Below are 72,089 nucleotides of genomic sequence, written 5' to 3'. Positions count from 1 at the left end.
GACGTTTTCTTACCTAATGTCACCAATAATGCTTCACTTAAATTTTCTTCCTCTGTGCCCCGTTTCCATCTTATTTTGTGGAATCATCCAATGATAATCCGCTCAAAATAATAATTTGGCAGGCAGATGTAAAATAATCCAGGTAGCCAGCTAACCACCACAGCTCGTGGGCTGACCGACCATAATGTCCACCGTCAGCACACAGTCGCTGAAATTTTCAGACATGACCTGAGAGGCGTGAACAGTTGTCATTGGCCAGTTTCCTGAACGACAGTCAGATTAACCAATTATGGTTAAAAGCAATACGTTGAGCTCACATCACGTTTATGCCCCTAGCCTAGAGATAACGTTTATATTTAATTGGTTGTTCCCAGTATATCAGTTCATCTGTCTCTCAGTGTGTTACCGGTTATTTCCTTGGTTATGTTCATGTATAGACCCAGTGTTTAGAAATGTTTCTTTTAAAAGTCCAGCACCCAAACAAACTGCCATTTTCTATTGCCATTGACTGCACAAGAACTAAAATGAGAACCGACATCAATAGAGATGGAACAATCAACAGAAATCTCCTACAGCCATTACTACAGTTACATACTTTAGATATGCCGATGTAAAAATCTAATGTCTGAACTGACATTAGGAAGCCACGACTCATTCTGTAGTCATCATAAAAATGAGCATTTTCAATTGCAGAAAATTTCATCAAATCAATTACCATCACGTTCTATGGCAAATTAATATGTCCGGACCCTATATATTTTGTTCTGTGTACATTTTTCTCCTGAACATCAATGGATCCTCTGAATTATGAGGATGCCTAACAATCAAAATACGAGTATTGCTACATGGAAGCTAATACTATGAAAACCACATTCATTTCTGACACTGAAAATCATGTTTAAACCAGCAGTGCCAAAAGACATTAGATAATTGTAACGTATTGACCAGACAGAGAGGGATCCAACTGCGAAAGTATACCGCTTTTATTTAAATGAGTCACGTTTACATAAAAAGGCACGAGTATCACTAGCGCTAGGTGTAGTAACAATAGCGTTTTCTTGGGATGGTCAGGACGGTCCAGGGTCATAACGAGAGGGCAGAATCCGGGAGGTCCAGGAGGGCTAGGCAGGAGGCGAGGTCTGAGGAGAAAGCAAGGGTCAGAGCACAGGAGATCGAACAGGTAATGGAAACGCTTGGTATGCTGCATGGGAACGGCAATACTTCGCGATGAGGAAGTGGTGGGAAGGTGTATATATGTGACTGAAAAGGGGGCGTGGTGATTAGTAGCAGGTGTAGCTAGGAGGGACATATCAGACGGCATTCCTTACAGTACCCCCCTCAAAGGATCGTCTCTTGACGCTCTACGACGAGCCGGGGGTCGACCGCGGCGTCGGGGCGCAGGAAAGTTAGGGTGTGCAGCGTGGAAGTCCGCGATCATAGTGGGGCAGAGAACATCCCTTGCCGGGATCCAGGCACATTCCTCTGGGCCATATCCTTCCCAGTCGACCAGGTATTGGAGACCCCCGCGTCAGCATCGGGATTCCAACAATTCCCGGACTATATAGGCAGGACGACCATCGATGTCCAGAGGGTCTGGAGGCCTGGCAGATACGGGAGGAGTGGTGAAAGGGCTGTAGTGAACTGGCTTCAGGAGAGAGACGTGGAAGACAGGGTGAATGCGGTAGTGTGTAGGTAAGAGGAGTTTATATGTGACTGCGTTGACTCTGCTGAGTATCTTAAACGGTCCGATGTAACGCGGGCCGAGTTTTTTGCTCCGGTGTTTCAGATTAAGGTCCCGTGTCGATAGCCATACCCTCTGTCCCGGGTGATAGATCAAAGCAGGAAGACGACGGCGGTCTGCGTTGAGCCGGTGCGTATGTATGGCGCGACATAAATGAACATGTGCCATCTCCCAGGTGCGGGCACTGCGCTTCAACCACTCGTCCAAAGCCGGAACGTCAGCAGGTGTCTTGTCCCAGGGAAAGAATGCAGGTTGGTAACCATAAACACATTGAAAAGGAGTGAGTTTAGTGGCGGAGTGCACAATAGAATTCCGGGCGTACTCTGCCCATGGGAGGTACTTGTGCCAATCATGTTGGGAGACGCAATACTGTCGTAGAAACCTCCCTAACTCTTGGTTGTACCGCTCTACTTCACCATTAGATTGGGGGTGGTAACCCGAGGTTAAACTGACTGTGATATCAAGAAGCTTGCAAAACTGTTTCCAAACTCGGGAGGTAAACTGCGTCCCTCTATCAGAGACGATATCTTCAGGTAAGCCGTATATACGAAAGACATAAGTAAACAGATCAAGAGCTGTTTCCATGGCTGTAGGTAGCTTCGGGTGTGGAATTAGACGACACATCTTAGAGAAACGGTCTACGATCACCATAATCACTGTGTTACCTCCTGATGTGGGCAGATCAGTGACGAAGTCGATCGCGAGGTGTGTCCATGGTCGGAGAGGAATGGGCAGAGGAAGTTGTTGTCCCGCAGGAAGAGTACGGGGAGTACTGGCACAAACGGAGCATGCCAGCACGTAATCACGTATGCCATCCTCCCAGGACGGCCACCAGTAACGTTGTGAAATAAGATGTCATGTGCGTGTAATACCTGGATGGCCTGTGCCTGCTGTGTCGTGGGCGAGTTGGAGTAAACGCCCCGGAGAGAGATGGGCACATACTGCTTACCCTCAGGGCATTCGTCTGGACCAGGATCAGTGCGTAGAGCTTCATCCAGTTCTTCTTGTACGTCTATCTTATGGCTGCGAGGAAGCAGGAATCTTGCAGAATTCGCTCAGGTGCTTTGACTGCCTCGTCCTTCTCGTAGATCCGTGAGAGTCATGGACGTAATTTTGATTTCAAAAGTGGGGGGGACATGGATTCGTCGCTATTAAAATATTTGGTTTTAACCGTAAAAACTGGGGGGGACCAAACCCGGCTTTTGAAAAAGTCCCCCCCAAATTACGTCCATGGTGAGAGTGCGTCTGCTTTGACATTCTTAGACCCTGGTCTGTAAGATACAGTGAAGAGAAAACGGGAAAAAAACAATGCCCACCTGGCTTGTCGTGGATTCAGGCGTCTGGCTGACTTCAAGTACTCAAGATTCTTGTGGTCAGCATAAACTATAAAGGGATGTTCCGCTCCTTCTAACCAGTGACGCCATTGTTCGAGGGCGAGTTGGATGGCCAGGAGTTCTCGGTTTCCAACATCATAATTCATCTCAGCAGGTGATAATTTCCTGGAAAAGTAGGCGCAGGGGTATAACTTAGGTGGGTTCTCCTGCCGTTGTGAGAGAACAGCGCCTACTCCTACTTCAGAGGCATCTACCTCCACGATGAACTAGAGCTGTGGGTCGGGAAGATGCAGAATGGGAGCGGACGTGAAAGCTTTTTTGAGGAGTGAGAACGCTCGGTCCTCTTCGGCTGTCCAGGTGAAGCGCCGATTTCCCCCACCCCGTAAGAGATTAGTCAGAAGGGCTGCTAACTCACCAAAACCACGGATGAAACGGCGACAGAAGTTCGTAAACCCCAGGAATCTTTGTAGTTCTTTCGTGGAGTGGGGCGTCGGCCACTTCGTGACAGCCTCCACCTTTCCTGAATCCATGGAGATCCGACCAGGGGAAAGAGTACACCCCAGGAACGTCATCGAGGAGCGATGAAACTCGCACTTCTCTGCCTTTACATAGAGATTATGTTCTCTTAGGCGTTGTAGTACCGCAGAGACGTGTCGGACGTGTTCCAAGACAGAAGGGGAGTAAATCAGGATGTCGTCAATATAAACAAACACAAATTTATCAATCATGTCGCAGAAGATCTCATCCATGAATGCTTGGAATACGGAGGGGCTGTTTGTCAGTCCATATGGCATTACTAAGTACTCGTAGTGCCCTCTGGCGGTAACAAAGGAATTCTTCCACTCATCGCCCTCTCTGATATGGATCAGGTTGTAAGCACTCCGTAAATCCAGCTTTGTGAACACGTTAGCTCCTATAAGGCGTTCCTGTGACGCGGCGATAAAAGGGAGAGGGTACGCATACTTGGATGTAACGGCGTTCAGGGCACGGTAATCAATACAAGGACGCAATCCCCCATCCTTTTCGACGAAGAATAAACCCGCCGCTACTGGAGAAGTGGAGTGTCGAATAAACCCTTTCTGTAGAGCTTCAGTGACATAGGACTCCATCGCCAGATCTTCAGGACGTGACAGAGGGTAAAAGTTTAGTCTTGCGAGGTAAGGGGGCTCCAGGTAAGAGGTCTATTGCGCAATCACAGGGACGATGGGGAGGCAGATGACAGGCGCTGTCCTTGTTGAAAACGTCAGCGAAGCTTCGATACTGCACCGGGACGTCAGACAGAGGAGAGTCGGGGCTTTCCACCGAGGAGGACCGGAGGGGTAGGTGCATGCATTCACTGAGGCAGCTGGCCTTCCACCGTATGAGCTCACGTCTTTTCCAGGAGATTTCCGGATCGTGTGTAGACAGCCACGGGAAGCCGAGTATGACGGGATCTCAGGGTGTGGAAATAAGGAAGAATTCCCGCATTTCGCTGTGGAACAGGCCTACTCGCAATTCGACGGAACAGGTACGAAGCGTTATTACACCCTCGCCTTTAGGTTGACCAAAAAGCTGACAGGTGCGTAACTATACCTCCCCAGGATATTTGTACGGGTAGGTTAACTTGGTTATTTCTTCGGGTAGCCAGTAAAGACTGACACATAAGTGGGGATCTGCCCAGCTGCAAGGACTCATCAGCTGCATGAAGGCTAGTGTCACACGTCTGGGACGATTGTGTGCAGGACGTGGCGAGGGGGGAGTCAACACTATTAGAACGATAGGTTCTCAACAACTTGTCAACGTGTATGGCAGCTTGGATGAATTCCGCTAATGTGAGGGTTTCACTCCTGCAGGCGAGTTCAACCTGTACATCCATCTTCAGACCGCGGCGGAATACCGTTTTCAGGGCCGAGTCAATCCATCCACTCCCTGTAGCCAGTGTGCGGAACTCCCTTGCATAGTTGGCTGCACTTCGTTGTCCTTGTTGGAGTTCGTAAAGTCGGTCTCCAACGTCACGGCCATCTGCGGGATGATCGAAGACAGCTCTGAACAAGGCAGTGAACTGATTCTCGGACTGGAGAGCTGGGTCGTTAAAGTCCCACAACGCTGTGCCCCAAGTACCTGCTACACCCGTGAGAAACGACAGGATGAAGTGAATCTTCTGCAGTTTGGTTTGGAATCAGGCAGGGTGATATGTGAACTATATAGAACACTGCATGAGAAAATTACAGCAGCGGTCAGGAGACCCATCGTAATGTTCAGGTTCTGCTACGGGGACGTTCATGGTTGAAGAAGCAGCAGCGGTGACCAGACGGACAGTTTGTATGATCTTCACAAGTTGGTGAATCGTCTCGGTGAGTGACGTAACGGTAACTTCTGCTGGATCCATGTTGTTGGCGAAGTATTCTGTAATGTATTGACCAGACAGAGAGGGATCCAACTGCAGAAGTATACCGCTTTTATTTAAATGAGTCACGTTTACATAAAACGGCACGAGTATCACTAGCGCTAGGTGTAGTAACAACAATAGCGTTTTCTTGGGATGGTCAGGACGGTCCAGGGTCATAACGAGAGGGCAGAATCCGGGAGGTACAGGAGGGCTAGGCAGGAGGCGAGGTCTGAGGAGAAAGCAAGGGTCAGAGCACAGGAGATCGAACAGGTAATGGAAACGCTTGGTATGCTGCATGGGAACGGCAATACTTCGCGACGAGGAAGTGGTGGGAAGATGTATATATGTGACTGAAAAGGAGGCGTGGTGATTAGTAGCAGGTAGGGTTGCAACGATATGAGATTTTCACGGTATGATAACCGTCTCAGAAAATACCGCGGTATCACGGTTATCACGGTATCACAGTTAGTTTGTATAATATTAAAAGATACACTGACCCTTAAAGAAATTAAAACAAGTTTTTTTTGTTCAATTAACTTTTTATTGTAGAAACCTGGAACTATTGTATACAAAAACTCAGCCTGGGTCAGTGTCTGATCAACAACTGTTGTAAACGTCCGTTGTACTGCCAAGTTAGAATATAACCAGATACTGCAGAAAGAGATTATTTATTTCTGACATGACCCTCACAATAGAGATTTCTATTTTAAGGCTTTCACACCGAGTCTGGTTTTAACATATGAAAAACAGGCACGTTAGAATTTGAAAATGAACGCATGTAAATTAATGGCGTCTTTCACATCCAGTGAAAGCAAGGACCATAAAAAGCTAGGTTTATTCTTTTCACTAGTGACCGTAGCGCGACTCCGCACAGTTCTCTCGTATTACGTTAACAAATACGAGCCTCTTGTAATTCCAGGATGAAACATGAGAAAACGTGAAGACGTTAAGATTGGCCGTTTTGAAAATAAACAACCATTAAATAATGTGATGAAAAAGCGAATTATTTCGAGTATATGTATAAATATTTAACTTTATTAAGTTTAAGGTGCTGGGAAATATTGAAACGGACCTTTAAAGTTACGTACAAGTGCTTTAATTCCACCTTGTAAAGGTGTATGAATCCTGCAAACATGACTTTGTTCATTGCGCTGAGTCGCGGCGCGCGCAAAGTTACAAAATTCGAGAGGTGCACGACCTCGCGAATCGACAGCGCGTGAGACCCTCGCGCACGGGCGGAGCCACCGCGATTACGTCATTTTCGCCGCTGACTTTAGTTTAGCTTTTTTTTGTTAAAAAAATTGTTAAGTCTGATACGCTTTCTGCCATTCTCACCGCTGTGCTGAGTAGCTGAACCAGAGCGGAGTTGCGCATGCGCGGGTTAGTTTCTCCGCTGGCTTGCTTTTTACCGGTAATAAGCAAACGCACACGGTATGATAACCGTGTATTTTAATACCGTGGTATACCGTGAAACCGGTTACCGCTGCAACCCTAGTAGCAGGTGTAGCTAGGAGGGACATATCAGACGGCATTCCTTACAATAATACAAGTTAATAAGATTTTGATTAAAATAACAGAGAAAAAAACTTTTTTGTTCTTACAGACATAAACCTTTACATAATCAACCGAATGTTTAATTGCAGGTAATTGCTGTAATTTTACATAAATTTGTATATAATTTAAGAAAGCAGAAAAATACAGTATAAATAATACTGTATTTTTTCTGTAAAAAAAGGAGAAAAGCATGTAACTTGTAATTATTGTCATAATACTTAAAAGAATGTTAAAATGTTAAAATACATTAAATATTTACAGTTATTTTCAATAAAATTAGGATTTTTTTTTTACAGTGCAGCAAGCGCCAGGACCGTCTCTTAAAAGTGTTTCAGCTGCGGGATCGGGCTACCAGCAGTGCAGAGCTTGCTCAGGAATGGCAGCAGGCAGGTGTGAGTGCATCTGCACGCACTGTGAGGCGGAGACTCTTGGAGCAAGGCCTGGTCTCAAGGAGGGCAGCAAAGAAGCCACTTCTCTCCAGAAAAAACATCAGGGACAGACTTTTTTCTGCAAAAGGTACAGGGAGTGGACTGTTGAGGACTAGTAAAAGTCATTTTCTCTGATGAATCCCCTTTTCCATTCGGAGAAGATGAGGTGAGCGCTACCACCAGTCTTCTCATGCCAACCGTAAAGCATCCTGAAACCATTCATGTGTGGGGTTGCTTCTCAGCCAAGAGAATCGGCTCTCTCACAGTGTTGCCTAAAAACACAGCCATGAATAAAAGAATGGTACCAGAATGTCGTCCGAGAGCAACTTCTCCCAACCATTCAAGAGCAGTTTGGTGATCAACAATGCCTTTTCCAATGCCATAAAGCAAAGGTGATAACTAAATGGCTCAGGGAACAAAACAGAGATTTTGGGTCCATGGCCTGGAAACTCCCCAGATCTTAATCCCACTGAGAACTTGTGGTCAATCATCAATCAATCAATCAATCAATCAAAGTTTATTTGTATAGCGCTTTTAACAACTCAAGTTGTCGCAAAGCAGCTTTACAGGGTTTACAAGGTTAACAATACTATGGGTCCAGAACCCTAATGAGCAAGCCAAAGGCGACAGTGGCGAGGAAAAACTCCCTATGGTGGTGGGGAATAGGAAGAAACCTCGGGAGAACCAAGACTCAAAAGGGAACCCATCCTCCATTGGGCGGCCCGTTAACACACAAATACACAAGTCACACATAATTCACACAATCAGACTAGGTAAAAGGTAGAATTGAAAGTTCTGGGTTTTGATATTGTCACTGTAAATGTCTGTTGATGAATGCCAGGCTTTCATTCCGTGTCGGAGCAGTGATGCTGGTATTGTAGGCTCCGACTGCAGTGTTATTCCCCAGGTGAACCCCGGCATCAGCACATCCACCGGCAGCCAGACCATCCCCCAGGTGCCTGCAGGTGCCTGTATCCAATCGTCTTGGGTAGAGCCTTGCAAGAAGATAGATAATACAGACTGAGTGGACATGAATTTAAACCACCGTTGATTTAAATGTACGTAGCTCACGTGCCAGTGATCAGCATGTGGCTCCGGTAGACTAATCTATAGCAGCATAACTAAAGGGAGGGGTTCAGAGGTGACCACAGGCATGAGGGCTCACTGAGACATTGCTTTCCAGTCAAGTCATAGTCACAAATAGAGTGATGCCATGACACAGCTGGATGACAGCATCAACATCTCAGATCACCAGAAATCTCAACACCTGGGGGCCCCCAAGCCCCTACACCTTACAAGGGGAATTTTAGCTGAAGGCTTGACTAAACAGGTGAGTCTTAAGTCTAGATTTAAAGATTGGAACTGTGTCAGAGTCTCGGATTGGAGCTGGAAGGCTATTCCATAATTGAGGGGCTTTAAAAGAGAAAGCTCTGCCTCCGGCTGTAGTTTTACTAATTTTTGGAACTACGAGAAATCCAGCATTTTGGGAGTGCAAAGGGCGAGATGGGTTGTAGTAATCAATGAGTTCACTCAGATATTGTGGGGCAAGACCATTTAACGCCTTATAGGTTAACAGGAGAACTTTAAATTCAATGCGATATTTAATCGGCAGCCAGTGTAGTGCGGCGAGAGTGGGACTAATATGATCGAATTTCCTGGCCTTGGTTAGGACTCTAGCTGCGGCATTTTGTACAAGTTGTAGCTTCTTTATGGACTGTTTAGAGCATCCAATTAGAAGACTATTACAGTAGTCCAATCTCGACGAGACAAAAGCATGAACTAGCTTCTCTGCATCAGCTAATGAAAGTAAGTGTCTCAGCTTGGCAATATTACGTAAATGGAAAAAGGCAGCCTTAGTGACATTGCATACATGTGTGTCAAATGAAAGATCAGAATCAATAGTGACACCTAAACTTTTTGCAGTAGATTTTGGTGTTACTGAAAAACCATCTAGGGTAAGGGGAATATCAGCCCAATTGCTTCTAACAGCTTTAGGCCCAAGAATCAGTACCTCAGTCTTGTCAGAATTTAGTTTAAGAAAATTAGACGCCATCCAGTTTTTAATATCCTGGACGCAGTTCTCAATCTTGAGAGTTGTGGTGGTATCATCTGGATTAGAAGATATATACAACTGAGTATCATCTGCGTAGCAATGGAAGCTAATACCATGCCTACGAATGATAGTGCCCAGTGGTAGCATATATAATGAGAATAATATGGGGCCCAGTACAGATCCTTGTGGGACACCATACTTTACTTTAGAATGCTCAGAGCATTCGTTATTTACTAGCACAAATTGGTAACGATCTGTCAGGTAGGACCTGAACCAGGAGAGTGCTTGACCTCTTATGCCAATGAGTGTCTCCAGTCTATTAAGTAGAATATTATGATCAATGGTGTCAAAAGCAGCACTGAGATCTAGCAGTATGAGAAACGAAATGTGTCCTTTATCAGAGGATATTAAGAGATCATTCAGTACTTTAGTTAGTGCTGTTTCAGTGCTGTGATGAGCTCTAAATCCAGACTGAAATAACTCTGACATGTTCTGTCTGTAAGAAGGAAGAGAGTTGTGAAGAAACTACTTTCTCTAAAATTTTGGATATGAATGACAGATTAGAAATTGGCCTATAGTTGGACAGTTCTTGGGGGTTAAGACCAGGTTTTTTAATTAGCGGCTTGATGACTGCAAGTTTAAATTAACTGGGAACGTAGCCCAGGCTCAGAGAATAATTTATTATAGTAAGCAACGGTTCTACATTGCTGTGCAGTAATTCTTTAAGTAGATGGGTTGGAGAAGGACTCTAACAGGGCATCAGAGCTGACCAGACAGCTGTCAAGGTGCATTGGCATGTTGACAGGCTCTGAGATAGCACTACTAATGTTTTCCCTAATTTTATCAATCTTATCATTAAAGAATTTCATAAAATTGTTACTGCTACACTCTAGTGGAATAAGAGAATTGTTTTGTTCATGACTCCTCGTAAGGCTGGAAACAGTTTTAAAAAGGAGTCCTGAATTGTTTTTATGTTTTTCTATTAAGGCCGATAAGTATAAGGACTTTGCCATATGGAGGGCATGCTTATATTCAATAAGGCTGCTTTTCCATGATAGTCTATACACTTCTAACTTCATATTTCGCCATTTACGTTCCAGGATCCGCGCAGCTCGTTTGAGGCTACGCGTATGCTCATTGTACCATGGCGCTATTCTTCTCTCCGTGGCTCTCTTATATCGTAGTGGTGCAACTTTGTCTAAAGCTGTACGAAGGGAAGTCTCGACGTGCTCGGTGAAACGCTCTAGTCCTTCCGGAGCTACAAGTGGATCAGTGTTTGTCAGACCCGGTAAAATATCAGTGAGCGCGGCTATGGTGCTGGGTGTTATAGCTCGTTTAATTTGATAGCGGGGTGGCCGATGAACACAGTCAGTTAAACACAACTCGTATGTTATGAGGCTGTGGTCAGAAACAGCCTCACTCTGAGGAAGAATTGCTAAACTGGATATGTCAATACCAAATGACAAGACCAAGTCTAAAGTATGACTACAGTTATGCGTAGGACCCACCACATTCTGAGTGATACCCATTGAATCAAGAATTGCTTGAAAATGAATGCTAAAAGAGTCACACCGATTTTCAAAATGGATATTAAAATCACCCACTATAATCACCTTATCGGCTGATAGCACTACATGAGACAGGAAGTCTGAAAACTCCTGCAAGAACTCAGAGTATGAACCAGGGGGGCGGTAAATAGTAATTAACATAAACGACTGTGACACTTTGTTGCTTGTTAAATTTGAAACATTTGATACAGTGAGGATGAGGTGTTCAAAAGAATTAAACTTGAAGCCAAATTTTTGAGAAATGCCTATATCAGAGTCATATATTGTGGCGACCCCACCTCCTCGACCATTTGGACGGGGGTTATGGACATATCTATAGCCAGAGGGAGAAGCTTCATTTAGGGCCATATAGTCGTCTGGTCGGGTCCAGGTTTCCGTCAAGCAAAGCATGCATAGATCATGATCGGTAATCATTTCATTAACAAGCAATGCTTTAGATGACAGGGATCTAATATTTAGTAGTCCTAGTTTCAGATTTAAACTGCTCTCTGAGGGAGCATAGTTGAATTTAACATTGATTAAATTTTGTCTACTAACTTTACGAGAATTATTTTTTGGTACTCGAGGAACAGACACAGTTTCAATCTGGTGTGACCTAGGTGACGTCTCTTTGCAGCTCGCAGACAGTCGGTTTAGCCTGTTTGTCTGCTGCCTGGCCTCGGCTCTGGTTTGTCAATCCCCATTAACTACACCTACACTACCACTATTAAGCCTAGCAGATATGCTACGAGAAATGAGAGCAGCACCCTCCCAAGAGGGGTGAATGCCGTCTCGCTTCAAAAGGCCAGGCCTGCCCTCAAAACGTGTCCAATTATCTATATAACCCACTTTGTTATCTGAGCACCATTTAGACATCCAGCGGTGTAACGCCCATAACCTGCTGTAGGTTTCAGCGCCACGCCGAACTGGAATGGGACCAGAGCATATTACGGCATCTGACATCGTCCCCGCTAACTCACACACCTCTTTAACATTATCCTTGGTGATCTCAGACTGTCTCAATCCCACATCATTGGTGCCGACGTGTATAACTATCTTAGAATATGTACGTTTAGCCAGCACCTTTAAATTAGCCCTGATGTCAGGCGCTCTAGCCCCCGGGATACACTTGACTATGGCCGCTGGTGTCTCTAAACTAGTCGCTACGTTCACGTGTCTGAGCTGTGAATCTCCTATCACCAGAGCTCTTTTAACAGGTCGCTCAGTCGGTGTATTACTGAGTGGGGCAAACCTGTTTGACACGGGAACCTGAGAAGGACGGTGCTCAGCCCTACGGTTATGCCGCCGAGACGTCACCCATTCGCCCCGCTGCGAGGGCTCTAATGCCGCTACGCTAGCCGCTGCGCTAGCCGCTACGCTAGCTGCTACAAACTTTCTAGGACTTTCTAAAGCCCGGATGCGTTCCTCTAAAAGCGAAATCTTCTCCGTCATACTAATAACTAACCTACACTTCACACAAATATAATTATTATTATCACTACTGACGGAAGAAGAGTAGCTATACATGCCACACTCAACACAAGCAACAAGGGACTCAGACATGATGAAATACTTAGCTTCGGTTAAGATGTCAATGTCGAAGATGTTTCCAGTCGAAGAGAGTAGTCAACTGTCTTGATAGTGGAAGCACTACCTGTAATAGTTGTCTAGGGAGGCAAAAAGTAAAGATTGGTACGTAAACAGATTATCACACTTTAGAGAAACAATCAAAATTCGCTCCGCAACAGCGTCGGCAGGAAGCAGCGTCGGCAGGAAGCAGCGTGTAATTCTTGTCAGTCCGTTTCCCATCAAGAGACGGGTGGACAACCAAAAACCTACACATTCTGACAAAATGCAAGCATTGATTGTGCAAGAATGGACTGCTGTCAGTCAGGATATCAGTCCAGAGCATGCCACTGAGAATTGCAGAGGTCTTGAAGAAGAAATGTCAACACTGCAAATACTGACTTGCTGCATTAACTAATTCTAACTGTCAATAAACGCTTTTAATAATAATAATAATAATCTTTATTTATATAGCACCTTTCATACATACATGCAACTCAAAGTGCTTTACAGTATAAATAAAAGAAACATAAAAAGAAGACAAAAAGAAAATGTTAAAGAAATTAAAGTAAAATAACAAAATGTAAAAAAGTAAAGTAAACAATATAATAAAAAAGTAAAGTAAATAAAACTAATTAAGATAAGTAAATATAAGGAGATAAAAATAAAATATTAAAATTAAAGGTAAAAAGAAATAATTAAATAAAGTGACAAATTATAAAATAATAGACTAGAATTTCTTAACTAAAAGCAGATCTAAACAGGAAAGTTTTGAGACTGTTCTTGAAACTATTCAGGGATGAAATGCATCTGAGCTCTTCAGGAAGAGAATTCCAGAGCTTTGGGCCATAGTGGCTAAAAGCACCCTCGCCAATCTTTAATCGGCATCTAGGAATCACCAGTAGATTACTGTTTGAAGACCTCAGAGACCTGACTGGAACATATCTAACCATCATTTCACTGAGGTAAAGAGGGGCAAGACCATGAAGACATTTAAAAACCATGACTAGAACCTTAAAATCTATCCTAAAGCTGACAGGTAACCAGTGCAGTGAGTGGAGTGCAGGTGTAATATGATCTCTCTTTCTCCTGCGGGTCAGAACCCTTGCAGCCGCGTTCTGAACTCGCTGTAGGTGCGAAATAGAGCTCTTTGGAAGAGCAGATAGAACAGCGTTACAATAATCTAGCCTTGATGTGATAAATGCATGGACAAGTTTTTCACTGTCAGCAGGAGTGAGCATATCCCGGACCTTAGCAATGTTTCGAAGGTGAAAATAAGCTGTCTTGCATGTAGTCATGATGTGTGATTTGAAGCTGAGCTCATTATGAAAGGTGACGCCCAGGTTCTTAACACATTGTCTGGCATTCAGATTCATTTTATTTAAATAGGTCTGGACATCATTCCTTTGTGAATCACTGCCAAGAACAAGAACCTCTGTCTTCTGTTTATTTAATTGCAGAAAATTGTCAGACATCCATGTCTGTATATCATCTATGCAGTCAAACAGTGAGCAAATTGATTTTAGGGCCTTAGGTTCTAGAGAAATGTAAAGTTGAGTGTCATCTGCATATTGATGATAACTAATACCATGTTTATTAATGATATGTGGTAGCGGAAGCATATATAGGTTGAATAGTAACGGCCCAAGAATTGATCCTTGGGGGACGCCACAAGTTATTTTTTGACGTGTGGAGGAAGAGGTACCTAATGCTACATAGTAATCACGCCCAGTTAGGTACGATCTAAACCAGTCTAAGACTAAGCCACTAAGGCCTACCCAACTCTGTAGTCGATCAAGAAGAATTTCATGATCAACTGTGTCAAAAGCAGCGCTTAAATCCAGCAGAAAAAGGACTGAGAGTTTGCCAGCATCCTTATTCAATCTCAAGTCATTTACTACCTTAACTAGGGCTGTTTCAGTGCTGTGGAGAGCTCTGAAACCAGATTGAAAAGTGTCATTTATTTGATTTACTTTTACATAATCATTCAACTGGATTGACACAACTTTTTCAATGATTTTGCTAAGAAAGGAAAGGTTAGATATAGGTCGATAATTATTGAGAATTGTGGGATCAAGATTTCTGTTCTTTAATAGTGGTTTAACCATTGCTGTTTTTAAAACGTTAGGGAATTCACCCAATTGCAGAGACTGATTAACAATCGTTAGAACTTCATTTGCTAATGAGCTCAGAACCTGCTTGAAAAAGCATGTAGGTAAAGGGTCCAGTTCACAAGTAGAGGATTTTAGTGATGAAATCACATCAAGTAGTGTTACCATGTCAACTTCTTGGAAATAAGACATATTAAAGTTAGGCTGAGTAACTGATATAAGGTTTGATAGTCTATTAGTGCTTGTTGCTATGTTCTGCCTTATACTAGTGATCTTGTCCCTAAAAAATATTGCAAACTCATCACATTTTTTAACTGAAACAGTCTCAGGGAAGACACAGGAGGTGGGGTTTACTAGCTGATCAATACTTCTGAACAGGACAGCCGAGTTATTATTTGATGAATTGATTAAGGTAGAGAAATAGTTTTCCCTTGCTGATTTCACTTCACTGTTGTAATTGTGCAATGTTGTTTTATAAATATCAAAATGTACTTGCAATTTTGACCTTCGCCAACGTCTCTCAGCCTGCCTACATTCTTGCCTAAATTTTACAATAGAAGGAGTGTTTCTCCAGGGCATCCTAATTTTACCAGAGATAATTTTAGTTACCTTTGGTGCCACAGCATCAATACAGTTCTTAACTCTCTGTGTGAATGTTTCAACTAGCTCATTCCCATTTTCTGAGAGGGGAGGGAGGGACTGTATCATGTCTGTGAAGGCCACGGCACTGGCAGCACTGAGATAACGCTTGGTTATTGTACGCTTTTCACTGAGTGTTCTAGTAGATAATGACATATTGAAAAATACGCCAAAATGGTCAGAAATTGCAACATCAATAATTTCAGTATTATTAACCTCTATGCTTTTAGAAATGATCAAATCTAAAATGTGGCCATGCTTATGAGTTGGGCCTGATACATGCTGTATGAGATCAAAAGAGTTAAGCATCCTCATGAACTCTGAAGTGATTGGATTTGTGGATATATCCATGTGAATATTAAAATCCCCAGCAATTAAAACATAATCAAAATCAATTAAAATCCTTGAAAGCATTTCTTCAAAATCTTCAAGAAAGTCTGCATGTAGTCTGGGAGGATGATAGATAACAATCAAAAGAACTGAATAAGTACTGTTGAGTTGTACTGCCAGATATTAAAACGTAGGATGTTCCCCTAATGAGATCTGCTTACAGCGGAATGCTTTATGGTAAAAACATGCAACACCACCACCTCTCTTATTTACTCTAGAGACATTAAAATAGTTAAAGTCAGGAGGCGAAGCTTCATTTAGCACTATTGCTCCATTGCTATCAAGCCAAGTCTCTGTTAGAAAAAGAAAGTCCAGACAATAATCTTCAATTAATTTAGCTATTATAAAAGTCTTGTTTGTGAGTGAGCGGACGTTTAGTAAGGAGACTTTGAAGACTTGATGTGTTTGATCGGCATCACTTACATCACTTGTGCATTTCACTGGGATCAAATTTTGTTTGTTACAATGTTTTGTGCCCTTGTGTTTTCTTCTGATTACATTTTTATTTCGATTCTGAGAGCCATGCCACCGGCTATTTAAAATAACTGGAATGTAGCACTTACTAGGAGCATGGGTTCCAGTGTGTCAGACCTGAGTCACTGAGTGTGCAGGAGAAGTAAGTGAGTTCCTACAAGACTGCAGACTGTAGTGTTGCGGAACCTCATCAATCTCCTGGAGTTTACCTCTGAGACTGTGGACAGATTCTCTGACAGGAGATGGTGGGCTCCTTTGACTAACATTACTGACATTACTGCTGGCGGTTGGGTGCAGGTTCCGCATGTGAGTGATTCCATACATTAGATTATCCACAAGCATTTGAGTCCCAGCCCTGTTAGGGTGAAGCTGATCCGGTTTAAAAAGCTCAGGATGCCTCCAAAAGTTGTTGAAATTGTCAATGAAGTTTACCTTCCGATGAGCACAGGCTGTAGTGAGCCAGCTGTTTAGAGCCAGCAGTCTGGTAAAGTGACCACTGCCTCGACGTGCAGTAGGTATCGGTCCAGAAATGAACACTTCGCACTGGGAAAACTCCAGAATGTCGAGCAGATGGTTAAAATCCTGTTTCAGAATCTCAGACTGTTGTTTGTAAACATCGCTAGAGCCGACATGCACAATCAGTCTTTCCGTAGCTGGATGGTCTTGCAATATGCGTGGAATCATGGGTATCACTTCACAGACAGTAACACGAGGAAAGCAAAAGGCCTTAATACTGTTGCTCCATACATCTCTGATGACTGAGTCCCCAATTAGCAGCGTTTTAGGCTGTGGCGGTGTTCCTCGTCTCCTTTCACCGTTAATGCCTCGGCGGCTAACATGGTTAGCATCCCGATGGCCAACATGGTTAGCACACCGATGTTACTCATAATATGATTGCAATTATATTGCAATTATATTTCTGTATGTGATAAAAACATCTGACAAACACATAAAAACCAGAGGGCAGCAGATCATGTGAAAATATAATATTTGTCATTCTCAAAACTTTTGGCCATGACTGTACAAACTAGAGCAGGGGTGTCCACACCTTTTCAGCTTGCGAGCTATTTATAAGATGACCAAGTCAAAATGATCTACCTACAATTAAAATGCAAAATAAATGTATTTCTTCTATTATCATTATTTAAGTTATTACTATTAAATTTTGTGTAATCTTTCTTTCCTTTTAGGATAAATATAGTATTTATTTATATTAATAAAGTATGTTAAAGTATCGCTAATTGTAGCGAGAAACACTCTCCTTCCAAAGTTCCATATCCTTCCAAATTGCTGGGTCAAATCCTCGGTCATGGCTTCAGAGTGCCGTGTGACTGTATTCCTCGATACCTTGAGAGCTTTGACTGAAGATAATATTTCTGTATATTTGTTTTTGAAGTCTTGGAACAAGGAATTAGCGGCTTCAACAAATGCCTCTTTTGTGGTCAGATGTGAGAAAAATGACTGCTGTAGCGGACCACTTGGATTAATCACAAATAATGCTCGGAGCTTCAACTGGTGCATCTTTATTTCTCTCCTCTTTTCACCATCAACATTTTGACACCGTGAAAACAAAAAAATAGATACAAAAAACAAATGCCCTAGTACCATATTTTACAGATAATGCATAGAACAGTATTTAAACTTTAAGTGAGTCATTCTTGGCAAACTTGCACATGATTTTAACCTTTTATGTTAGGAGTTACAGCTCTTACTGAAAATAAAATAATAATGACCATTTGAAAGCCGATTTATGGGAAAAATACAAATTATTGGTGAAGCGTTATTAACATATTACATATAATAGATAAAGCATCCTTTTTAAGATCAATTAACCTTCAGAGAAGGCGTTGAAGTCCCTGAAGGTTCGCAACTGGTATAGTGTTAATTCACCACATATTACCATTATATTACCTGTTTTTTGCCGCATTTCTTCCTCCACTTTTCTCCTTTTTCTACCCGGGTGCGGGCAGGTTTGGCACGCGGGTGATGGGTGTGTGTTGTTGTTATAATAATTATTAATTTGACTAATATTAGTAAACAATGAAATTATGATTATGTGGAATTTGCTTGTTTTCACATTTATTAATTTGTAACAAAAAAAAACGCATGCACGCGAGCGCCCTCCTGGACAGACGGCGCCCCTAGCATTTGCCTCTATTGCCTAATGTAAGGGCCGGCCCTGTTGATAGGTCACAGTTCTCGGTGTAACACCTGTTTAACTTAACAAGTCAGTAAGCGATTGGCTAAGACAGCGTTATGGTAGCCAATCAGAGCCAGTGTTTTTACACGCGTGCTGAAGCACACCAGTGACACATGACATCCGTTCCTGAATGTCTACCAGACTGGTTATTTGATTTATTTAATTAAGAATAGAGGTTTTATTGTTAAGTTTACTTCTGTTGTGAACAAACCAGTTGTCTCAGGTTGAGAGAATTTAATTTAATTTGATAGATGTAAATGCACTTTATATAGTGTAACTGTTTACTTTTGCGTTTTTCTTTTACACAAAGATTTGGGATTTTAAAGGCTTTTATCCTGCACTGGTCTGTTGATGTGCAATAAATATCAAAAGTTAAACACCTTTCTGATCTACTCATTTCAACTGACTGTGAAAACTGCTTTTTCCAAAAAATCCTTATTCATTGGCATTTAACTTTTTTTAACTGTAATGCAAATAGTTACTTTCCCTGGTAATGAGTTACTTTTATTATAGAGTAATTCAGTTACTAACTCAGTTACTTTGTTGAACAAGTAGTGAGTAACTATAATGAATTACTTTTTTAAAGTAACGTTCCCAACACTGGGATTAATACACAATTTTTCTCTTCCTACCTCCTTCTGCTTCCAAGGGCGCTAAGTTTGAGCTTTGTCTGCTAGCAAGCTATCTTCCACACACTTCTCAGTGACAGTCTTTGCATTTGACATACATCAACACACAAAAAAACAGAGCAAACTACAGTAAAATATCTTTCACAAGTGTCAACAAAGAATATAATAAGTAATTAGTTTGTTCTAGTGTTTTTTTTTACCAACTCTAGCAACGTGCACACATCGAACTCGCGCGGAAAGTTTAGTTCAGTGATAACAGGAGGTAGCAGAATAAGAGCGGTGCTCTTCAAAATAAAAGCCCAAAATGTAGAGCAGCAGAACTGCATCATTTACCATAAAAAATCCAAAATAAATAAACAAATAAATAAATATAAGGCTGTCATTTACAACTGCTGTACGATAGGGTTGTGACGATACACTCAGCTCACGAGACTAGACACAATATTGGGTTCACGAGAACGAGATGAGATTTTTTGAAAACTAAAATGACAAATTATAGTCATTTTAACATACATGATGTAAGCATGAACTTTTAATGAACTTCTTCCTCTACAAATTGAAATTAAAATAAAATATTACAAAATAAATATAAATAAAAAATAAATACAATTAAATATTTCTCATTTTTTCAAGCGCATACACTATTATGTGCAAAATAAAGTTCTTCTCTGTCAATACAGAGTGCAAATAGTGCACACAGAGCCTGACCAAGAATGTCACTGAATTTGTTGCAAATACACTGCCATGTTCATTTTTAAGAATATTAGCATATCCACATATTAGCATCCCCACACTGCTCCCGATATCCTTTGCTGTCTCAACTTGCCAAAGCGTTCCTTTCTGTCCCTGCTACCTCTGTTCCAAGTGAGATATGTTGATTTAAGTACTGAGCTGTGGTGGTCCTATAATTGTCTCTGCATCGTGTTCGTATTATCCGCGGTGTACAGCAATATTTTCATACAATGTTTGCATATGGTCCGTGTCTTATCAGTCACTCTCTTGCCATTTTTCATTTCTGCCGGGTACCCAAAATGCTGCCAAACAAACGATTTGAAAGTGGCGGGTGCACGAGATATACACGAGATCTCGTCACACCCCTACTGTCCGGACAACTGGGATTTTAGTTCTTTGACCATTCTCCTTCTCAGCTCGCTTTTCGTAGAAAGTCAATGTCATAGTTTTTATGAACAGTCCGAAAATGCCGCACCATGTTTGCCTTCTTTGGAATAGCAACGGAACACTGACAGATGAGGCAAACGCACGTAGAATATGACATAGTGAAACAAATCCTCCTCCAATTCTGTATGAAGTGGTAGGTTTTAGGCTTCTTACTTGGACCAGATATGGCACTCAATTTATACCCTTTGTTGTATTTAGTTTAAATAAATTGGAGGCTAGCTACGCAGCAAGGTAACAAGTTAGCGCGGTTTAATGTCATGCAATCTACCCACACTTCCTTCATGATCGACCAGTAGATCACGATCTACGTATTGGGCACCCCTGAAATAGAGGTACTTACAATAACCGACCATACAAGAGACTAAACACAGGACTTAAATGTGACAGTGTGGACTGTGACAGAATGGCTCTGCATGTAAACACTAGATACATTCCTGCTTTTGAGGCACATTACCAGTCTGGATTAATCTCATGAGGTGTATCTCTACTGCTCGTACCTCTGTGTCTTCTCACTTACATTTTGTCTTTCTAGCATTTTTGATGAAAGCAAAAATAAGTTGTGTAGCATGTGTTTTATGATTCTGAAGTACATTTTCCAACATAAAATAAGCAAAAAATAAATAAAAGAATAATTCTACAATGTTACAATACATTATGATGCTCAAAGCACCAAAAAAGTATGTCAAAAAGTATTCACTTTGATTTTCTGTGTATTTAAACCTTGTGTTTGATCTTGTATACAGCCCTGGAGTTTGTGTCTGTGTTTATGATGAAGTTTATTCAGTTTGATCTTTGTTTAGCATCTCTGCTAAATCTTCTCAGCATTTGTGTCTACCCTCCATCCATCCACATACACCATCCTACCCGGGACACAGCGAGTAGAGGGCAAATGCTGAGAAAAGCAAGATTTATTATTGGCAAATCCAAAGAATAATGTCCTGGTCTTTCAATTCTTTCAATGGTTTATTCAGTTCGATATGTCCATGGTCATATCGAATTGAAAAAACTTTACCATAAACATGTAAGTGGGTATTAATTCCTTGCTATTGAATTCATTGTTTGGTGATTTGGTTGTTTATTTCCTTGTTTGTGTTTTGAGTTAGTTAGTTATTTCTCTGTTGGTGTTTCTTTTTGGTTTATTTTCTTTGGTCCCTGGATACCTCCTGGGGGGTGGTTGGGTCGTTTGTTGTGCCCTTTTTGGGGATGCGATACCTGTTGTGACCTCTGGGATGTGATATTTGATTTGAGTGTACAACTTCTCGTGCGTGTGTGTTATCACTGTATTTTGGGAATTGCCTTACTGCTGGCCTGGTGTGCTCAGCCATTCTTTTTGGGGTACTGTACCAGGCTAATAATATTTTTCTTTTTTTCTTTTGGCAGGATCAGGGACGAACAGTGGGGGGGGGCAAGCCAGTGGTGGTGGGTATTAGTGTCCGTGAGTTCACCCTTATGGTAGTGTAGTGTCACCTGGGTGTGTAGTGCATATCACGAGTGGTTTTGTTGACCCACTCCGGGGGCTACAGTCCTCCCTCTGGTAAGCCCTCCCTTGTCTGTTTTGATTTATTTTTTAGTATTTGTGTTTTTGCAAGGTTGGTTGTTATTCTGTGGGTCTACCCCGACCAAACCCACAGTAGTGCGTGAGTGAGTAGGTGTGAGTGAGTGTGTGTGGGCGCAACTATCTTAATAGAAGAGTGAAAAGTATAATTGGATACATTTGATAGTAAATAAACATTTACGCTGTCTTGACTGCACAAACCTGGTTGTTGAGTGGGTACATTGTGAACCTTGGTAATTGTGATCAATTTGAGGTGTTTGTGACCACGAACTTACTTTCCCTCGGGAGCTTAAACCCCTGGGGGTGGCGTAGTCAAAATTACTTCCTGGTTTCTGCCACACACTACACATAGATCCATGTCCAGTAGCTGGGACTGCAGATTCAATTGATTCGGCCACTGCTGTGTCTGCTGGCACTTTGTCATCTTTGACATGTCACAGTCCTGTGATGGAACCAGGTTGTCCAATTTAATACAGACAAACAGTACACAGGAAGAGAACACAATGTAAATATATTATGTCAAAAGTACATTACACTAGATCTTATTCCACTCATTTTAATCAAATCTCTACAGTCTGTAAATCAATCATATTCATACCTTCAGGATTTATTTCAATTTTTTCAAGTGATTTGCCTTTAAATTTTGACATCGTTCCCCTTTTCACTGCCATTATTGTTTTGCTAATTTTAGTGAGCTGCAAAGTTCTTTGTGGTAGGCAATAGTATTGTCGATGGATGTGAATATCATGTCCTAAAAAATCTGCAAGCTGATCAGCCTTGTTTTCAAGATTTGGGACATGGTTACAATATGTTTTCGGAGCCTTATAGAGGTGAGACCCTGAGGATTTTTGGCACCACATTCATTCACAAATTAGCGGAGAGACTCTGACATAAAGGCAAACATAAAGGCATTCTCTTTTGGGACTCCAGACTTCTCACGGGTGTCAGTCAGGAGCATAAGAGATGCTACCATAAAGTACGACCATTATCCCACGCTTCCCAAGGACTTCAACTCTGGACAAGAACTGGCACAGATTTGCTCAAATTTTTTGCAGACAATGAGCAATATCTTCATGTAGTTCTGCATCATTCCGTGACACAAATACACTCAAATTCATTCTTGACACCTCTCCTGCTCTTCTCCTCTTAAAGATTATTGCTAAAGCAAATGTTACCTTAGCCAGGTAAGCATAGTTGTCTGCTTTTGGGATTGTTCTTAGTTGTTTTTCATACTCTTCTTGTTTTATTTCCAAGTACGTATTCAAAAGCTTCACATCTTCAGTGAATGGTAAAATGTGGGACATTCCACTAGGCTTCCTCGCTTTGATAACACACCTGCAGAAATTAATTCATTCCATCTGGCCTGGTGTATGATCCTGAAATTCCTAGCTTGATCTGCCATGGTTTGGTATCCAACCATCATAGCATCACTTTCAACTATGCTAGAGATCTTTTGTAGACTGTGGCCAAGCTTGAGGGCCAATGAAGGAATGCTGTAGGTGTTCTTTTCAGTATTGTAGCCAGCTATTATTTTCACTGCCGATACATGTGGTAAGTTAGCAGATATGATAGTCTTCCATTTTTTTCAGTGGAGGTAATTTTTGATCTTCTAGGAGAAGTCTTCCTACTTCTTGCATTTTTTTCGTAGATGGTTAAGGAATGTTAAGTCTTGTCCTTCGTGCTTTAGAACTGGGATACTGAACGTCCACTTCGTTTTGGTGGACTGTTTCCAGACGATGAGCAAATTTGGAAGATGGTTTAAATCAAAATACGCAGTAATTCCTCTTGTCATATACCATTAAATTTGATGGAGGCAGCACATGTATATTGTTGCGTTCCGTTGGATTTTGTGCATTCTGTGTATTGCTTTGGGCAGAAGATAAAGAAAATCGTTTAGTGAGCAGAGATTTTTTTTCAGCGAGTTGCAAACTCCTTTTAGACTGATCATATGAGCTTTCATCGCTGTCTGGTGCATAATCAACATCACTATAGTCCGAGTAATCTGTAAATCATAAATTACATTAATATATGGACGTTAGAACAATTCAAGAGTCAGAGCACATTTTTGCAGAAGAAGTAGCTTTTTACTGTAGAATTTTTACTGCTGTTTTATTAAAGGGTTCAGCACCCTAGCAGGTCCTCTCATAGCCCTTACTAAAAAAGCGCCTGGTCCTTTCGTCTGGTCCACCGAGGCCCAGCGGTCATTCCAAAAACCATAAACATCAATTCACCTCTGAACCGGTCCTGTGTATACCCGACCCTGTGCTCCCTTTTGTGGTTGAGGTCGATGCATCCGACTATGAGGTAGGAGCCGTGCTCTCCCAAAGAACGGGACCCCTCCGAAACTTCACCCCTGTGCCTGTTATTCGCATCGCATGACACCAGCCGAATGTAACTATGATGTGGCAAGGAGCTACTGGCCGTTAAACATATTAAATACTAGTGATGCGGAAAAACTAATCCATGCATTCATATCCTCTCGTCTAGATTATTGCAAGCTGGATGTTCTGGTAAATCGATAAACAGTAATTACACTGGCTGCCAATTAGATTCTGTATTTTTATTAACATATAAAACACTGCATGGCTTAGCTCCAGAGTATCTTAGTGAACTTATTGGAATATAACCCAGCAGGTTCACTTCGCTCGCAGGACGCAGGGTTATTAACTGTTCCTAGGATCAAAAAGATCACAGCAGGTGGAAGAGCCTTTTCTTTTAAAGCTCCACAACTGTGGAATAATCTTCCTGCCTCTATTCGGGACTCAGACACGGTCTCAATGTGTAAATCTAGACTAAAGACTCATCTGTTTACTTTGGCCTTTGATTAATCTGTTACATATTTACCACATTACATACACTACCGTTCAAAAGTTTGGGGTCACCTAGACAATTTTGTGTTTTCCCTGAAATCTCATACTTTTATTTATCAAATGAGTTGCAAAATGAATAGAAATATAGTCCAGACATCGACAAGGTAGAAATAATGTTTTTTTTTTTATTTGAAATAATTTTCTACTTTAAACTTTGCTTTCGTCAAAGAATGCTCCCTTAGCAGCAATTACAGCATTGCAGACCTTTGGCATTCTAGCTGTTAATTTGCTAAGGTAATCTGGAGAAATTTCACCCCATGCTTCCAGAAGCCGCTCCCACAAGTTTGATTGGGTTGATGGGCACTTTTTTCGTACCATACGGTCAAGCTGCTCCCACAACAGCTCAATGGGGTTGAGATCTGGTGACTGCGCTGGCCACTCCATTACCGATAAAACACCAGCTGCCTGCTTTTTCTCTAAATAGTTTGTGCATAATTTGGAGATGTGCTTTGGATCATTGTCCTGTTGCAGGATGAAATTGGCTCCAATCAAGCGCTGTCCACAGGGTATGGCATGGTGTTTCAAAATGGAGTGATAGCCTTCCTTATTCAAAATCCCTTTTACCTTGTTCAAATCTCCCACTTTACCAGCACCAAAGCAACCCCAGACCATCACATTACCTCCACCAAGTTTGACAGATGGTGTCAGGCACTCTTCCAGCATCTTTTCAGTTGTTCTGCGTCTCACAAATGTTCGTCTGTGTGATCCAAACACCTCAAACTTTGATTCATCTGTCCATAACACTTTTTTCCAATCTTCCTCTGTCCAATGTGTGTTCTTTTGCACATATTAATCTTTTTCTTTTATTAGCCAGATATGGCTTTTTCTTTGCCACTCTGCTCTGAAGGCCAGCATCCCGGAGTTGCCTCTTCACTGTAGACGTTGACACTGCCGTTTTGAGGGTACTATTTAATGAAGCTGCCAGTTGAGGACCTGTGAGGCGTCGATTTCTCAAACTGGAGACTCTAATGTACTTGTCTTCTTGCTCAGTTGTGCAGCGGGGCCTTCCGCTTTGCCTTCCGTCTGTGCTCTCCTCTGAAGGGAGTAGTACACACCATTGTAGAAAATCTTCAGTTTCTTGGCAATGTCTCGCATGGAATAGACTTCATTTGTCAGAACAAGAATAGACTGTTGAGTTTCAATTGAAAGTTGTTTTTTTCTGGCCATTTTGTGAGCTTAATCGAACCAACAATTGTAATGCTCCAGATTCTCAACTAGCTCAAAGGAAGGTCAGTTTTATAGCTTCTCTGTTTTTCTTTAACTGTTTTCAGCTGTGCTAACCTACTTGCACAAGGGTTTTCAAGGGTTTTCTAAATATCCAATAGCCTCCTTAGAGTTAGCAAACACAATGTACCATTAGAACACTGGAGTGATGGTTGTTGGAAATGGGTCTCCATACATCTATGTAGATATTGCATTAAAAACCAGATGTTTACAGCTAGAATAGTCTTTTACCACATTAATAATGTATAGAGTGTATTTTTGATGCATTTAATGTTAGCTAAATTGAAAAAAAAACTGCTTTTCTTTCAAAAATAAGAACATTTCTAAGTGAACCAAACTTTTGAACGGTAGTGTAGCTTTCTTCTCTGAGGTTCACCTGGGGAGTAACACTGCAGTCGGAGCCTACAATACCAGTATCATTGCTCCGACACGGAATGAAAACATGGAGTTCATCACAAGACATTTACAGTGACAATATCAACACCCAGAATTTACATTCTAGTTACCTTATACTTAGTCTGATTGTGTGGTTTTTGTGTAACTTGTGTATTCGTCTGTATAATTTGATTTTGTGTAATTTGTGTGTTAACGGGCCACCCAATGGAGGATGGCTTCCCTTTTGAGTCTTGGTGGGGAATAGGAAGAAACCTTGGGAGGACCATCATGAGGAGTTTTTCCTTGCCACTGTCGCCTTTGGCTTGCTCATTAGGGATTTGGACCCATAGTATTGTTAACCTTGTAAATCCTGTAAAGCTATTTTGTGACATGTGTTGTGAAAAGCGCTATACAAATAAATTTTTGTTGATTTTTGATTGATAATAGCTCATCTCTCGTATAAATGAAGGATTTTCTGAATTTCTTTTAAATTATATTTTTTATTGGAATAATACAATATAAAAAATTACAGCAATGAAAATACAGTTTACATATTCCACTTTTTTTAAACAAAATAAAGGAAACACCCCCCCACACACACTCACCCACCCCGACCCCATTCCCAACTCGACTCACCACGACCAACCACTATATAATTAATTAAGCAATGTAGACAAAAGAGCACAGCTTCAATTGGGTAGAACCTTTTAAATTAGTAAAATATGATATAAAAGGTTGCCACTTGTCAAAAAATTTGGCTGTACAACCTCTTAAAGTAAATTTAATTTTCTCCAATTAAAAAAAAACATGACATCCTTGAGCTACTGGGAAATGGAAGGGTATCTGTTAGACTTCCACTGCAACAACAAGATACGTCTGGCTAGTAGGGATGTGAAGGCCATAATGTCCTTTTGTGTAGCGTTTAGTGCACTTGAAGGGTCAGAAATACCAAATATAGCGGTTAAAGGACAAGGTTGAAGATTTACCCCAAGAACTGCAGACATGATTTTAAAATACCCAGACCAGAAGCCTTTTAGGCCAGGACAAAGATAAAACATGGCTAAGATGGCAAGGGGAGCCATGGCATTTATCACATTTGTCTTCCACATCCGGATATAATGCAGACAATCTAGCATTAGAGAGATGTGCCCTATGTAAAACCTTAAACTGGATAAGTCCAAGACGAGCACAAGAGGTGGTAGATCTTATCCTCTCTATGGCCAGTTCCCAGGACTCTTCATGTATTTGAATTCCCAATTCCAGTTCCCAAGCGCACTTGAGCTTAGTGGTTGAGTAATTACCAAAAGCTGAGATGGTGTCATAAAGCTTTGAGATAATTCCTTTGTGATGAGGCACAAGTGAAAATATAGTTTCCCATCGCTGTTCAGGTGACAAAGAAGGGAAATTAGGAAAACTTTTAGATACAAAATTGCGAACCTGAAAATAGCTAAATAAATGAGTATGAGGAAGGTCGTAACGGGATGACAAATTGGTAAAATTGTCAAAGACACCATCAACATATAAATGCTTAATTTGTGTAATGCCCTTATCCGACCATACTTTGAATGTTAAGTCTGAAACTGATGGAGGAAATAAATGGTTGTTAATTAAAGGTCCTGATGAAGATACAGACATAAATTTGAAGTGTCGCCTAAATTGATACCAGATCTTGAGTGTGTTAAGGACGACTAGATTATCAGTATACAAAGATGGCCTCGCTGGTAAGGAAGAATAAAGCAAAGCAGCTAGAGAAGAACCCCTGCATGATGATAGCTTGTAACACAGCTCGCGCTGCGGAGCGAGGAGACGGACACAAACGCTGAGGAGAGCGAGATTTAATAAAGGGAATACCAAACTCAGGGTCGAATAGGAATGCATGGGTCAAATCCGATAGGGAGTCCGAACATGAAACACTGAGCGACATGATTGAACACTTGGAAAACAAAACACGGGTAAAACGCAGAGCAACTGAAACGAACAGAAAACACAGGCCGATTGGGCAGCGAAAACAAGACGCACTCACAGAACAGGAAAACGGGCTGGATACAGAAACTGAGCACAGAATGAACAAGGAGAACAAAACCACAGATAACCAGACTGGGGATTCACAGGGACTATATGAACACAGAACTAACAAGACACAGGTGAGGACGATGATGACACGGGCGTGGCAGACAGACAGAAACCGGGGCTACAGACAAGCAGGGCAGGATCAATGGGCGAGGAAAACAGACACGAGGGAACCAAGAGTGACAGCTAGGAGAGGGGGCGTAGCCATACGTGACATAGCTCTAATCTGCACCACAAGTATTGAGGAGATTCTAACAAATAGCAAAGTTTGTGGATGTGAGTAGCCCAGTAATAAGTTACAAAATTTGGTAATGCAAGTCCACCACTAAATCTGCATCACTACAATGAAGCTTTACTAACCCTAGGCGACTTCGTACCCCAGATGAAGGACAAAATTGTTTTATCTAGTGTATCAAAAAAACGTTTGGGGAGAAAAAGAGGGATCGATTGAAATAAAAAGAGAAATTTTGGTAAAATGCTCATTTTGACGACATTTATCTTGCCAATCAATGAAAGAGGAAGGTTACTCCATCTTTGGAAATCACTTTTTATCCTTGACACAAGAGGAGTGAAATTAGCAGATATAAGGCCAGCCAATGAACAGGTCACATTAATGCCGAGGTATTTAAACCCTGATGGACTCAAACGAAATGGTAAATCTGACTGTTGAAGATGACAAGCTGCAGTATTGATGGGAAAACATTCACTTTTGTCCAAGTTTAATTTATAACCTGATAAAGTGCCAAAATTCTCCAGAATTCCTAAAACAGCAGGGATAGACTGTGTAGGGTCAGTTATATACAGTAACAAATCATCTGCGTATAGTGATCATTTATATTCAATACCATTCCGAGTGATGCCTTTGATCTCCAAAGTGGTGGGCTACGTTTATAGGTAGAAATTTGAATGTCTAGTAATAAAGGGGAATGGTCAGATATTACAATACCTGAATAGTCAGTAGACTTTACATGAAAATTGAGAGCACTGTCAATAAAAAAATAATCAATCCTAGAGTATGAATTGTGTACTTGAGAGAAAAAAGAAAATTTCTTAATAGAAATTTACGAAAGTAAATTTGGAAAGAAAGTTACGAAATCTCCAAGGGTCAACAAGACCATTTTGTTTCATGAAATCAGAGAATGCAGTAGACATTGCAGATTGAGACAACCTAAGTGGATTGGACTGGTCCAGAGTTGGGTCAAAAACACAATTTAGATCCCCCCCGAAAATCAGCAGGTGTGTATTCAAGAAGGGGATTTTACTAACCAACTTGTTAACAAATTCAGCATCATCAAAATTTGGGGCATATACATTTACCAGCAAGACCCTCCTTTGCATTAGAGAACCAGCAACTATGATGTACCTGCCATTCCTATCAGCTATAACATCTGAAGATGAAAACTGAACTTTTTTGTTAATTAAGATGGAGACTCCCCTCGATTTTGAATTAAAATTTGAGTGAAACACTCAAGGACAACGCAACCTGTGATGATCAGTATTACGAAGATGAGTCTCCCGTAGAAACACCAAATCAGAATTTAAATTTTTCAGGTGAGAAAAAACTTTGGATCTCTTAATAGGATTACCCATACCTCTGATATTCCAGCTAATAAATCTGACATCTGTGCCTGACCCAGCAGAGCTGGGATCTATATTGCTACGAACCATTACGCACACGAAAAAAAACTACAAAAATGTAATTGGTCAGAGAAAGCCGAGACGGGATGCCCTCCCCCAAAATACCCCGAACCAAAAATTCACCCAAAGTCTCCTTAAAAAACAAACAAAGGAGACAGCAGTGCTACCCACAATAAACTAAGGTCGTTCGTGCTGACCCACCCAAAACCTATCCGAAGCAAAATAAAAGAAAAAGGAGAGAAAAGACCCTCCCACCGATTTCAATATAAATAAACAATATGCGCACAATAATAAACTACACATATGCCTGCATATGCATATATACATACCCTAACACTTCAAAACCCTTGATATTAAACCAATTCAAAATAAATAAGACTTCTAACAAAACCGGTTATCACGGTGATCAGAAAGTTATAGTAAGGCCTGCAAAATTAGATTATCGACCCATATATAAAAATACAAAACCTGAGTCTTATTATATATAAATATTTAATAAACTGAAATAGAAAACTGGAATATATATATATATATATATATATATATATATATATATATATATATATATAAACAATACTGTGAATAAACAATACAATTATTAACTAATTACACTAATATATAACTATGTAACACTGCAGTGTTAAAGCTACTTGACCTGAAACTCAAATAACAGCACAGATCCGCAACACCTCGAGGTTACCTTCCAGTCAAACTTTTAACATAATTACTGGCTTCTTCCGATGAAACAAAGTCTTTCTCGACACCGTTGTATGTAATGCGGAGTTGTGCTGGATAAAACAGACCATACCGAGCTCCGTCTATACCGCGGAGCTGCCGTCTGACCTCGTTAAAAGCCGCACGAGCTCAGCTCCTTCTCCAAGCCGAACGCTTCTTTCAATAAAGCAGATATGGCAGTAGTGGAACAGGTATCTGGACCCTCCGGTACCCCCACTATACGGACGTTATTATGCCGTGATCTCGATTCCAAGTTCTCACATTTATTTTCCAGCTTGGCCACGGTATCAGTGAGACACTCAATGGTGGTCTTCATCGCGGTGATTTCTTCAGAGCACACTGTGAGCGCGTGCTCCATTTCTCCGACCGAGTTTTTAATCTCTGACACTGTAGCATCAGTCGCAGCTTTATCGTTTGCCAACTGCGTCTTCACAGTTTGCAAGTCGAGGTTAATGGTAGCCAAAGCATCGCCAAGTTTTTCATGCAGTTCCTTTTTAAAAATATCTGCGATCTCTTTCCTCAACGAGGCCAGCAACTCGAGTTTGAGGGCAGCAACGTCCAAATTAGCGGACGCGGAGGCGTCTTCAGATGAGGCCAGAGGTTCACTCGAGGCTGTGGTCTCGGTGCGAGAACTGGGCCGCAACTGTGACTGAATCGTCTTGCTCGTTTTTGCAGGCTTTCCAGACATTTTAGACATAATCTAAGTTGTATACTGACCGCTGAAGTTACTAATGAGTCGGGTAATAATAAATATATAACCCAACCGCGCAAATAAATAACAATTTTAACTGGAATCGGCAGGAGCTTCAAAACTCACGTCTTACTCCATGGATGCTCAGCAGCGCCCCCCGAATTTCTGACTTCTTAACCACGTCTATACGGTGACTGTATGACTGGACTTGTACCAGTCTGGCTGCATTCCTTACCACAGTCTTTTCTGTGAGCCACTATGGTCCTGTTCCTGTTTTTCAACACTGGGAGAGGGCCAGTAGCAGAGAGCTGTTAAAATTTGAAGTCTGGAGTCCCCTCCAACAGAGTCATATAAGAAATAGGACTAACAGGTTCAGATCAGAGTGAGAGACAGAGCAGGATCACCATTTTATGAGAGACATATGAGACCCCTTCTATTTCAGAGGAAAACAGTGAGTATGTGAGTCTGTGCTTTAGATTCAGAATGATCAGAATTTGAACGTTAACTTAGTTAACACTAACACTTATTAACCTCATTAACACCATTAGATGGTGTTAATGAAGACAAACATCAAAAATAGATATATTTAGTCATTCTACTGTACTTTCACTTTCCAAGTTGTTAACAAGGTCTATATGGTTATTGTAACAATTGTCTGTTTTACTGTTGTCTGAACTTTTGCCCTGAACTTCTGTTTGTGCAGCAAAATTATACCACTTTGGTTCAGCAGCAACTCACCTCAGATTACCAGAAAACATGACCAGGGCAAACAGGCACTGCACTTTTTAAGGCTGTGTTCTTATCCGAGAGGTTCTGAGGAGGTTTATCCTCAGCTATAATCTTACAAATTCTAGGAACTAAGAGATAGCCTACCCTGGATTTTAAGAACACAGTAGTTGAGGCAGATTACAGCATAAAATGACTCAAATTCACTAAGATCCTGTTGGGTTAGAGCTGTATAGGTGAGATAGTGTGGGTTAGACCATTTACCATGCAATATACTGTAAATATGAAAGTTTAAGGTTCCTTTATTCAGCTACTCTGAAATGAGGACATGAAATGAGGCACCCTAAATAAAAGGGCTGTAATTCATATTTGATTCATTAAAGTGTAAATGTAATAAATCTCAGATTATAGCTTCAATTCTGTGCTGCAATCTCATAGTCCTTGAGTGCATTTACATGCATTTAATAATCCAATCATAACTGGATTTCTCTAATTAACTGATTATTCAAATGGTCATGCAAAAAGCATACTCAGATTTCTTAGACCAGAATTAAGCCTAGAAATCAGATTAAGAAACCTAATAATATAGATTATAGCTCAATAATCTGCTTTCTAAGCACATGTATAGCCTTACTCTGATTTCTGTCCATTTGAATTGCATATTACTAATAACAATTATTTAACATGTAGATTGTCAACACAAAACCGAGTTTTGGGGATCTGCTGATTTATTGTATGGGATGTGAACACTCTGGGCACCACCAGTCTGTGAAGACAGAGACAAACACACAGTGTGCAGAAACAAACTGTATCTGAACCTGAGCTGGAATTCATGCTTCTGCCATGATCAGTTTGAACTGACGTTTGACCTAAACAAAACAACTCGAGGAGCCGGATTGACGCAGGAGATCTTGGGGTATGATAATTTATTAACAAAAGACATACAAACTAAAGAGACAAGATCTACACAAAACTAACAACAAGACTAGTAACTAGTAAACTAAACACAAGAATACAAAACATGAGATAAAGAGGAAGATCTACAAAATACCAACAACAGGAACAAAACTAGGGCTACATGCAATGATCAGCAAAATACAGTGTAAAACACAGAGTTTTAAATACACAAGCAAAAGAGGGATCTAACGAGACACAGGTGAACCTAATACACAGGGTGGGGCACAAGGTACAGGTGCGTGAAGGTAAACACAAAAAGTTCAAAGAAAAAAACCAGGAAACAAACCAAACAAAAACAAGAGGGGTTGCCGAGGGAACTGTGAAAGGACTTTCTAATCTTTCACATCTTTTAAAACTGTCTTACTCTCTCATTATAATTGTTTTATTTTGTCAATTCTTGTTGCTTGTAATTACATTCTGGCATATTTGTGTATGTTTAATGAATCTCTATAATGTAAGGTGACATTGAGTGTCCTGAAAGGCACCAATAAATAAATAAATGTATTATTATTATTATTATTAATATTAATAATAATAATAATAATAATAATCATCATCATCATCATCATCATCATCATCATTTGAATGTTTTCCTGCAAGTTAACACAGTTAAATATAAAACATGGGTTTTGGAATGACAAATATTCATCCTGCAGTTTAGTTGTCTTCTGACCCAGATTGCAATTGAATATGTTTCCTGCATTATCTGTGTTTGAAGGTTTGCAGCTATAATCTGTGGAAGATATGACCTCCAGAATGAGTGTCTCTGGGGAACAGCACACACAGAAAGGAGAGAGGTGAGAATAACACATGAGACACACATGGGGGAACCAGCCAGGAGTGAGGTACAGTCACCCTGGAGTGAGGTACAGTCTCCCTGGAGTGAGGTACAGTCTCCCTGGAGTGAGGTACAGTCTCCCAGGAGTGAGTTCCAGTCTCCCAGGAGAAAGTTACACTCTCCCAGTCTAAAGGTAATGAAGGACTGGATAAGCACCTGGTAGTCTCTTTAGAAACACTCAAACCTCCAGATGTTGTGAAGGAGAAACCTGCACAACCAAAACAGGGTTGGAACATGAACCCAGAACAATAACAGGTGATCCACAGACACACAGAGATTCTGCACCCTCAGAGTGAGCAGAGTTCTCACAGGGTCAGTGTGGAAGTGAACTCTGGGTCTGTGAGATGACTACTTTACACCACAAATGTGACACCATTTTAAATTAGACTTTGGCAGTATGACATTATGGAAAACAACAAATTAATCCCACCATTCCCAGCTGCTTATGGGGGATATGAGTTCTAACTCTGGAAATCTTGAAGTTCGGTTTGTAAAATATTTACTATAATGTAACTTTTACTATTTGCTATAATATTGGCTGTAACAACTTGCAACATCTTTATGTCATGTTAATTAAAAAATCATCTACATATGTGTAGTATTTTTGCATTATATATGTATATTGTACAATGTAAGGTATGTGAGCTACTGAGGTAATGATGATGTATTATGTGTGAAGAATTAAAATATTGTTATTCTCATATTTCTAATCTGGATGCCTTGAAGATCACTTCTTACAGTTTTTTACGACTGCTAAAATGGATTTGTCCATGTGACGTTTGGGCGCAGCCAAGGACGAGACACTGAATCCTCTTTTCGAGCACACGTCACTTTAATATTCAACAGATATTGCGCAATAGCACACGTAGAACAATAACACAACGTGAAGACTTTAGACAACGACGAGCACAGGACACTGCACGAGCGCACATTAAATAGACAAACCACATTAGCCCCACGTGATTATGAGACGAGTCACAGGTGAGACGAATTATCACAAGACATAACCACAACCACGTAGATCCGCAGACGATGCACGTGGACAACGTATACACACGCCCAAAAGGGAGGGGCCGGGGTCCTCAACGTGACAGATGCCCCCTCCAAGGGCCCTACCCGTCCCGGGGTGCCAACAGGACCGAGTGCCCCGAACCCACGACGATGGGCAGATCTGACGCGCTCAGTCCTGCATCTGGGAGGTGAACGCCCTCTGTGAAGCGTTCGCCACGGACCGCCTAGAACACCCTCCCTGGGAATACAGGGGAAAAGACGTTAGACAAACACAACGGAACAGACACGAATACACACACAAGTACATTCACATATAGAGGAACAAAAGGGAAAAAGGGGTTTGGTACACATAAGAGGCACGGTGGCGCCGCTTGCTGGCGTGCTGGCCCTTCTATGGCCGAGTAGCATAGCCTGGCATCTTTCGGGTGTCTCTGGTAGGCTCGTCGTTCTGTGACGTTCGGGCGCAGCCAAGGACGAGACACTGAATCCTCGTTTCGAGCACACGTCACTTTAATATTCAACAGATATTGCGCAATAGCACACGTAGAACAATAACACAACGTGAAGACTTTAGACAACGACGAGCACAGGACACTGCACGAGCGCACATTAAATAGACAAACCACATTAGCCCCACGTGATTGCGAGACGAGTCACAGGTGAGACGAATTATCACAAGACATAACCATAACCTCGTAGATCCACAGACGCAGACGATGCACGTGGACAATGTAAACACGCCCAAAAGGGAGGTGCCGGGGTCCTCAACGTGACAGTCCAATCTTTAGTCACATTTTCAAAACTCTAAACGCAGTGAACCCAACATCAGTTTTCAGTGGCTATACAATTAGTACAATTAATGTTGTTTTGGCACAAAATGCAGTAATTTTACATGTTTTTATAATGCTTAAATTTTCTATACACACAAGGTTATCCAATAACAAAATTCTGGATCATTTTTGTCTTATTTACAATTGCTTGCACACAGCATGTCAAAAATGAAAACCTTAAATATTGTATAAAATGTGAAGTTCTGCAAAAACAAAGGCAGCTGAAAAGCTATTGTCAGGTTGTGGGGGGGCCCCCTGCCGGTCGCCCCCGGTTACAGCGGCAGCGGTCCTGTTTTGGTCACGTGACGTTTGTCCCTCAGGTGGGCGGGACCCGTGATCCAATCTCACCTGAGGGTCGTTTGTTCGTCTATACAGTATATGTCTTGTCTTTGTACCAGTTGACTGCTGGTTATTATTTCCTACATTTGGAACAATGCATGGGTTTTTGGTTTGCATACTTTCTATTAAACCATCCTATTTCCCTGAGACTTGGCGTGATCACTTCCTTTTTAGTTGCTCACCCTGCCCATCACAGCTATTTTCTGTAATTCATATTTTTTGCACATATAGACCAATGAAATAAAATGAAGTACAGTAATATACCGGGTCAGAGAGGAGCAAATATAACAATTTGTCCTGCAAACTCAAGTGCTGGTTTGGTCCTTCACAAATGCCAGATTGGTCCCTATAACAGTGACCTCCTTCTTTCATTTTTGAATGAACTCTACCAACAACTGGTTCCAGACGCAGTTATGGAACAGGTGGGATGAAACACGAGGACATTTGTGATGTGACAGTGTAGCATTCTGTCATTCTCATGTCATCACAAACTGGTTTATAGACCATCCAAGAGTGATGTCCCTTTTCCTCCAACCCTACTCGCCTTTCCTCAACCCCACTAAGGAACTTTTTTCAGTACGGAGATGGAAGGTGTATGATCATCGGCCCCATGGCTAAATGTCCCTCCTGGATACAATGGATCCCAGCTGCAGAGACATTTCAGCTGAAGACTGCCAGGGGTGAAAAAGGCATACCAAACTTTTCTATCCCAGGTGTATGGCAAGGGCTAACATCAGATGTGATGTGGATGAAAACATGTGGCCAACTGCTGAAGAAATTTAGATTACACGTAACAAGACTGTTCAGTTTTGTATCCTGTTTTCTTTTCCCCTTGTGTGGCTTTTTTTGTATATGTGTATATTTACACATATTGGACCATGGCTAATTATTTTTACAATTATGATAATTTTCTGGGTTAGGTCACAATTTTCAGTAATGTCCCTAATACAGTAAAATATAACCTTTACTACAAAACTGTTACTGACTCCTTTTTTGTCTAATCTACATTCCATACAGTGGCGGACTTACCAATTTGGGGGCTCAAGGTGAATTTAGCTAAGGGGCCCATGAACATTAATATGCGAGAAATAAGTTAGCTAGTCAGGGGGCCCCTACAGTGGGCTGCAGTGGGAGGGGCCCAAGGCAATTGCCTAGCAATGCCTCTATGCAAAGACTGATTCCATCTGATTCCATATAGTACCCAATAGTAAATATCACTCATTGCAGGGCTCTCAAGTTTAGGATTCATGTCAGAGTGTGAGAGTTGTTGACGGGGGGTGGCTAACGTTAATTGTTGAGCGGGGGGGGGGGGGGGGGGGGCGAATGTGAGTTGTTGAGCGGGGGGGGGGGGGGGGGACGTGAGTTGTTGAGGGGGGGGTGGCGAACGTAAGTTGTTGAGCGGGGTGAGGGTTTGTATATCGCGATCGATTGCCAGTGGAGGGCAACATAGATATGGATCGGAGGTAAATAAACTAGATTTTTTTTTCTCGCCGTGTGAAATCGGAAGTGTGGCGTGTGACCGTGTGAAGACGGTCAAATGCGTGAGACTTGAGAGCCCTGCTCATTGTGTAGACAGTATGTTGCCAAAAATGTACATTTGGGAAAATAAATGTCCAAATAAACTGTAAAATGTCTGTTTGCTGGGAGAGAGTAAAATATTACATGTAATACTGTTTCTGTATTTCCATAAAATGTTACTTTTTTTTACAGTGGTTGTGCAGTGATTGACTATGTTCATCTCGAATAGAGAATCTGTGCTAGTGTTTGAAAGAATGATTGGATAATGAACCAGGTTTGCTGTGTTTTAACAAAGTTGGTGTATAAAGCGAAAACTTTGTTTGCGTTGTGAAATGCAAAGTTGGTATTTAGTTAAGAAAATGTGCGTTTGAACAGGATATTAACTATTTGGCTATTTGTATGAGATAAATGTGTTGCTGTGAGTTTTGAAAATATATCTCAAGTATTGGGAAACGCATGTTAGCAGTCGTAAAAAACTGTAATACCAAGGAGTGTAATATTGGCTATAATTGCTATACATTTTCCAAAATAAATTTGTAATAATAAATGTAAAATTAAATTTCCAACACTAGACATATATATTAAGTTATATTTTCACCCTTGTCGAAAATTATATTGTGTTTTCTAGTTTGATTAAGGGTAAGAGATCCGAATCACCTGAACCCAGCTGTGTGTCCATGACGAGTGATGAATCAATGGAAAGTCCATTTACATTCACAGAGGGAGACATTCCTAATTTGTTCAGGTAATGATGCTGTAGGAATGTGAGTGTTGTACTGAGTTCAGGTAATGATGATGTATGAATGTTAGTGTGGTACTGAGTTCAGGTAATGATGATGTAGGAATGTGAGTGTTGTACTGAGTTCAGGTAATGTTGATGTAGGTATGTGAGTGTTGTACTGAGTTCAGGTAATGATGATGTAAGAATGTGAGTGTGGTACTGAGTTCAGGTAATGATGTAGGAATGTGAGTGTTGTAGACATGAAGTGTATGAGAACACCGAGATGGAGAAAGTAGTTAAAGAAGACATGATGGTAATAGAACAAGATGGAGACAGTAGAGTTAAAGAAGACATGAGGGTAAGAGAGAGAACACAGAGAGAGAGACAGTAGAAACAAAACTTGTGAGTAGAAAAACATTTTAACTTAATGTTTATAAATATTCATCTGTTTTCTCTGTTAAATCTAAGCTAATAATGTTAAATTGATATGTGTATAGACAATATAATAGACAGATGGTGTCCAGTATTTATGGTTTTAACTACATTTTTTCCCCAATGGTGTGTGTTAGTTTATTACAGAGAGAGAGAACAGACTCACCTAAACCCAGCTGTGTGTCCATGAAGAGTGACTGGTCAATGGTCCCTCCATTTACCTTCAAAGAGGGAGGGTGTGGTAGTGATGGGAGATTAGAATGGTTTCCTAGTTTAGGACAGTGTTCCTCACTCCCAGTTCCACCTGATCAAACTCACTCAGCTCATCATAAAGACCTTCATGAGTTGCACCAGTTGTATTGGAGCAGGAAAACACTAAACTGTGCACTGGATTATGGGATTAAAGCAGTTAATCCAGCACTGGGAGTGAGGACCATGAATTAGGGGATTAAAGCAGTTATCCCATCACAGGGAGTAAGGTACACTGGATTAGGGCATTTAACCAGTTCATCCAGTTTGCGCAGTCCAATATCTGCTTGTGTGTAATGGTTTTGTTCAGGTATGAATGTGGTACACATTCCCCATTAAACTCAGTATTGTGTTTGTCCACAGTGAACAAAAGGAGAAATTAATGTTGTGCAGTGGTTACAGTGGTTGTGCAGTGATTGACTATGTTCATCTCGAATAGAGAATCTGTGCTAGTGTTTGAAAGAATGATTGGATAATGAACCAGGTTTGCTGTGTTTTAACAAAGTTGGTGTATAAAGCGAAAACTTTGTTTGCGTTGTGAAATGCAGAGTTGGTATTTAGTTAAGAAAATGTGCATTTGAACAGGATATTAACTATTTGGCTATTTGTATGAGATAAATGTTTTGCTGTGAGTTTTGAAAATATATCTCAAGTATTGGGAAACGCATGTTAGCAGTCGTAAAAAACTGTAATACCAAGGAGTGTAATATTGGCTATAATTGCTGTACATTTTCCAAAATAAATTTGTAATAATAAATGTAAAATTAAATTTCCAACACTAGACATATATATTAAGTTATATTTTCACCCTTGTCGAAAATTATATTGTGTTTTCTAGTTTGATTAAGGGTAAGAGATCCGAATCACCTGAACCCAGCTGTGTGTCCATGACGAGTGATGAATCAATGGAAAGTCCATTTACATTCACAGAGGGAGACATTCCTAATTTGTTCAGGTAATGATGCTGTAGGAATGTGAGTGTTGTACTGAGTTCAGGTAATGATGATGTATGAATGTTAGTGTGGTACTGAGTTCAGGTAATGATGATGTAGGAATGTGAGTGTTGTACTGAGTTCAGGTAATGATGATGTAGGAATGTGAGTGTTGTACTGAGTTCAGGTAATGATGATGTAGGAATGTGGGTGTTGTACTGAGTTCAGGTAATGATGATGTAGGAATGCGAGTGTTGTACTGAGTTCAGGTAATGATGATGTAAGAATGTGAGTGTGGTACTGAGTTCAGGTAATGATGATGTAGGAATGTGAGTGTGGTACTGATTTCAGGTAATGATGATGTAGGAATGTGAGTGTTGTACTGAGTTCAGGTAATGATGATATAGGAATGTTAGTGTGGTACTGAGTTCAGGTAATGATGATGTAGGAATGTGAGTGTTGTACTGAGTTCAGGTAATGATGATATAGGAATGTTAGTGTGGTATTGAGTTCAGGTAATGATGATGTAGGAATGTGAGTGTTGTACTGAGTTCAGGTAATGATGACGTAGGAATGTGAGTGTTGTACTGAGTTCAGGTAATGATGATGTAGGTATGTGAGTGTTGTACTGAGTTCAGGTAATGATGATGTAAGAATGTGAGTGTGGTACTGAGTTCAGGTAATGATGTAGGAATGTGAGTGTTGTAGACATGAAGTGTATGAGAACACCGAGATGGAGAAAGTAGTTAAAGAAGACATGAGGGTAATAGAACAAGATGGAGACAGTAGAGTTAAAGAAGACATGAGGGTAATAGAGAGAACACAGAGAGAGAGACAGTAGAGACAAAACCTGTGAGTAGAAAAACATTTTAACTTAATGTTTATAAATATTCATCTATTTTCTCTGTTAAATCTAAGCTAATAATGTTAAATTGATATGTGTATAGAAGAGATAATACAACAATGGCGTCCATCGTCCATGGCGTATTTATGGTTTTAACAACATCTTTTCCCCAATGGTGTGTGTTAGTTTATAACAGAGATAGAGAACAGACTCACCTAAACCCAGCTGTGTGTCTATGAAGAGTGACTGGTCAATGGTCCCTCCATTTACCTTCAAAGAGGGAGGGTGTGGTAGTGATGAGAGATTAGGATGGTTTCCTGGTTTAGGACAGTGTTCCTCACTCCCAATCCCACCTGATCAAACCCACTCAGCTCATCATAAAGACCTTCATGAGTTGCACCAGTTGTATTGGAGCAGGAAAACACTAAACTGTGCACTGGATTATGGGATTAAAGCAGTTCTCCCAGCACAGGGAGTAAGGAACACTGGATTAGGGCATTTAACCAGTTCATCCAGTCTGCGCTGTTCAATATCTGCTTGTGTGTAATGGTTTTGTTCAGGTATGAATGTGGTACACATTCCCCATTAAACTCAGTATTGTGTTTGTCCACAGTGAACAAAAGGAGAAATTAATGTTCACCTCCAGAAACTATGTGGAGGCCATATTCAAGGTGCACGTGTGTGTGTGTGTGTGTGTGTGTGTGTGTGTGTGTGTGTGTGTGTGTGTGTGTGTGTGTGTGTGTCTCTTTCATAATATAGTGAAATCATACAAGAATTTTTCTTTTGGACATTGTGGTGTTTGTGAATGTCTGTGTTCATTCCTAACCAGGAGCTGGAGCACAAAGTCATCTCTCTGATGAAGAGGGAGCTGAAGAGGTTTAAGAAGATACTGAGTCCAGATTACCCAGTATGCTCTGGGGGAGAGGTGGAGGATGAGGAGGATCAGAGCAGTGTCAGAGAAGGGGCGCTGAAGATCACACTGCATGTCCTGAGGAACATGAAACACACAGATCTCGCCAACACGCTACAGACCAGTAAGTATGATGTCATTTCCGTGCCAAATGTAGGGGCACAAAAAAAACTCAGGGCGAAAAACAAACTTGCATGTTAAAATATTCATCTGGCGAGTGTAAATGCGAAAATCACGAGCACAGCAAGAAAAATTCCATGAGCGTTTGTGTTAGTGTGCGCACTCAAACTGTCTTTTTTCTCACTCAACTGTTTTATTCCTTCTCGATTTTTTGACAGTGCTCATAAGTTTTTTGAGCAATTATATTTTGTCAACTCTATAAGACCCCATTGCGTTAGTATCTCTCCCGGTGTTTTTCTCTATGATAAACAGATTTTATAGAAGTTATTAAGTGTTATTTAAAGGGGTGTGGCGATAAGGTGATTGACAGTTAATAGCTGAGTTGGTTGACATCTAATACCAGACGCTCAAACATGAACGCGTTCAACAGCAAAACTCTCGACAACAATACGCTCGACAGCAGTATTAAAACCTTTTACCTTTGTTTATTTTGTAAAACGTCAAAAGTGTCTATACTGGTGGGCGTATCCTAACGAATGTCGGGGCGGAGATACGGTCTCTGGCGGAGATATTGTCCTGCCTACCGGTTCTAATGCGCATGCTCTGGCTCCAATTTTCATCTACTGCGCAAGCGCATCCAAGATGGTGGTGTCCGTGCGGTCATCTTGGTGGCTTCAAAAGTTCACAAAGGGAGTCAACGGCAACGTACCGTCCATTATATATACGGTCACTGGTTTTGACTGAGCCATCTGGAATGGCGAAAGCAGCTTCTCGCATTGCCGGATCTGGCTCCATACATTGAATCTATTGACAAGACAGTCAAAAAAACAGTTTTTAATGGATTTTACTATATTTTACGGAGCCCGCAAGGTGACATCATGTAAAAAAATTATAACGCGTGGCCACGACTTATTAATGCGTGGGAACGAGATACTAATGTCGCCTTTCACACGCGGCAACAAAGTTTATTTTTTCACAGCAAAGCAAGCAGATCCCAGGAATGTTCGCAAACTGACTGCCCAAGGAAGGTAAACCTGGCTTTATATAAAGTAATACTTAATTATCTTGTTCGCACGCGTTAATTATCTCGTTCGCACGCGTTAGTAAGTCGTGGCCACGCGTTATTATATTTTTTACATGATGTCACCTTACGGGCTCCGTAATATTTGGCATCACCTGTTGCTGTATCCCCGTACACCAGCAGCCACCCCCCCGTCGCCGTATCCCCATGACGTCATGTCAAGCCCCCCCCCACATGTCAACGCCCCGTCGCCATATCCCCATGACGTCACATGCCCCGCCCCCCAATCTTCTCACCTTTTTAACCCCTAACCCATTTTCATGTCTGGTCTTTTCAAAATATGGTGGAACATGATAACAGTGGACAGACGAGTTAGCTACCCATCCAAGTTAAAAGTTTAAATTTGGGTTGATCTAACTAATAAATATAATTTAATAAACAGACTTAACACTTTCTAATGCACATGCATTTGTGGATTCCCGAATATACACTGTTGGGGGAGAGAAATACTGAGTAAAGAGTAACCTGGACAATCTATGTGGTAGTCTAATGTTTGCATGGTTTGTACTCACCCAATTAGTCCTCAAACTTTATTAGTAATGACTGAGTTGGTCAGATTGTTACAACAGGAAGTTGTGAATTACTAAATAAATGTTCCTACATACTCTGATCAACTTCGTAAACTACTGTAGAAGTGACAAAAAATTGTTAGGGGTGCCAATAATTATGGAACAGGTGATGTTAGGAAGAATAATTATTTCTTAGTCAGGGATGTTTTTCCCCCTTAAAATTCACTTGGTTGGAGGTCATGTAATCTCAAACGCACACAATTTGTCTTTCACATTTATGTTCGCGTGTTGAATATTTATGCTTGTGAAATATTTAAACGTGCACATTTATATTTTTCGCCCTGTGTTTTTGCACCCCCTAGTTTTGGCACTGAAATTACACCACAGTAAGAGCTCTTGGGCATTACATTGGGAGTATCACTCAAGATTCTACAAAATGTCATATGATTGAGCAACAAGTTATAGGTTTTTTTTTAAAAGAATACTCACTTTCACACTGTTAGTGATAACATTGATTTCAACATCAGACATAATAACCAAATAAAATAATTATCAAATTTTTTTTTTTTTTTTGTTGTGAAGTGATGGTCTCTGTATGTCAACAAAAGCACTACCTTATGAAGAAATCTAAAATAATTCATGAAGGAGTCTCACAACATAGAAGCTCAACCCTTCTGAATGAGATCTACACAGAGCTCTACATCACAGAGGGGGGGAGTGGAGACGTCAATAATGAACATGAGGTGAGACAGATTGAGACAGCATCCAGGAGACCAGCATCACAGGACACACCCATCAAATGTAATGACCTCTTCAAAGACAAACACATCAGAACAGTGCTGACTAAAGGAGTTGCTGGAATTGGGAAAACAGTCTCTGTGCAGAAGTTCATTCTGGACTGGGCTGAAGGAAGAGCCAATCAGGACGTTCACTTCATATTTCCACTTCCTTTTAGGGAGCTGAATTTGATGAAGAAGAAAAAGTTCAGTCTGATGAAGCTACTTCATCACTTTTTCCCAGAAACAAAACAGTTCAAATTAATAGATTGTGATGACTACAAAGTCATTTTCATCTTTGATGGTCTGGATGAGTGTCGACTTCCTCTAGACTTCCAGAACAATGAGAGCTTGTGGGATGTAACTGAGTCAACCTCAGTGGATGTGCTGCTGACAAACCTCATCAAGGGGAATCTGCTTCCCTCTGCTCTCCTCTGGATAACCTCTCGACCAGCAGCAGCCAATCAGATCCCTCCTGAGTATGTTGACCTGGTAACAGAAGTACGAGGGTTCTGTGACCATCAGAAAGAGGAGTACTTCAGAAAGAGAATCAGTGATCAGAGACTGGCCAATAGAATCATCTCACACATGAAGTCATCAAGAAGTCTCTACATCATGTGCCACATTCCAGTCTTCTGTTGGATTGCAGCCACTGTTCTAAAGAGGCTTTTGGGTGGAGCAGAGAGTGGAGAGATCCCCAAGACTCTGACTCAGATGTTCACACACTTCCTGATCTTTCAGATCAAACACAAGGACAGAAAGTACCAAGGCAAACCTGACACTGATCACCAGACTAGAAATATTGTTCTGGCACTGGGAAAACTGGCTTTCCAACAGCTGGAAAAAGGCAACCTGATCTTCTATGAGGAAGATCTGAGAGAGTGTGGCATTGATGTCAAAGAAGTGTCAGTGTACTCTGGAGTGTGTACCCAGATCTTCAGAAAGGAGTCTGGGCTGCACCTGGGGAAGGTGTTCAGCTTCGTGCATCTGAGTGTTCAGGAGTTTCTGGCTGCTTTATATGCATTTCTATCTTTCATCTCCAACAACACAAATGTGCTTGAACAGCAAACCACTGCAGTCCCACATGACTTCAAAAGATCAACAGTGTCTGACTTCCTTAAGAATGCAGTGGACAAGGCTTTACAGAGTGAGAATGGACACCTGGACCTTTTCCTCCGTTTCCTTCTGGGTCTCTCACTAGAGTCCAATCAGGCTCTCTTACAAGATCTACTGACAGAGACAGGAAGCAGCTCTCACAGCAAAGAGGAAACAGTCAAGTACATCAAAAAGAGGATCAGAAAGAGTCCTTCTACAGAAAAATCCATCAATCTATTCCACTGTCTGAATGAACTGAATGATAATTCTCTAGTGCAGGACGTTCAAATACACCTGAGCAGAGGTGACTATCATCTCAGTGGAGCCAGTCTCTCTCCTGCTCAGTGGTCAGCTCTGGTGTTTATGTTGCTGAACTCAGAAGATGAGCTGGATGAGTTTGATCTGAGGAAATATGGCTCATCAGAAGAATGTCTACTGAAACTGCTTCCAGTGGTCAGAGCATCCAGAAAAGCTAAGTGAGTAATATAATAAAAAAACAATACAACACTGTGCGAAGTTTCCCAAAAACATCATAATCTAAGTATAAATGTGTAGTAAGACTAAGGAAATTCTTAACCTGTCATACAGCCAATGGTTCATTTGTGTTTGCCGCACCTCTTTATAACTACTAAAACATAAAAATAAAACAACACTGCCTTCTGCATACTACCCTCAAAAAAATAAATGAAAAGAATGTTCTCATGAAATCAAATGAGTCTAGGATATTATTATACACACTTTATCACTCCTGAAAATCAGTCATTGTGGATAGTAAAGTGCTTCTATTTATTTAAAATTACATTTGAATGGTTGTTTTGAGGTGGAGTATAGTTGGGGCTAGTACACTAGTCCTTCTACCTTAATCACTATTACAGGCAGTGCCCCTCAAACTTGCCACAGCTAACTTACATCACTCACTGTTAAACTGTTCAATTCCATTTATAGTTTAAAATGCACAATGAATATATGAAATGCTGGATTATGCCTGTTTTAACAGGTTCAGCCTTGTGTATATGACCCATAACATCTCACAATATCAAGCCAATGTTTGACTTATGGGACTTTTGCTAGAATCTCAAACTTCACAGGGTGAGGTTAAGAAAGACACTCTAAACCTGTTTTGTAATTTCTTGTTAATGGATCTTCTTTAAAATGAAAGTCTGTAGGTTCATGCATGTGTCTGGATACAAGATGAATGAGAATGAGATGAATGAGAATATAAAAAAAAAATTAATATCTGATTCTTCAACACTGTCACCAAGCTATAGGGGTGCACAATAACACCCCTGCTGGTGGAGAAGTGCTACTTGTGTACTACAGGCATGTCTGCAGAAATGCACCATAGACTGTGTGCGCAGCTATGTGTACTGAAATGTAAGTTTGAGAGGTTTTACTCCTTCTCTCTACAGTCTGTCTTGCTGCAGTATTACAGAGGAAGGCTGTGCTGCTCTGTGTTCAGCTCTGAGGTCAAACCCCTCATCAAACCTGAGAGAGCTGAATCTGAACTCCAGTAATCCAAGAGACTCAGGAGTGAAGCAGCTCTCTGCTCTACTGGAGGGTCCACATTGCAAACTGGAGAAAATAGAGTGAGATAATGAATTACTGTCACTTTACATACACGCACGCACGCACACACACACACACACACACACACACACACACACACACACACACACACACACACACACACACACGCAAAGAGTTAGTGCATCTTTCTCAATTACATTTGTACAGTATTTCTCTCACAAAACAGCATCACCATCTCTTTCTCTAACTCTCACACACAAAATTCCTCTTGCACATACCGTAAATATATATGTTTTTTCATATATCAGTTTTTTTCAAAAATATTATAGTCTATTCAGCTCTAACACAATCACTATTTGTAAACTGGAGATACTGCAGTGAGTTACTGACTTACTGACTCTTTACACACACACACACACACACACACACACACACACACACACACACACACACACACACACACACACACACACACACACACACACACACACAATGCCGACCAATGTAGTACCCTAGGAAAGATTTTGGCTGCAGTCCCTCACATTATTCAGTCACCATGTTTCTACACTCACACAAACACATTTTGTTTGTTTGAGATTCTCTTTATTTTAGAAACAAAATAACAGAATTACACAGCAAAAGAGTATGAAAGAAACATGACATTTTTAATTCAGCATGAAGACTATAAAAATTAGCTGCTCAATAAATCACTCAAAACGCCCCAAAACAAACCAGTGGGCGGAGCCAAAGGGGTGGCCACCCCCAATAGAGGCCTTGCCACCCCTAATGCCACTGTCATTTTTAAATATATTTAGGATCGGCAAAGATTTGCAAGGAAAATTGTAATTTCCTGAACGCAGCCCGACACAGTAGCAGCCTACGTGTTGCTTACTGACGCTGTTCACTGGTTAAAGTGACGTGTTCCTGCTTGATCCAAAACACACCTGTGGCATTACAGTACACCACTGAGGAGTTTTGCAGGAATTTACAATATTTTACCGCTGTATTCTCTTCCTAATGAGATGTGGCACATGTCATACATTTCTAAAAAAAAAAAAAAAAAAAAAAGTTGTGCACGTTCCGTAGTGTCTCGTTTATTATTTCAATAATAAATTCACCCAGCATTCACCCAAGAGATGAGAGATGGTGTAAAATCAACCTTCATTAAATCCACTTTATATGAGCTACAATCGGCAGATCACAAGCAAACGAAATCATGGAATAAAAAATAAGCTCTGACACCACAAACAGCCAGTGTAGTCATGCAGCACAACCAAGAGGACCACGTTTCCCAGACTCCTCTGCGTCGATTGCAACATTCCTCCTCTCCTCAGAATTGATTCTTTACACCTGTGTCTCTCATTAGTAAGTAACATAGATTTAAGACCTACCCATCCAGAGCCTCAGTGCAAAGTATTGCAGAACTTCTAGTAAGCATACCGAGTGTTATTTTACTGCCTGTCTTTCCATGGTTTGATCTGGTCTTTTGTTTGCACTACTCTTTTGCATTTGCCCCTGTGTACTGTTGCTTGGCTCTTGCGGTTTATTGGGATTATTGACCTGGACTGTTTTTTGCCCTTGAATGTTGTGTCCTTGAATCTTGACCCCTGTCCTGTCTCATTGCCCTAATGAAACACATTATCATATACTCTGCAAGCGTCTGCGAAGTGACATGTACCCAGCCTCACAAGTGTATACTGGCCCACTCAAATATTCACACAATCCACTCTGGATTTACACTATAATGCCAAATGAATTCGATCTCCTATCCAAATTATCAAAATCAGGTGTTCCAATCACTTCCATGAACACAGGTGTATAAAATTAAGCACCTAGGCATGCAGACTGATTTTACAAACATCTGTGAAAGAATGGGTCACTCAGTGAATTCCAGCGTTGAACTGTGATAGGATGCCACAAATCCAAAATGTCCTCGCTCCTAAATATTCCACAGTCAACTGTCAGCTGTATTATTAGAAAATGTCAGTGTTTGGGAACGACAGCAACTCAGCCATGAAGTGGTAGGCCACATAAACTGACAGAGCTGGGTCAGTGGATGCTGAAGCACATAGTGCGAAGAGGTTGTCAACTTTCTGCAGAGTCAATCACTACAGACATCTGAACTTCATATGGCTTTCAGATTAGTTCAAGAACAGTGCGCAGAGACCTTCATGGAATGGGTTTCCATGGTTGTGCAGTTGCATCCAAGCCATACAACACCAAGTGCAATGCAAAGCGTCAGATGCAGTGGTGTAAAGCACGCCGTCACTGGACTCTAGAGCAGTGGAGGCATGTTCTTTGGAGTGACATATCACGCTTCTCCATCTGGCAATCAGATGGACGAGTCTGAGCGAAGCCAGAAGCCCTGGATCAACAACCAAGTATGACGCATGCTTTCAGGTCAGGTGATGAGTACAAAACTGCTAAGTACGGACTGAGGAAAGCCATCACAGCAGCCAAGAGGCAGAGCTTCTACTCCACTGCTGAATCCAGGTGCATGTGGCAAGGCCTGCAGCACGTTACAGACTACGGGACCACTACAAGAACACTACAAGTCTCACTTTGAAACCTCCAGCACCAGCACTGAGAGGCACACACATAATCAGAACACCCACCCCCCTTGCCCCCCACCATCAGTAACACAGAGCCAGGTCTGCAGGGGCCTCATGTACGAACGGTGCGTACGCACAAAAACATTGCGTACGCTATGTTTCACGCAAACGGTCAGATGTACAAAATGTGATTTAAACGTGAGAAAGTGCGTACACCCACCACACTTTCACCTCAGGCATACGCATGTTTCTAATGTGTTTGTCAATTAGCGACAATTACAGGTGATGCATTGAAATTACAACTATTACGATATCCTTCACGCACACATTGTTGAGTAAAATAAAGTAAATTAATGAGAAAATTAAACCATAAATTAATCAGACAATTTCACTGCCTTACTGAAATAATCATTCAACGTGTTTCCACTTAGCCTAGATTATATAAACATGCATTAAATGTTGCGCTGGAGTTCTTGGGAGATGGCAGTGTTGGCATTACTGGAAAATATTGCTAATGGCCGAATTCGCAGAGAGCACGTTTTCCGTGACCATTGTGATTTTTTAGCCCATGATGATGAGTGGCTTATAAGCCATTTCAGATTTCCAAGAACTGTCCTCTTGTGTTAAGTTGGGTCCAGTTTTGGAGAGAGAAACGGCGAGGAGTTGTGGATTGCCAGCGACAACGCTTGGCTTCCTGGCAACTGGCTCATTTCAAAGAGAATGGTCCGGGATATCCCAGTCATCTTTGAGCTGTGCCATGCCAGCTGTTTTGGATGGGATCATCTGCATGTCAGCTACACTACCATTCAAAAGTTTGGGGTCACATAGAAATGTTCTTATTTTTTAAAGAAAAGCAGTTTTTTTTATTTTAGCTAACAATAAATGAATCAAAAATACACTCTATACATTATTAATGTGGTAAATGACTATTATAGCTGTAAACGTCTGGTTTTTAATGCAATATCTACATAGATGTATGGAGACCCATTTCCAACAACCATCACTCCAGTGTTCTAATGGTACATTGTGTTTGCTAACTGTGTAAGGAGGCTATTAGATATTTTGAAAACCCTTGTGCAAGTAGGTTAGCACAGATGAAAACAGTTTTGCTGATTAGAGAAGCTATAAAACTGACCTTCCTTTGAGCTAGTTGAGAATCTGGAGCATTACAATTGTTGGTTTGATTAAACTCACAAAATGGCCAGAAAAAAAACAACTTTCAATTGAAACTCGACAGTCTATTCCATGCGAGACATTGCCAAGAAACTGAAGATTTCCTACAATGGTGTGTACTACTCCCTTCAGAGGAGAGCACAGACAGGCTCTAACCAGAGTAGAAGGAGAAGTGGAAGGCCCCGATGCACAACTGAGCAAGAAGACAAGTACATTAGAGTCTCCAGTTTGAGAAATCGACGCCTCGCAGGTGCTCAACTGGCAGCTTCATTAAATAGTACCCGCAAAACGCCAGTGTCAACGTCTACATTGAAGAGGCGACTCCGGGATGCTGGCCTTCAGGGCAGAGTGGCAAAGAAAAAGCCATATCTGGCTAATAAAAGAAATAGATTAATATGGGCAAAAGAACACAGACATTGGACAGAGGAAGATTGGAAAAAAGTGTTATGGACAGATGAATCAAAGTTTGAGGTGTTTGGATCACACAGACGAACATTTGTGAGACGCAGAACAACTGAAAAGATGCTGGAAGAGTGCCTGACACCATCTGTCAAACATGGTGGAGGTAATGTGATGGTCTGGGGTTGCTTTGGTGCTGGTAAAGTGGGAGATTTGATCAAGGTAAAAGGGATTTTGAATAAGGAAGGCTATCACTTCATTTTGCAACACCATGCCATACCCTGTGGACAGCGTTTGATTGGAGCCAATTTCATCCTGCAACAGGACAATGACCTAAAGCACACCTCCAAATTATGCACAAACTATTTAGAGAAGAAGCAGGAAGCTGGTGTTTTATCGGTAATGGAGTGGCCAGTGCAGTCACCAGATCTCAACTCCATTGAGCTGTTGTGGGAGCAGCTTGACCGTATGGTACGAAAAAAGTGCCCATTAACCCAATCAAACTTGTGGGAGCGGCTTCTGGAAGCATGGGGTGAAATTTCTCCAGATTACCTCAGCAAATTAACAGCTAGAATGCCAAAGGTCTGCAATGCTGTAATTGCTGCTAAGGGAGCATTCTTTGACGAAAGCAAAGTTTAAAGTAGAAAATTATTTCAAATAAAAAAAAAAACATTATTTCTACCTTGTCAATGTCTGGACTATAGTTCTATTCATTTTGCAACTCATTTGATAAATAAAAGTATGAGATTTCAGGGAAAACACAAAATTGTCTAGGTGACTCCAAACTTTTGAACGGTAGTGTAGGTATATAAAGTTCCCATATGAAGTGGTTGACCAGGCAAACATTAAAGCGCAATTTGCAGCAATAGCCGGTTTCCCTAATATAATCGGAGCAATCGACTGCACACACATTTCTATAAAGGCACCATCTGAGGAGGAATTTGCTTATGTGAATAGAAAGCACTTTAATTCCATAAATGTGCAAATAATCTGTGATGCAAAAATGTGTCTTACTAATGTAGTGGCACGTTGGCCTGGATCAACCCAATGATTCATACATCCTTACAAACTGCATGGTTGGGATAAGATTACAAGCAAGCAGAGTGCGTGATGGGTGGCTTCTTGGTAAGCAACAAATTTAAAGCATTTAAATAAAAGCTTTTGACATTTCCAGCTTAGAATAATTCATTTTAAACATGGGTAATTGTTAAATTACTTAGGAAACAGCGGCTCATTCTCTTGAAATGAGCCCGTTGCCAGGAAGCCGAGCGATTCTCTCTCCAAAACTGGACCCAACTCTGCACAAGAGGGCAGCTCTTGGAAGCAGGGGCGCAGATGGAAATTCTGAAGTGAGGGGGACCAAGCTGTACAATATATACGTTTATGCTTGTAGATCAGGGGTAATCAACTATATTTTTCCGCGCAGATAGCAGATACCTGTGACTTGGCGAATGTAATTTAATGTGTTGAGCGAGGGGGGGTGTGGCGAAGTAATTTGTTGAGCGGGGGAGTGGCGAACGTAATTTGTTGAGCGGGGGGGCGAACGTAATTTGTTCGGATCCGGACCACGGTCCGCCTGTTGATGACCTCAATATTAATCTGGGGGGGACACGAAATCTAGATGCTAGATTTCGGATGGGGTCAATATAAGCAGTGCCATCTGCGCCCCTGCTTGGAAGTCTGAAACGGCTTATAAGCCAGTCATCATCATGGGCCAAAAAATCATGATGGTCACGGAAAACGCGCTCTCGGCGAAATCAACCATTAGCAATATTTTCCAGTAATGCCAACACTGCCATCTCCCAAAAACTCCAGCGCAACATTTAATGCATGTTTATATAATCTAGGCTAAGTGGAAACATGTTGAATGATTATTTCAGTAAGGCAGTGAAATTGTCTGATTAATTTACTGTTTCATTTTCTGATTAATTTACTTTATTTCACCCAATAAGGGCTTACTACAATGTATGCGTAAATTATATCTTAATAGTTGTAATTTCAATGCATCACCTCTAAGTGTCGCTAATTGATGAAAACACATTAGAAACATGCGTATGCCTGAAGTGAAAGTGTCATGGGGCTACGCACTTTCTCACGTACAAATCACATTTTGTACATCTGACCGTTTGCGTGAAACATAGCATACGCAATGTTTTGGTGCGTACGCACCGTTCGTACATGAGGCCCCAGGGGAGCAACAAGAGAGCATTATGATTTACACTGGCATACGACACTGCAGAGAATTCAAAATGCAGGCATCACACTAAATATGGACCTGTCAAAAAAAAGTGCAACCTGTCAAAAAATAAAGTAGTTGTTAGGCCACAGAATTTCAGCCAGTGGTATCAGACCCAATCCAAGTAAAACTGAGGCCATACTGAAACTGAAACCACACACAAATGTAAGCGCAATGAGAAATTTCCTTCATATGGTCAACCAGCTTGGGAAATTCATTCCACAGCTTGCAGAGAAGGACAAAGCACTTCAAGATCTGCTGTCTAAGCGCCATCACTGGGTCTGGGGGCATGATCAAGAGAGAGCTTTCCAATCATTGAAAAAAGACCTCTCACCAGCTCCAGTGTTGGCCATGTATGACCCCAATAAAAATATAAAGGTCTCAGCTGATGCTTTATCTTTCGTCATTGGAGCTGTGCTTCTCTAGGCTTGGGGAAAAGAGTGGAAACCTGTAACATGCGCATCCCATTCTCTTACTCCTATTGAACAGGTTGTGTCAGCAACTCAACAAGCTTGTGCAATGGTGCAGGATTTGCATCAGGGAAAGGAAAAACCCAGTGGAACCTCTTCTACCAACTGAGTACCCAGAGCATCCTTGGCAGATATTGGGTGCTGATTTATTCACATAGAAAAGCCAGAATTATCTGCTTGTGGTTGATAATTATTCTAGATATGTGGAAATTGCACATCTGACTCCTACAACATGCTCTGATGTCACTGTGCATCTGAAGTCAATGTTTGCCCCACATGGTATTCCAGAGACTGTTTACTGACAATGGGCTACAGTTTTCTGGTCAGGTCTTTGCAGCCTTTGAGACTATGGGTTTGATCACATCACCAGCAGCCCAAAATTTCCTCAAAGCAATGGGGAAGCAGAACATTCAGTGCAAACTGAAAAACCTCTTGAAAAAGGCGTCTGATCCATATATGGCATTATTGGCTTATAGGTCTGCACCTTTGCATAATGGTTGTAGTCCTGCCCAGCTCCTTATGGGTCGGCGTTTGAGGACCACTGTTCAGACTCTTCCTAGCCTGTTGTGTTTGTCCGTGCCTGTTACTGGTGCTATCCGCTCTAAGGAAGGGGATAAGAGAGTGTCAGATGCACAGACCTTCAACAGTTGCCAAAGAGTCAAACCTTTGAGTCATCTGCATCCTGGAAGTGGAGTTTGGACTACAGACTCAAAAGTGACTGGGACGGTTTTGAAACAGCATACCACCCCACTGTGGATTCACCCCATGGGACAATATGACAAAACCATTGTCACCTGATTCCTCTGCACTCACCTGTTGGGAATAGAGAAATTATTCGGGAGGTTTGAACTCACTAATTTCTAGAAAATATGACAGGTAATAGCGTCAACGCTACATAGCTAATAAACATTTTAGAGACATTTAGAAAGACTATTCAGGTTCGGGAAGCAGCCTACATGAAGGAAAATGTGTTTTTCTCAAAGTTAGCATGATATGCCAGGGGCCTGCCATAAGGTTCATGCCTGAGAGAATATTACAACAGGAACCCACACTGTAAAAAATGTTTGTTGAATTTACGGTAATAAACTATAAAATAGCAACAGTAAAAGATCATAAAGTAGAAAACAGTATATTACTGTTTTGATGCAATAGTTTACTTTAAAAAAATAAACAGTATATAAAATTAATTTTTACAGTCATAATATGTAGAAAGCACACATTTTTAATGTTAATTTCAATATTTTAGGTAAAATATATTAGAAAATTCCATAATGTAGTAAACAAGGAATTACCCTAAAAATAAAAAAAATATTCAGTCTAAATTACAGATTTTGCTGATGAGTAGCCTACATTTCAATTTACAGTGAAAACCCATTCATCAATCAGCAAAATCGCACCTTGATTTCTACAGAAAGAAAATGCTAAAAATATGGCCAGTGCTGAAAGGTAAAGCATGTTGAAATATAGGACAATGTACTGCCATTTTAGAAATTGTCTTTGTAAATATGGGTCAAATATTTATACATATAAGGAATACCGTATTTTCTGGACCATTAAGTGCACTTAAAAGTTTTCGATATTCAAGTCTTGTGCTATCATTGCTGCCTTCAGTCGAATGGTGACTGTAGAGACGCTTCTCCTGGCTGTTCTTTACTCAATTACGTTTTACGTAATGTTCTCTGGTTAGTTTATCGCTGCCAGCGTACACATTACGTGTCTGTGTCAGGGACAGATTTTTAAATTCAGTGCACATACAAGGCGCACTGCTGATTTTTGAGAAAATTTAAGGCTTTTCTGCTTAAAGTCTGGAAAATTGTGAAGCGTCGGTCCACTGGGGGACGGCGTTACTTCCCATGAGCCCCCGCGGCTCCATTATTGATACGCGTTATGTGTAAGTGTTATGACATGCTGTTGTTGATTATGTATTTGATCATACGTTTTGTTAGTTTAAGTCTCCCTGTATTAGTTTATGTAGTTGTACATTGTCTGAGTCTACCTACCGTGTTTGTGTAATGTTACAGTGCTAATGACCTGCCCTCATGGTTCACGTATTGTGTTTAACACGCGTGATCACGGCTTCATGCGTGATTACGTTGCTAAGGCAAAATAAAAGTGCCTTGTTGTCTTAAAATGTGGCAACAACTGGACGGCTCGAGTGATGGCGGCCTGCCTGTAATTTACTGTGAAGTTGGACTTTACAATCAAATGCTGTAAAATAATAATGGTTGTAATGTGTTCATCATAGTAAAACAGTTGTTTTTAAAATTATTCACAGTAAATAGGTTTATTTTAAAAAGTTGTTAATTTTACAGCGTATTATTGTAAGCTGTAAAGTCATTTTCCGTAAAAAGAACAGTTCTAAATGATGAAATTTACGGTTGTCAAAAAAGATACCACAGCTGCCAGTCTTTTACCGTAAATTTAACGGATTTTTTTTTACAGTGCATAATGGCACATTTTTTAGTAGTATAAAAAAATAAACAAATAAAAGTCCACTGTAGGAGTTTATCTCATCATCCAGCCTTTCTCTTTTGTAGGGGGTATATGTATGTTGAAGCACTTAGTTTAAAGTGTGTGTATACAGACATGTATGTGCATGTGCTCAATAGAGAAGTGTACATCTGAGTTGTAAGTGTGAGGATTTTTCACCTTCTCTCTGCAGGCTGGAACACTGCAGTATTAGAAAGGAAGGCTGTGCTGCTCTGTGTTCAGCTCTGATGTCAAACCCCTCATCACACCTGAGAGAGCTGAATCTGAACTCCAATATACCAGGAAACTCAGGAGTGAAGCAGCTCTCTGCTCTACTGGAGGATCCACATTGTAAACTGGAGAAACTACAGTGAGTTACTGACTTACTGTTTATACATACAGTCAGTACCTCTCTCACACACCCATTTTTCTCTTACATTATGGTGGTGGAGAAAACCCATCGCGTATGCCTGGCCATGCACCCACATGTCAATCTTCTTTCATGTCTTCGTAGCCCTGCCTCTGCGTGTGGTTTTGGTTTCTCCCCTGTTCTCTAGCCACGCCCCTTTGTTACAGCTGTTCCTTGTTTGACTCGTCATGTTATGTATGTAGTCTCTGTGTTTCTGAGTGCGGGTCAATGTTTAATCTATTGTGGAATGTGATAGAAAAGGTTTGAGCATATGGTTTATTGTTTGATTAGTTCTTAGATCTCATGTTTTCTGGTAATGCATTATGGTTATGTTTGAGTTTGAGCATATGGTTTATTGTTTGATTAGTTCTTAGATCTCATGTTTTCTGGTAATGCATTATGGTTATGTTTGAGTTTGCTTTGTAGTGCTTCCCTGTTATTACTGTTTCATTGTTTCATTTGTTCTGTGTTGTGTTGTAGTGCTCTTGTGTTATTTATGTATCTTGTTCTTGTTTGTCTCAAGTAGTGTATTGATATCATTCCTTCTTCAATTATGTTGTGTATGTATGTGTGTTTTGGTTTGTTAATATATTTGGTATGGGGGTGGCATGGTGGTGTGGTGGTCAGCACTGTCATCTCACAGCAATGCGGTCTGGGTTCGATTCTCGGTCTGGGCTGCTCTGTGTGGAGTTAGCATGTTCTCCCTGTGCCTGTGTGGGTTTTCTCTGGGTACTCTGGTTTCCTCCCACAGTCCAAACACATGCATGGTAGGTTAATTGATCACTCTAAATTGTAGGTGTGAGTGTGTGTGTGTGTGTTGGCCATGTGGTGTGTTGGCAACCTGCTCATAATGTACCCTGCTTTCACCTGATGATCCTGGATTTGGCTCCAGCCCCACCCCCCTACTTGACTCTGACTAGCAAGATTAAGCAGTACAGATAATGGATAGATAATATATTCAGTATGTGTAATTATCTGTCTACGGTTAGTCTGGTTTGTTGTACACCCTATTCATGTAATGATTCTCTTTTGTGTTTGTTAATACAGTCATGGCTGAAATTGTTAGCACCCCTGATTTTTTTTTTCCAGAAAATGAATGATTTCTCCCAGAAAATTATTGCAATTATCTATGTTTTGTTATACACAAATTTGAAAATTTCACACAAAACACCAATAATGGGCTGGACAAAATTATTGGCACCCTCAACTTAATATTTGGTTGCACACCCTTTGGAAAAAATAACTAAAATCAATCGCTTCCTATAACCAACAACATGCTTCTTACACCTCTCAACTGGAATTTTGGACCACTCTTCTTTTGCAAACTGCTGCAAGTCTCTCATATTTGAAGGGTGTCTTCTCCCAAAAGCAGTTTTAAAATCTCTCCATAGGTGTTCAATGGGATTTGGATCTGGACTCATTGCTGGCCACTTTAGAACTCTCCAGTGCCTTGTTTTCATCCATTTCTGGGTGCTTTTTGAAGTATTTTTGTGGTCATTGTCCTGCTGGAAGACCCATGACCTAGGACGCAAACCCAGCTTTCTGACACTGGGCCCTACATTGCAACCCAAAATCCTTTGGTAATCTTCAGATTTCATGATGCCTTGCATACAGTCAAGACACCCAGTTCCAGAGGCAGCAAAATAACCCCAAAACATCTTTGAACCTCCACCATATGTGACTGTAGGTACTGTGTTCTTTTGTTTGTAGGCCTGCACTGTTTGAGGTAAACAGTAGAATGATGTGCTTTACCAAAAAGCTCTATCTTGGTCTCATCTGTTCACAAGATGTTTTCCCAGAAGGATTTTGGCTTACTTACATACATTCTGGCATACTGCAGTCTAGCTTTTTTATGTCCCTGTGTCAGCAGTGGGGTCCTCCTGGGTCTCCTGCCATAGTGTTTCATTTCATTCAAATGTCGGATAGTTGGAGCTGACACTAATGCACCCTGCACCTGCAGGACAGCTTGAATTTCTTTGGAACTTGATTGGGGCTGCTTATCCACCATCCGGACTATCCTGCGTTGCAACCTTTCATCAATTTTTCTCCTCCGACCACTTCCAGGGAGATTAGCTACAGTGCCATGGGTTGTAAACTTCTTGATTATGTTGCGCAGCATGGACAAAGGAACATCAAGATCTCTGGAGATGGACTAGTAACACTGATATTGTTGATATTTTTCCACAATTTTGGTTCTCAAGTCCTCAGACAGTTCTCCTCTTTCTGTTCTCCATGCTTAGTGTGACACACACAGATGCAACTTCAACTTCTCCTTTTTATCTGGTTTCAGGGGTGATTATTTATCACAGGTGAGTTTGAATGAGCATCACATGCCTGAAACAAAGTTATTTACCCTCAATTTTGAAAAGGTGCCAATAATTTTGTCCAGCCCATTTTTGGTGTTTTGTGTGAAATTATGTCAAATTGGCCTTTATTTCCTGTTTTTTGTGTTCCAATACACACAAAGGAAATAAACATGTGTATAAAAAAACATGTGTAATTGCAATAATTTTCTGGAAAAAAATTCAGGGGTAACAACACTTTCGTCCATGACTGTACATGGTTGTCGTTTAAAACCTGTGTTGCTTCCCTGCTTTCACAATGCCACATAAGGCATGCACTCTGAGTTAGTAACACTATTTCCATTCAGAAACAGAAAAAAAAGATCAACACCCTGGATAGCTCTCTATCACATGTCCATCTCTGCATATTGAAACATTACAGCTGCAAATAGACAAAGCAAATTAATCAAAATGAGAATGTGTACATATGGCCCTCACTAACCCTTCTAGTCAGGAAGTTGGTTAAATGGTTAAATACGTCCTCAACTGATTAATCCTACATACCTTAACTACGTCACCCTCAATTTAAGGGATGAAAGCAACCTACAACCCCTCCAACTAAACAGGTGGTGTTCCCTCAAAGAGGCCTAGGGTTCCCAACAAGGTGGGTTCAACTAAATGAACAACAGGTGGCAGAGGTAGAAAACATACTTATATTCACAATTAAAAAGAGCAACACCTAAAACACAGAGGGAGGACAAAATAAAGGTCCCAGTCACAATCTAAAGCCCAGGCCTCACTGTACTAATCTCTCAAAATCACTATTCCCACCCACACAGTGCAACATATAGGGAGAACCACAGCAAATGCAAGCAATCTACAATATCAGTGAAGGTCGATTATTAGCAGTCAAGCCAAAAGGCTCAAGAGTCGCAGCTGTAAAGGCCAACAATTTATCCAGGCCAATGCAAGCACCAAGTCGTCCATGCACACACTCGACATCGTCACGAGCCCTCCCAACAGAAAACCTTCCCCCAAAATAATAAAAAAAAAAAAACGCACAGTTATAAAAGCAATAAGAAGGTAAACCAAACACTAACTCAAAACAAATATACAACAGTAACATCAAAAAAGCAATCCAAACAAAGACAAACAACAAAAAAGCTAAATCAACCATAAACCCAATAAATCCAAACGGCGGTCTAGTCTAGGACTACCACACCCCCTGCAAGGTAAGCATCTCTCAATCATTGCCATCACCATTACGTACTTTTAAAAAGTCATGTACCGTTACATATTTAAAAAGAGTCCCTGCTTAAAATAATTTGTCCAGAAACACTTCCATTGTGTTGTGGCCCAATTCCATAGTGTTGTGTCTACATTTGCAGTGTTTCTGAATTAACTAAGCATTTCTGAAATGTTGCATACATGTTGTTTTGTGTTTTTGCATGCGCGATAGGTTTTCTCGGCCACCGTAATGATCTTTGTGTCTAGCTGTACCAGGTACACACGCACACACACAATCATCAATTCTTTTCATACACATACAAACATACTATACACTATGCTACATTATCACCCTTTTCACTGTGTTTCGCACACACATACCCACACCACTGTCTCTATACACTATTTCCAAAAGTATTCGCTCACCTTCCTTGACTCACATATGAGCTTAAGTGACATCCCATTCCTAATCCATAGGGTTCAATATGACGTGGGCCCACCCTTTGCAGCTAGAACAGCTTCAACTCTTCTGGGAAGGCTGTCCACAAGGTTTAGAAGTGTGTTTTAGGGGATTTTTGACCATTCTTCAAGAAGCACATTTGTGAGGTCACATATTGATGATAATAATAATAATAATAATAATAATATAATAATCTTTATTTGTATAGCACCTTTCATACATACATGCAACTCAAAGTGCTTTACAGAATAAATAAAAAGAAACATTAAAAGGAAGCAAAGATAAGACAAAAAGAAAATGTTAAGAAATTAAAGATAAAAAGGAAACGAACAATAAAATGATAACAAATTATAAAATTATAATAATATTGTAAAAAATAAATATTAAAATAACACAAAATGTAACTAAATAAAATAATGTAAAGTTAAGTAAATAAGATAATAATAATCTGGAAAACTATTAAAATAAATAATAAAATAATCTAGCCTTGATGTGATAAATGCATCGACAAGTTTTTCACTGTCAGCAGGAGAGAGCATAGCTCAGACCTTAGCAATGTTTCGAAGGTGAAAATAAGCTGTGTTGCATGTAGTGATGATGTGTGATTTGAAGCTGAGGTCATTATCAAAGGTGACACCCAGGTTCACAACACAGTTTGGCATTCAGATTAATTTGATTTAAATAAATCTGGACATCATTCCTTTGTGAATCACTACCAAGAACAAGAACCTCTGTCTTCTCTTTATTTAATTGCAGAAAATTGTCAGACATCCATGTCTATATATTACATTTTACATTTACAGCATTTGGCAGACGCCCTTATCCAGAGCGACTTACATTTTATCTCATTTTTATACAAGTGAGCAATTGAGGGTTAAGGGCCTTGCTCTGGGGCACCTCAGTCATGGCCTCTGGTCTGGGAATCGAACCCATGATCCTCCGGTCACAAGACCAGTTCCCTAACCACCAGGCCATGACTGCCCTCATATATCGTATATCACCTATGCAGTCAAACAGTGAGCAAAATTTAAAAATTTTAGGGCTTTAGGTTCTAGAGAAATGTAAAGTTGAATGTCATCTGCATATTGATTATAACTAATACCATGTTTGTTAATGATATGTGGTAATGGAAGCATATATAGGTTGAACAGTAACGGCCCAAGAATTGATGCTTGGGGGACGCCACAAGTGTTACGGTGGGACGAGGAAGGCACAACGAGTAGACACGGTGACATAAAACGCTTCTTTTAATTTCGAAAGTGAAAGTGCTGCACTAATAGCACGAGCACTTGTACAAGTAACACTCACACTGACACAAGCTTTAGACAAAGACGAGCACAAGACACTGCGCGAACACACATTACTCATACCCTCGTGATCTCGAGACAAGGCACAGGTGCGACAACGAACACGCTCACAAACAACCCACACCCACGGAACTACTAATATGGACATAACAGCACGCAGACGACATAACGGCATGCCCACAGGGAAGGGTCCGGAGCTGTGACAGTGACAACAAGTTATTTTTTGACATGTGGAGGAAGAGGTACCTAATGCAACATAGTATTCACGCCCAGTTAGATACGATCTAAACCAGTCTAAGACTAAGCCACTAAGGCCTACCCAGCTCTGTAGTCGATCAAGAAGAATTTCATGATCAACGGTGTCAAAAGCGGCAATTAAATCTAGCAGGTCATTTATTACCTTCACTAGTGCTGTTTCAGTGCTGTGGAGAACTCTGAAACCAGACTGAAAAGTGTCATTTATCTGATTTAATTTGACATAAACATTCAATTGGATTGACATAACTATTTCAATGATTTTGCTAAGAAAGGAAAGGTTAGATATAGGTTGATAATTATTGAGAATTGTGGGATCAAGATTTCTGTTCTTTAATAGTGGTTTAACCATTGCAGTTTTAAGAATATTAGGGAATTCTCCCAGTTGCAGAGACTGTTTAACAATCGTTAGAACTTCATTAGATAATGAGCTCAGAACCTGCTTGAAAAAGCAGTAAAGGGTCCAGGTCACAAGTAGAGGATTTTAGTGATGAAATCACATCAAGTAGTGTTACCATGTCAACTTCTTGGAAATAAGACATATTAAAGTTAGGCTGAGTAACTGATGTAAGGGTTGATAGTCTATTAGTGCTTGTTGCTATGTTCTGCCTTATACTAGTAATCTTGTCCCTAAAAAATATTGCAAACTCATCACATTTTTTCACTGAAACAGTTTCAGGGAAGACACAGGAGGTGGGGTTTACTAGCTCATCTATACTTCTGAACAGGCCAGCTGGGTTATTATTAGATGAATTGATTAAGGTAGAGAAGTAGTTTTTCCTTGCTGATTTCACTTCACAGTTGTAATTCTGCAATGTTGTTTTATAAATATCAAACTGTACTTGCAATTTTGACCTTCGCCAACGTCTCTCAGCCTGCCTACAATCTTGCCTAAATTTTATAATAGATGGAGTGTTTCTCCAGGGCATCTTAATTTTACCAGAGACAATTTTAGTTAATGACGAGAAACCCTGGCTGTGCTGCCAGATACTCAGTCTCTGCTCTAATTCATCCCAAAGGTGTTCTATCGGGTTGAGGTCAGGACACTGTGCAGGGCAGTCAAGTTCATCCACACCAGACTCATCCATGCCATCCATGTCTTTATGAACCTTGCTTGGTCATCTTGAAGAGGATGGGGCCAGATCCAAACTGTTCCCACAAAATGTCTTGGTATGTTGAAGCATTTACAGTTCCTTTCACTGGAACTAAGAGGCCAAGCCCAGCTCCTGAAAAACAACCCCACACCATAATCCCCCCTCCGCCAAACTTTACACTTGGCACAATGCAGTCAAGCAAGTACCGTTCTTCTGGCAACCGCCAAACCCAGACTCATCCATCAGATTGCCAGATGGAGAAGCGCGATTCATCACTCCAGAGAACGCACCTGTCGCACTTGTTGATTTATGGCTTGGATGCAGCTGCACGACCATGGAAACCCATTCCATGAAGCTCTCTGAGCACTGTTCTTGAGCTAATCTGAAGGCCACATGAAGTTTGGATGTCTGTAGTGACTCTGCAGAATGGCGACCTCTTTGCACCATGCGCTTCAGCATCCTCTTATCCCGCTCCATCACTTTATGTGGCCTACCTCTTTGTGGCTGAATTGCTGTCATTCCCAAACATTTTCTTATAATACAGCTGACAGTTGACTGTGGAATATTTAGGAGCAAGGAAATTTCACAACTGGATTTGTTGTATAGGTGGCATCCTATCACAGTTCCATGCTGGAATTCACTGAGCTCCTGAGAGCGACCAATTCTTTCACAAATGTTTGTAAAAACAGTATGCATGCCTAGTGTATCTACTATATATTTACATACACACATTACCTCAATTACCTCACATTACCTCAATGTCTCTGTCTCTCCTAATGTTAGATGACTGTTGTAAGATTGTTTTCTAACCAATCAAAGCTTAAATGTGGGATGGTGAAAGTGTGCACAAATGTACACGCGAGCTTTAATGTGTGCAAATGTATTGACCTACTGTATATGTGAGGTGTTTTTCCCTTTCCCTCTACAGTCTGTCTAGGTGCAGTATTCCAGAGGAAGGCTGTGCTGCTCTGTGTTCAGCTCTGAGGTCAAACCCCTCATCACACCTGAGAGAGCTGAATCTGAAATACAATCAACCAGGAAAGTCAGGAGTGAAGCAGCTCTCTGCTCTACTGGAGGATCCACACTGTAAACTGGAGAAATTAGAGTGAGTTATTGTTACGTTTGTGACGGGCAGGCATGACGCAAATGCAGATTTCAGGGAGGTTTAATAAAGAGAGTAACAACTACGACTACAACACAGAAGGCAGAGGGAGTTAAGCAAAACAATAGGGAGAGGACACCAACTAATCGGGTAGGCTACACAACAGGGAAAGGTAAACGTAAGATCATAACAAACCGAGAACACGTAAGCATAAGACAAGGGAAGCAATGATACAAGGATAACTCAACAGCATAACTATCACTAAGAACAAGAATGAGACACGGAACTACTAATGATTACAAAATACTAGGGATATACATAAGGAAGACATAAGCGCTGCACATGGGATACAAAACAACATGGCTAAAACAAAACAGAGAGGAAGTGTAAGAACAATAACACGAACAGACCATCAGGCAGAACGGAAGAACAGCGAGGGACTCGCGTACAGGGAATGACCAACACGACGGTGGAACAAGACTCAGGTGTACGAGACTGACGACGGGGGCGTGACAGACAGAGGGAGGAACGAATGGGAGCGGGGAGCTAGGCGGGACCAGGGAGGAGGGAGGGGCTGGACGTGACAGTTATTGACTTACTGGTTCGTTATACATACACACAACTTATTGCATGTGTTTTGGGTGTTTAGTGAAGAGTAGTGCAGTTTAATTTTTGAGTGTGTGCTGCACAAGTATGTCATAAATCAAGAAAAACTTTATTATAAATAATCCTCTGTAACATGGAGCAGTTCAGTCTTAAGAGGAAAATCTTAAAAAACCAATTTAATTGTTTGTGTTAATCATAAATGAGCAAAGGTTTTGCAGAGAGAGAACCTGCTCACTGTGATTGGCTTGCTGGAATGGTCTCCTGATCACCGTCTCTTTCCATTGGCTGCCAGCTGGCTGATGTAACTACAGCAGATACAGCTCCTCTACTGGGTCAAAATGACCTCAGTAATGCCATGTATTGGGTCAGAATAATGTAATGTTTACACTTTCCTCATTAGTATTAACACATGCTGCATTTAAATAGGTAATGGGAGTTTGGAATGAGCTGGATCCGTTAGTAGGTTTCATGGACTTATTCTTGTATCTTGGAAGGTGTTTACCTCATACAGTTCAACACACACACACACACACACACACACACACACACACACACACACACACACACACACACACACAGTACCCAAAACCACTTGTACTCATACACATGCACAGCTCTGTTCAACATTCCCTCTAGAGTCACATTACGGAACACAGATGGAGAATGTGATATTGTATATGTATCTAAAATAAAAATAGATAAATGAATTTTCTGATTTTTCTACAGTATTATGCTGTATGTGTGAGGAGTTTTCCTCCTTCTCTCTACAGTTTGTCTAACTGCAGTATTACAGAGGAAGGCTGTGCTGCTCTGTGTTCAGCTCTGAGGTCAAACCCCTCATCACACCTGAGAGAGCTGAATCTGGACTACAATAAACCAGGAAGCTCAGGAGTAAAACAGCTCTCTGCTCTACTGGAGGATCCACACTGTAAACTGGAGATACTACAGTGAGTTACTGACTCTTTATACTCACACACACACACACACACACACACACACACACACACACACACACACACACACACACACACACACACACAGACAAAGAGTTAGTGCATCTTTCTCAATTACATTTGTACTGTATTTCTCTCACAAAACAGCATCACCATCTCTTTCTCTACCTCTCACACACAAAATTCCTCTTGCACATACCGTAAATATATCAGTTTTTTCACTCACAAAAACATTATAGTCCCACTGTAGACCCACTGTAATCTCTATATTTAACTCTTATCTTGCACATTTGATCTCTCTCTCTCGCTCACACACACACACACACACACACACACACACACACACACACACACACACACACACACACACACACACACACACACACACACACACACACTTTATTCCTGCATGTCACTGTGTAAGGAGTTTTTCTCCTTCTCTCTATAGTCTGTCTGACTGCAGTATTAGAGAGGAAGACTGTGCTGCTCTGTATTCAGCTCTGAGGTCAAACCCCTCATCACACCTGAGAGAACTGAATCTGAACCGCAATAAACCAGGAGACTCAGGAGTGAAGCAGCTCTCTGCTCTACTGAAGGATCCACACTGTACACTGGAGAAACTACTGTGAGTTACTGACATACTGACTATCTCACAAACAGTCAATATTCCACTATCTTCTCTGTCTCTCTCTCTCTCTCTCTCTCTCTCTCTCTCTCTAAGATAGTGTTTTCTCTAACAAAACATCACTATCATAGCAAATATTGATTTAATCTAGACTTTTCATTTGCTCATTCAATTTGCATTTTGGTAACTGACAATTCTATTTTTAAAAGATTCCTACTGTGCACAGTACTGAACAAGTGTGAGGAGTTTTTTCCTTCTTTCCACAGACTGTGTGGCTGCAGTATTCCAGAGGAAGGCTGTGCTGCTCTGTGTTCAGCTCTGAGGTCAAACCCCTCATCACACCTGAGAGAGCTGAATCTGAACTCCAATAAACCAGGAGACTCAGGAGTGAAGGAGCTCTCTGCTCTACTGGAGGATCCATGCTGTAAACTGGAGAAACTAGAGTAAGTTACTGACTTGTATATACAGTATACCTATATGTCAATATTCCCGTTTCTCCGTCACAGACAATGAATATATCTCAGTTTTTGCTTTATCTAGCGGTTTCACACATTCTGTCCCTCTGTAACTATGGATTTTTCTTCTTCTCTGCAGATTGTTTAACTGCAGTATTACAGAGGAAGGCTGTGCTGCTCTGTGTTCAGCTCTGAGGTCAAACCCCTCATCACACCCGAGAGAGCTGAATCTGTTCCACAATCAACAAGGAGCCTCAGGAGTGAAGCAGCTCTCTGCTCTACTGGAAGATCCACATTGTAAATCATGGACATTAAAATGACTCAGCTCTCCATGAACATTAAACCACACCAAATTCAAATCTTTTTGATATTGGAATAATATTTTTATCTAACCGACTGTTTGAGCTATGAATCCATAGATCCTATCACCTAGTGACGGCAACGAGATTCTCAGCTTGATCAAATAACCTGTATCTCAAGTCAAATCAAATCAAATCAAAGTTTATTTATATAGCGCTTTTTACAACAGTTCTTGTCACAAAGTAGCTTTACAAATGTCCGAGTCCTAGCCCCCAGTGAGCAACCCAAGGGCGACAGTGGCAAGGAAAAACTCCCTAAGGGCATGAGGAAGAAACCTTGAGAGGAACCAAGACTCAGGGGGGGAACCCATTCTCCTCTGGCCGACGCTGGTCACCATGACAACAAGTTAAAGAGAGACAGAAAAAAAGGAAAAGATTTGAGGGATAAATAAAGTCCATCTTGGTGTAGTTTTATAAACATGAGTTCTTTATCTAGATGCACTGAAAACATTTGTCATCCATAACAGTTCAGAACTGTCTTCAATAACAAGCATTATAATATATTCATTATAATCACTGAATTGTTGTCTGGCTTTAATCTCTGTATCAACTTTAATCTGTCCTTCACCTTTATGTATTTTCCCATGTACTGATGCACATTATTGGTACCTTTATTATTGATGCCTTTCTATTGTCGTTATAGAATATGCACAGTAATGTCTGTTATGGCTATTAATAAGACTTTACCTCCTCAGCATAATTGAAGTAAAAACAAGGAAGACTTAGTAAGGGCCATGTTCAGGTGAAATTATTATATTTCCTAATAAATGTAAAACTACACCTAGCGTTACAGGTTTATTAAAGGAATGTAAACCTTTTGGCGTTTCAGTTGCTTCATTTTCTTTTACTTGTAATTCAAACAAAATGCTTTAATTTCATTGGAGTTTAGAAGCAAAACAACAAGCTAGTTAAATCCTCTCCCTTTTTGTATTGCTCCCAAACCTGAAAAGATTATAATATAGGCAGTCAAAGAAAAAAAATGTCCTGGCCTTTCTTGGAAGAAGAGGTCGTAAGGAACCGCAAAGAGTTTGGGAAACTCCAGAAGTTTTCCAGAGGGAAACTTTTGTGAGAATAAATAAGTAATTTGTTTGTAATTTATTTCTTAGAATTATTTCCATCAGATACCAAATGGATTAGAATTATTTTGGATTAGTTTTAGAATAGCCCACGATAGCGGCTGGTCATGAAGGCTGATCCAGAACTGCAAACATCCTTGCATATTCAGAGGCCTTGCGGAATTCATGGAATACAGAGACGTTCCGAACAGGAGCCAGCCTGTGACGTCATCTGTGAGAACCTCAGGACAGTCCAGAATCTAGCTTTTTTTTCCTTCATTGTTGGTGGTATCAACAGCTTTGGAATTATGTTTTGACCCAAAGTTACACAGTGTCATTCAATTCTAAGCCCTTATCCCCATAATTATTGCCACTACAGAAGTAGATGCATCTACCCATCTAGCTTGTTTGTACTGTAGTGCTTAACTTAACAACTGGTGCACTGGTGCTAGTTGCCTAATAATAATAATAATTAGAGGTGTATTCAACTAAGGATTTTCATAGTCGAATCTGATTCGTCAGATTTTCCTTTTAGTCGACTAATAGTCGAATCTGGGGTTTTTTTTTTTGGTTTTTTTTTAAGAGCACCTTAAACGGGATCCCGTTCTCATTCGGGACTTTTTTCCACTTCAAAGTAAAAACCTAAAACACTCAGATAAATGAATAAACATGGTAGGTTGGCTTTATTCAGCTTTTATTTATTTACTTATTTATTTTTTTATGAAACGTTAGAGAACATTAACCGTCAGTGCACATATCGAACTGTCAGACAGGCACTGTGCAAAATGTCAAAAATATTTTAAATAAAATGTGCCTGCCTGAAAATATTTTTAAAAATTGCCACACAACAGCAAAAAAATTATAAGGAAAGGTTCAAGTAACGGGGTTTAAAAAGCAAACAACAACCAAAAATGTTTATAGGTTTACTTGCCAAGACGCACCGCGACGAGACGACACGTCTCGGCAAGTAAACTGAACTGAACTGCTGAAGTAAAGTAAAGTAAAGCTGAACTGTTTTTTTTCCGCCTTACGCGTTTTCAATGGTATGCCATGTTGGTTGTTGTCGTGTGAAATGAAAGACGTTGATGATATAACTTGCACTTTACTTTGTTTGACTCATCTTTATCTTTTTCAAAATACGTTTGAAGTTTTTTAGCTGACTATCGTGTAGCGTGTTCAGCTCCGCTCATTTGGATTGTGCAACTGCAGGGTGTGATTTATTAATGATGCCTATTGTTAATGCGCACACATCATTTAAAAATATTTATTAACAGAAATTAGGATGATTTTATTTGACAAAAGGCTATATATAACTAAAAAAAAGACATTTCATGTGACAACTAATTCTTAGCAGCATCATTGGGCACCCCCATGCAGTTAGAATGGTACATTCGACTAGGGGGTATAGTCGACTATAGTCGAATCAGCGACTATTGCAGGTCACCTGTCATGTACGGCTACGCCCCCTCTCCTAGCTGTCACTTCGGGTTCCCCCATGTCTGTGTTTCTTGCCTGTTCATCCCGCCCTGCTCGTTTGTCTCTATGGTTTCCCATTGTATTCCACGCCCATGTCGTCATTGTTAGCACCTGGTCCTTGTCTAGTTCTGTGTATAATAGTCCCTGTGTCTCCCATGTCCGTATCGGTCTTTTTTGTTCATACCTGTTCGTTGCCATTGCGCCTATACGTGAGTTCGCTCTTTTGTGTTACCCGTTATCCGTGTGTTTTGCCTGTTCTTCCCTAGTTTACCTGCCTTGTCGTTTCCCTTGCCCGTTGTCATGCCTTTGTACATTTCATGTTTGGACTGCCCTCCCGATACGACCTGCGCCTGTTATTTCGACTCTGCCTTTGGGATTTCCTTGAATAAATCTCGCTCTCCTCAGCGTTTGTGTCTGCCTCCCTGTTTTGCGCTACGCAGAATGTTACATCACCCCAAATAATAATAATTTCAACTTCTATAGAGCCTTTCAAAGTACCCAAGGACACTACAGAGAAATACAAAAAAAAAAAAAAAAACACAGAACAGACCTAAGTTGAGGAAGTTGTGAGAAAATGTTGATTAAATAGATGAGTCTTTAGTTGAGCCTTGAATGTGTTAAGAGATGGTAAGAGACGGAGGGAGAGGGGAAGAGAATTCCAGAGAGTCGTAGCCGCCACACTAAAAGATCGACCATCCATGGTGCTCAACTTGAATCTGGGAATAACTAAAAGTCCAGTGTCAGATGACTGAAATGAACGTAGGCGGGAGATATTGCGGAGTTAAAGGAAGGCTGATTTAGTGAGTGAACGTATCTGAGGTTCGAATGAAAGAGTCAGATCAAACAGAACCCCAAGATTACGTGCAACAGGTGATGATTTGACCGGCATACCAGCAACAGTAAGCGATGTATTGGCAAGGGAAAGGGCCACAGACTTAGTGCCAATAATAAGAAACTCAGTCTTATGGGCATTTAATAGAAGAAAATTAGCATGCAGCCACAGGTTGAGGTCAAATATGCACTTAGTGATGGATGGGGGTGGGAAAGGTGCATGAGGCTTAAAGCTGAGATAAAGGTGAGTGTCATCAGCATAGAGATGGTATTTTAATCCATACTGTAGTAACAACTCACCGAGTGGCAGAATATAAATAGTAAAGAGCAGTGGTCCTAGCACTGAGCCCTGAGGAACACCCTGAGCAACCGGAGCTAAATCTGATTTACAATTACCCAAGCGTATAAACTGACGCCTATGAAGTGAACCAAGAAAAAACGGTACCAGAAAACCCAAGATCACGAAGCCGTGAGAGCAGTATTGAATGATTGACTGTATCAAAGGCAGCAGAAAGATCGAGGAGTAAAAGAAGAGGGGCATGGCCATTATCAGAGGAGAGAGGAAGGTCATTTAGCACATAAACAAGAGCGGTCTCAGTACTGTGCCGAGCACGGAAACCAGACTGGAAAATATCAAAAAGATTATTGGAAGACATGTACTGGAGTAGTTCAAGGATCTTTGAGAGAAATGGTAGATTAGATATTGGGCGATAATTATTTAGAACAGTAGTGTCAAGATTTTGTTTTTTGATAACCGGAGTGATGGCAGATGTCTTTAAATCTAATGGAATGTGACCAGAAACAAGGGAAAGATTAACAAGATGACAGATAGAGGAGGATAGAGAAGAGACGCCCTGTTTAAGCAGTGATGTAGGTATGGGATCAAGAATGCAAGTAGTAGACTTGGAACTGGTGAGGAGTTTAATTATATGATCAGTTAACTAAGGAAAAAGTGGAGAATGACAGAGAGGGCAAGACAGTCATCTGGGAGGAAGTGGAGAAAGAAGAACTACGTGATTGATCCTTCAGCAAATCCTGATAGATAACTGAGACTTTGTTAGTGAAAAAACTAAGAAATGTGTTACATTGATCAGATGTAGGGGCCAGTGGAGATGAAGGGGGACGCAGTAGATTATTAATAATTTTAAATAGTCGCTTGGGGTCGGAACCAGAGTTATTTATTGCAGATGTGTAGAGCACAGGCTGAGTTTAAGGCATCCTTATACTTGGTCAGGTGGTCAATATAAGCCTGGTGATGAACAGGCAAACCAGTTTTCTTATATAGCCGCTCAAGACGCCTGCCCATAGTCTTTAGAACACGTAGGTCAGGTGTGAACCAGGGTGATACGTGGGTGGAGGGAACATATCGAGTTATTACAGGCGCTAAGGAGTTCAGGGTGTTAGAGAGGGAATGATTATAGACTGATAGGGCAGTGTCAAGATTGGAAATAAAGGGAATAGTGGGAAAAGGAGATAATTCTAGGGCAGAGAAGAACACCGAAGAGTTT

General features: G+C 40.9%; 1 protein-coding gene across 3 annotated transcripts; it reads left to right on the top strand.

The window, feature by feature from the left end:
- The first annotated feature begins 31,687 nt into the window (after positions 1-31,687).
- On the top strand, positions 31,688-68,036 carry LOC143482201 (NACHT, LRR and PYD domains-containing protein 12-like). 3 transcript variants are annotated; one of them, XM_076980491.1, is made up of 14 exons: positions 31,688-31,822; positions 33,773-33,851; positions 38,219-38,335; positions 39,831-39,947; positions 41,382-41,439; positions 41,598-41,802; positions 43,971-45,735; positions 46,669-46,845; positions 56,279-56,455; positions 64,048-64,224; positions 65,598-65,774; positions 66,229-66,405; positions 66,672-66,848; positions 67,000-68,036. In XM_076980491.1, exons 2-14 carry the CDS (start codon positions 33,799-33,801, stop codon positions 67,178-67,180), a joined length of 3,558 nt encoding a protein of 1,185 aa, XP_076836606.1. In that variant the 5' UTR covers positions 31,688-31,822; positions 33,773-33,798; the 3' UTR covers positions 67,181-68,036. The 3 variants fall into 3 exon arrangements, with proteins under 3 accessions (XP_076836606.1, XP_076836608.1, XP_076836607.1); XM_076980493.1 differs by having other exon boundaries at positions 31,699-31,826; XM_076980492.1 differs by having other exon boundaries at positions 31,699-31,830.
- The last annotated feature ends 4,053 nt before the right edge of the window (positions 68,037-72,089 follow it).

Source organism: Brachyhypopomus gauderio, chromosome 18, assembly GCF_052324685.1.
Source record: "Brachyhypopomus gauderio isolate BG-103 chromosome 18, BGAUD_0.2, whole genome shotgun sequence".
In the NCBI taxonomy this organism is placed as follows: domain Eukaryota; kingdom Metazoa; phylum Chordata; class Actinopteri; order Gymnotiformes; family Hypopomidae; genus Brachyhypopomus; species Brachyhypopomus gauderio.
The sequence above is the reverse complement of the archived record's forward strand: the minus strand, read 5'-3'. Positions and strand labels throughout refer to the sequence as shown.

What these genes read in the sequence shown, in the direction of transcription:
- LOC143482201 (XM_076980491.1), top strand. Translation starts at nt 33,799, where the DNA reads ATGACCTCCAGAATGAGTGTCTCTGGGGAACAGCACACACAGAAAGGA. An exon ending in GACATTCCTAATTTGTTCAG is followed by an intron (nt 38,336 to 39,830) that starts GTAATGATGCTG and finishes TGTGTTTTCTAG; the next exon opens with TTTGATTAAGGGTAAGAGAT. An exon ending in TGTACACTGGAGAAACTACT is followed by an intron (nt 66,406 to 66,671) that starts GTGAGTTACTGA and finishes TTCTTTCCACAG; the next exon opens with ACTGTGTGGCTGCAGTATTC.